Genomic DNA, 72,089 nt, shown 5'->3' on the forward strand with positions numbered 1-72,089 from the left:
AAAAAGTGAAATAATTTCTAATGAATCAACAAAGGATAGTCTCTAAAATTTCAGATCTGCCAATTTAATGTCTATGTATATGAAATATGTAGAACATAGAGTTAACAATAGAATTAGTAGAGAATCACAAGCTAAGGGAGGTGTATGAACAGAAAGGTGACCAGTAGAGCTATCTTTCAGAAGGAGATTATGTTTCAAAAATTTATTGGAATTATTTTACAGTACTCAAGAGGCATGATAAGATTATTCATGTGGGTAGTGAGCATGGATTTTCAAAAAGTTTTCAAGAAATGGTTTTATAATAAGCTTTTAAGGAAATTAAGCTATCTCAAAATAGAAATTAAAAAATCCTCTCATCCTTTAAGAAATAGTTAAGGGAGATAAAATATATTGCAGTAATAAACTATATTATTATCAATCAAAGGTGACTTCTAGACTCAGGTATCTGTTGTTCGTGTTGTTCTGAATATTCTAAAAGATGTGAGTAGTGAGATAAAATTTTTTGAATGATACAAGAAAAAAAAATCTCATTGAAAAGTTTCATATGCTTATCAAAGCAATTACTGACTAGATTGTTTGCAAAATAAATTCTGTATCTCTAAAAGCAAAATTGACCTAATAAGTAATTCAAAGCTAAAAAAAAATTTGATGTAACTTGTTTACTAGTGGAAATCATAAGTGGTCAAAAACAATAAATAGAGTTTGGATATCACTGTTTGAGGACCTGATGAAGACATTTTGGAATGTGATAATGATGCTTCCCTGGAGCACAAAATGACATGACAGAAAGGAATGTGAATATGAAGTATGAGAAAGCAGTAAGATGAAAATATATAAAAGATGAACTAGGAAATGCACTGAAAGGAGACTCTAGAGGAAACTTACTATGTCAGAAAAACAGAAAGGAATAAATACTGTATGTCTCAGTACCTACTTATGTGGCATCAGTAGAGGTTGTGGAGACTAGAAGTCTGAATGAATTTTGAAAGGGATTATGCAGATTAATGAGGCATAGGCCAATCAATGTATTTTGAATGCATCAATTTGTATATAATTTCCAAGGTAGACAACACTTATCAAATCATTATTGGAAGGTGAAAATGTATGCCAGAGACAAATTATCCATCATTGGGAATTTAGTTTAGGTTAAAAATGGAGCTACCAACTAATTTTGCTGAATTGAATTTAAATTCTAATATAGTGACATGTCTAAGTGAACTTCTTGCTTTTCACTTTTGCATCCAGGAAATTAATGCCACCTTGCAGTATATAAAATATACTTGCTCTTGTATTTGCGAAAATAAATGTGAATTCATCACTAATATATTCTATAAGCAAAATGAATACATCAGATTGTAAGAATATATTAACGTTAGTCCTAGAGATAGTGACTTTGGTTATAGTTTATATAATTTTTTGTTTCTAGTAAGAAAACTACTGTGTTTATAGACTTTATATAAAATGTATGGGATGTATACAAGGCTTTATACATTTGGAATTTATTGGATTTGTTATTTTTAATAGCAGCATTGCACCTTTTCTAATTGGTAGTTTGCAATTACTTATGACAAAAAAAATCAGAAAACTAATTTCTTGAAACAGTACAGCATTTGAGTTCCACTTAGGTCTAGATTTTTTTCCCTACACTTTATATAATCAACCTAAAGAAGGTCCTGCAGGGACTACAAATAAGTAACCAATAGCCAGTTTTTCCTTGGCAGAAATAAAATATCTATACCAGATGTATAATTTCTGAAAGGCTAACTATATTTACAAAACAATTTCAATACATATAAAACTGATCTGTGTTTTTCTTGCACTGCCTTCCATTTAAATATATTTCTTCTCTCTATTATTTCTAAGTTTCAGAATTTTAAGTTGTGAATGGTAGTATTATATATATATATATATATATATATACATATATAATATATCTGGTTAATATTGCTGTAATGATAATAGGTGCATAGTACTAAGATTTATGTACAATTGCCATAATTAAATACTTTGATAATTGGGTACACAGATATATATTACATATATATCACATATGGTGGTATGTGACTGAGTTTGGGCTAACTGTAATATTTTCTCTAAGCAGGCATTCTTTCTTTGATAAAAAAAACCTCATTTCCTTGTAAGAAAATTCTGTAGAATTTTAATACTAATGGATGTACTATTTTCATGTGTGTCCTCTGCAATATGATACTTAAGTCTGAAGAAATTTTGAAATGTCAATGTATTTCAGATTCATACAGATACTTTGCCATCATCTAGTGCTTGCTCTTACCTGAATAATACTGTTCTTAGAAAATTTGTGTAGAGACTGGCTTACTTTTCTGCATGAAATGAGCTTCTTTAAAAAGTTTGTATTTAGATACCTAACAGAAAACAGTTCATTATTTATTGTGTGATACAGAACTTAGGATATATGAACACCCTTTTATGGAGGATGCATTATATAAATAGAGAAAGTAACTCCAAAATCATAAGGAATGTGATTTTCTTTCAGGTTGCCCCGGAGGCAGGCGTGAACATCACTTTGCTCTGCTGTATACAGAAACAAATTTACCAGGATAATGGAGAGCTAAATAAGCTCAACAGCATTTCCCAACTTTGGGAAGGGTTGTTGTAAAGAAAAGATCAATCTTGATTCCCAGCGCAGCCATGAATCTTTGACCAAGAACTGGAAGAGACATACCTACAAAATCTGTCATTCAAGTCAGATGATTTTCTTTCCTCTATTAAAACAGAAAGCTTGTAGATTGAGGTGTCTGCCGATCAAACCTTGTCACTGTTGCTCCTTTATGGTCACTCTCTTCTCTTGTACCAGCATTCTCCACGGGATCCTTCCCAACTGCATGGGCTTCCCACAGGCTGCAGCTCTCCAAGCACTGCTCCAGCGTGTTTCCATACCACTGCACACATCCTTCAGGAGTTGCTCCACACAGGTCCCCACAGAGCACCTCCCCCAGCCCAGCTGCCCCACCGAGGGCTCGTCTTCATGGGCTGCAGCTCCAGCCCAGGGCTGTTCCTGTTGGGTGCATCCATGGACTGTGCCTCCTTCAGGCCTCATCCACTTCTGTCCTGTGAGCTCCCCCTTACTAAAGAGAACTTCTGCTCAATGCCTGGAGAACCTCCTGACTTCCTTCTTCACTGTCCTCAGTGCCTACTGTGTTGCTTCTCTCATTTTCTTACCCCTCTCTCCCCAACTGTTGCTGCGCAGCAGTTTTTCCCTTTTTAAATCTGCTCTCATGGATATGCAAATAGCGTTGCTCATGGCTCATCTTTGGCTCTGTCAGGTCCCTTTGGAGAAGGTGGAGTTGCCTCTGATCTAGCATGGGGCAGCTGCTGGGTTCTGCTCACAGAGAACACCACTGCAGCCCCCCGACAAAAATTTTGCTACATAAGCTAAATGGGAGCTGAGTTGCCTACTTTCTCCTTCACAGACATCCCTCTGCAGTTGACAAAATTACAGAGGTGATGTGATTGGTCATTCATCTCTACAGAATACTTATTTTCAGGAGGACACTGAAAGACAACACTTTTTCCTACATTTATTGAGATGCTTAGTATTCTCTTTTAATTCATTATTTGTGAGCTTTTTATTTTCATTTTGTAAATGAACATTAAAAAAGATTAAAATTTAGGAGAATGTTTTACAGAAGTTGTAATATACAGTAAATCAACATACACTGTACATAACTGAGATTCCTTATGAAAAATTTTACTGTATTTTAATGATATTCATTACATATACATAACCAGTTGCAACTCAATATAAATAATAGTTACAGAAACCTAATGAATCTTTGCAGAACTGATTGTAATTTAAAGAAAGATGCTATTGAGTATGAAGCTATTATTTTATGCTCTTTCATAAATGAAGAATTCTATTAATTTATTTCCCTACACATGCCTACAGACATGTTCACATACATACTACATGCACATATGTATCCATACATGTGTATATAAATATACAAAAATTAAAAATTGTAAAGTTAATGAATAAAATACGTCAGATCTTTCTTCTTTGTACTTTCAATTGCAAAGATGAAATATTTATTTTCCTTCATAACTTTTTTTTTCTTTTTATACAGCAGGCATATTAGGATTTCTAACTGTAGCTCAATATATAAACAACATAAAATTTGTTGCTGTGATGAATTTTCTCTATTATTGAAATATCTTTCCAGAATACACTTTAATCGCTATATTGAGACACGAGCAACTGAGCTAAACATAGCTTATTATTTTTTTACTTCCTCTAAGGTATAACAGTAGATGAACTGAATTTGAATGGTCTCAGCTCAGACTTGATGCCTTCACCTATATTTCAAGTGTGATCATTTCCACAGTAATTAAAAAGAAACACCTACTCCATATCATCAAACAACATCTAAGAAAACAATTAGAAACAATTAGAAAAAGGGTACAATTTTTGCCTTGGTTTCAGATTAAAAGTTAGAGAATGAGAAAAAAAAATGACCTGAAAATACACAAGATATAATCATTATCCCAAATATAGAACTTATGCATTGACTGTGAGGCAGAACTGTATTACATTTTGGGAGGGGTTGTTGTCATGTTAATCAGCAATGTTCTTAGTGATGCCCAATTTGGCACTATAAGTCTGCTCACATTCAATATCTAAACTATCTTGATTACGGATTCACAAATAGTGCACTGCCCAATTTGTCTAGCACCATTCCATGAGTTCATTCTTGACACCTTCATAATTTGTTTAGCGGCATTCAATCAGAACTTACACAGCTAGATTAGTGAAGCAATTTTGGCTGCACTTAATCAGAACTCACACAGCCAGCTTATTCGATGGTGTAGTTTGTTAGCAACGAATTGCAGATTCTTTTGGATTGCTGGTGATAATTGACTGTCTGCAAAACATGTGAGATTAACCAAGAACAATACAAACCACATACAGAAAAGTAAGAGTAATGCAGCCTGGCCACAAGTGTGCTAAGTTATATAACAACGCCATAGATGTTACTAAATTTCCTGGGAAGCCACTCAGCATAATCAATGTATGAATCTTACCCGGGAGGTCTCCTTGTGGGAGGGAAGAGAGGCACCGCACATAAACTGACCTCAGGAGTCAAACGTGCTTTCCCTCCTTATCTGCAATGGCATTTTCCCTAATATTCTCCCCTCTCTTAAGTCATTTTCATACTAGTTATTCTATTGGTAGAGCCTGAGTGACTCTAGTCATTACATACTTTTGTTCTGATTGGTGTAAAGTTCTTTTGCTTCAGTCTTTAAGATATAGGCTAAAAAATTCAGAGTGCATTCTCAGTGAGGGGTAGTTGAGCCTTGGAGGCAGGTATCTTTGAAGTTACAGGCATGTTTTTGTATTACAATGAGTATATAATGAGGAAAGTTCACCCAAAGGATGACATTTTGTCAAAACATGACAAAATTTTGGCCTGAGTGTAGCATATTTTTGAATTGTTATTGTCCTGATCAATCCATCAGTCAACATCTGATGTTGTTTTTTGACTTAAGGTAGCAAATTTTTTGGAAAAGCAATACAGCAAGCTGCAAGAAATTTAGGATGCTCCTCTGAGGAAATCTTTGAGGAATCCATTGAGGAAAACTTCTTGGTTCAGGCAATAGCTAGTCCAACCAAAGGAGAAATATCTGATGCTCACAAACAGAGATGCACTAATTCAAAAGGTCAAGATTAGAGGCAGTCTTGGTTGCAGTCATCAAACTGTAGTGGAGTTCGTGGTCTTCCTTGGCAAAGAGTAAAATCATGACCTGAATTTTAGGAGACAGACCTTCCATTTGTTTAAAGAACTAGAGGGTGAGATTTTGTACAAAATTGTCCTTAGGGAAAAAGGAACTGTTCAGATGTGGCAGATTTTTAAGGACTAGTTTCTTAGAGCACCAGAGTTCTTTAATCCCATGTGTAAGAAATCAAGAAAGGAGTAAGGATCTGCAGGGCAAACACAAGTGATATTGAAATGCAGAGGCTGCGGAAGCAGGGATATGTAGTCTGGGAGGAGACTAAGGATGCGTAGGGGTGGAATCAAGGAAAGCCAAGGAACAGCTAGAGCAAACTGTGCAAAAAATAGAATAAGGGATTTTATACATGCATTTTCCAGAAAAGGAACACTAAAGAGAGTGTGCTCTTTTTGCTAAACAAAATGGAATAGCTGATGACAACAGACATGGAGATGACTGATCTACTCACAAAATTTTCTTCCTCAGTTTTACTGGCAATGATTCTTTCCGTAACTCAAGTATCTCACATTCCTAAATCTCACGGCAGGGACTGGTGGATCGAAGTCTCATCCACTGTAAGAAAGATGGTGTTTGAGATTACCTGAAGTCTATGGGGCCCACGGAGTTTCATTCCTGAAGAAGAAACTGGCTAATCTAGTTGACAAAATATTCTCCATCATTTTTGAAAAGTCATGGCAGTCAGATGAAGCCCCCAGTAACTAAAAGAAGGAGAATATCACAACAATTTTTTTAAAAAGGACAGTAAGGAAGACCATGGGAATTACAGAACAGTCAGCCTCTGCCGTGCACAGGTAGGTTGTGGAAACAGATCATCCTTGAAGCTTTCTTAAGGCATATAGGAAGATGATTATCAATGTTTTATGGACTGTTTTGGCCCGATTCTGTGACTAGCGGTGCAAAAGGATTCAAGAATCTGCACCTCCAGAAAAGGGAAACAGGGGATCCCAAATAATTAAAAATAGTGGCAACAATCTGAGAAGAAACAAACTAATTTACTAAGTATGGTATTGGAATGCAAGATAACACACACTATAATACAGTATAATTATAAATGAAGCTAATAAATCAAATATAATGAGGGAAAGAATGTCTGAGAACTGAAGGCCTCACCATACGCTGAGGTGAGATGTGCAAGCAGGTGGAACAGCAGGGAGGAGAGCCAAAGGATAAAAGTACAGTCAGGTGACCTTGCTAGGGGTTATATCTCTTTGAACGCAAAGTGTTCTGGGGAATGTTCTTCTCTTCCAGATAGGAGCCCAGAAATGGAGCATTACCTCTTTAACTTCCAGTGCACTAGGTGATGTTATGATGTGGAATACCAACAACCAAAAATCATAAAACCATGACAGTGAATCAAAACAGACAACACGGTTTCACCAAGGGTAAACTTTACATGACAAGGTAGAGGCCTTCTGTAATTTGAGTGATTATATGGAGAGAAACAGATATCATCTACTTGGACTTCTCTAAGGCCTTTGACAAGGTCCCACATAGCATTCTTATTTCTAAATTGGAGACATGTGGATTTGAAGGGTGGATTATTTGGTAAAGAAAAGAGATTTTTGCATCCAGAAAGTTGTGGTAAATGGCTCAATGTCTCTCAAATGGCAATCAGTGATGGATTGAGTCCTGTGGAGAATAACTTGGAGGTAAAGGCAGATGTTAAACTAACCAGCAGTTCACACTTGCAGCCCAGAAAGCCAACCATATTGTATCAAAAGAAGAATGACCAACAGGTTGGAGGAAGTGATTGTACCCTTCTGCATTGCTTTTGTGAGACTCCGCCTAGAGTACTACATTAAGCACATTAAACACTGGAAACCCTAATATAGGGACATAGTCTGGCCAAAGTGTATACAAAGGAGGGACACAAAGATGCAGGGAGGGATGAAGCTCCTCTTCTATCCAGAACCGTTGAGTGCGCTGGACTTGTTCAGCCTGGAGAAGACTCCAGAGAGACCTCGCTATAGACTTCCAGCCCCTAAAGGGGGATGGGCTTTTTTAAAATCAGGAACTGTAGTAATAAAGCTAGGGGATAATGTTCTAAACAAAAAAAAAGTGTAAGGTTAGAACAGACACTAGAAAGAAATAATTTTCTTGGAGGGTGGTGAAGCACTGGAACAGGTTGTCCAGAATAGCTGTGTACATCCCATTCCTGGAGGTGTTTCATGCCAAGTTGTATAGGGCATGAAAGATAAATATACATTTAACTACAAAATTCATCCTCAGCTCTAAAAATTAAAGCCTCTAAAGGATGATTTTAATAACTCATTAATTGTCTTATAATATTTGATGGTCTCTTTGCTACTTAGGAGACACTGTGCAAACAATGGAACCTAGGGACTTTAAAAACTGTATTAGTTGTTCATTAACATAGCACATCCTCTAGAAGTCTAAAGACATCTAAACATCTAAAACAAAGAAATGAGTAAATTAAGATCACAAATCAAAACAGCAGAGCAGGTTTCATGATTCGTTATGTATGCAAAATGTGTACAAAATTGATATTGAAATGCATTTAAGGCAACAAAATAACTTCTAATCCGCCCTTAAATGATTCATTTAGGAAAGAAGTGAAATAAATGCATATTTTAAAAATGACTTCAATCTATCCTGGAAAAACAGACTGTTACAATATAGCCAGAACTGCCACTATGGAATAGCATTAATGTTGTTTGTCTTCCCTAACTGTTCATTTACACATTTAAATACACTTATATTTCTCTTAAATTTAACTTTAAATTTATATAGCTTGTAATGATTGGCAGCAAGGGATAATTACTGCATTTCAATATTATTTTATCTCCTAAGTGGTGAACAACTAGAAAACCTGAAATCATTTTATTGTATTTTTTAATCCAGAAAGATAACTTTAATAGCACTTTACATACATAAGGGAGGCATATTCATTTTTCAAACTAACAATAACGTTGTTCTCTAGCAGGTACTAAAAAAACTTTTTGAGGTCTGTATCATCTGGTTATGTGTAGCTGTAGGCAGTGGTGTAAAAAAAAAAAAAAAAAAAAAAAAAACAGACAAGAATTTAAACACCTATTTGTCTTCTTTCTGTCACTGATGATAGGTTGTGGTGTGTCTTGGAAAAAAAATAGTCTGCTTGGCAACAATAAAAATCACTTTTTATATTTAAATGTGAAAAAGCTTAATTCTAAAGAAAGCTTGCCTTTTGTAGAAAGATTACTTTACCCAATTGCAAAATGTTTTTACTTCTGAAGTCATGTTTTTACTTCTGAAGCTTACAACATCTGAAGGTGTTACACACACACACACAAAAAAAAACCTAAAAAAAAACAAAACAACACACAATCTGAGAACTAAATAGTGAAGCACAAAAAGAAAAAATGCTTCATTTTTACTTCATTTTTCCCTCTCCTTTTGTCACTGCATGTGTATTTTACAGTGTTGTACTACATTCTTTCCTACAACACTAATTGTTAAAGCTGCTTCAGGGATAATGTTTGTGGGCCATATCGACCCCTGCTAAATTTACTATGCAAACTCATTTTGAAAGGCATGAGGGACCTTCAACATAGATTTCAAAGTGAATTAGTATGATAAATACAGTATAGGCTTTAAATCTGCCTTTTAGAAGAACATGACAGATGTGTAAGCCATTTCTATGGTAAGTCTGCTCTGAATAATCAGAACTGCTCAGGAGCTCAAATTTGAGGTCATAGGAGGACATATAATTGCTTAAGGTAATGTATAAAGAGAAAGAAAATCTGTTTATATCCTCTACTCTTTTTTAACATTAAAATATTTTAATGATATATTATTGATTGATTTATAGTTATCATTGAAGTGAATCCCTTGTTCCATATATATCAATAAAAACATTACAAGTGACTTCAGTGCAGCCAGATTTTCACCCTGAACATTCTAGTTTGTGACATTTTGTTTGGGACCATTGCCAATGTTTGGAGGACCCAGATGGTGATTACACAGAAAGATTAAACTTTAATATGATTTTCTTCTATGATTCTTCATAAGAAACAATACAAGATGCACAAAAATAACATCAAGGGTCATCTTGATGTTTAATTTCCTGAGGAAGACAGTCTTATATTAACACTGTCATGTATCTTTTTGTCCCAACCCTAAATCTTTTCAGAAGTTTACAATTTCATCAACATCAAAGAAAACAATGTTAGAGGTTTAAAAGGCAAGTAAAGTGAAAATCAGCAGGTAAATACAGGAAAGTGAAGATCCTGAATAATGATCTTGCTGGAAAAACTGATACAGCATGAGGATATGCATAGATATAAATACATTCACAGTGTCTTAATTTATAAATGGGAAAGCATGCTTCACAATTTCCTCTGCTCAAATTACTGCTTATTTTTAGCCAATAATAATAATAATAAAATAAAATACAATAAAAAATTAAAAAGTCAATAATTTTAAATAAGAAAAGCTGCATTTTTACTTTCATCTTGTAACTAGAAGAACCATGAATTACTGTGTTTTTCTGACTACTTCCTATGACATTTTTACTGACTTCAGAATACTCTTGTTGATAGCCATCAGAACAAGTTTTGACTCTTCTTGTTTTACCAGAAATTGTGAAACTTTTCTAATATTCACTATTGGTAAGATATTCATTTACCCAGAGAGTATCTCTTGTCTGACATAATTTGCAAGAGGATGGCTGAAAATCTTTTTATTTTTACATTCTTATATTTATATGTACTTATGTCGTTTTTCATTTCTTGTTCACAAAACAAACAAAAATAAAGGAAAACAAAAAGGAAAAGTCTTATCATTTGTTCACTGCATCTTATAGCTTTCATAACATTTTGAGTTTCTACAAAAGTAAAGATTTGTAAAACATAATTTTTGCCTTGAGATGGCTAGTTGAGGCCAGTCGTGACATGTAGTCAATGCAGCAAAAAGAGGATTCATTGCATCTAACACAGACAACTTAAACAGAGAGTGTAAACCACCTTTTGATGATGCCCAGACCTGTACTGTCTAGAAATTATTCTGAGATTAATCCCATCCTGAGTCCTTAAAGATGAAGATAGATATACAGTAGAATTTTTCAAGTTTTCAAAATGATTTGATGTCTAAACCTATTGTGAATGCAATAGGAGTAATAATGTAATTTGAGAATGTAAACCATAAACCTGATCTACATCTTTAAATATGTTTTAGTATCTGTGTTATAACTTTCAGAGTATTGTCTTTGTTTGACCTCCATGTAACTTTTATTTATAGTCAGGGAATCAGATTTGTCTTCCTCCACACTAAATAACTGTATTTCATTATGTAGGAATGCTCAGTTGCATGCTGAGTGGTATGTTTTTGAAGTGCAATTTTGACTCACCTGTTTGAAATTCACACCACTTATTGTTTATGCAATTCAAATTCACTTTCAGCAAACGAGCGTTCAAGTTGCAGGTAGCTTTCATGAATTTTATCAATAGAAAGGTTTGATCCCAACAATATTGACAGAAAGCAAGCACAAAGAAATCACAAAAATGTGAAATGAACTCATTTAAGAACATGAATTAATATTCATGTAAATGCTTTATAGTGTTCTTCCACCTGTATCTTGGCACAAAAGGAAAGGAGTACCTGAGAATAAGTTGCACAGTTTGCACTGAATTAACAATGAATCACAAATAAATATATGAAGCAACTTTAAGGGCATTTTCAGTCTCAGGAAAAGTCAGATGCTAATCTCTTTTTTTTCCAGTCACTATGTGGAGATAAAAAAATGTAACAAGCTTTTGGAAAACTCCTCCAAAACAAATATAATCTCATGTTTCTAAGGTAGTTTAGGACAAAAAACAACAATGAAAATTAGAGATATTTGTCAGACAAACTTTTGCTTGTTGTGATAGATAATTCTGAGCAGTTGTATATCATTCTGTGTGATCAGAATGATTTATATAACATTGATGGTTTTATTCCTTTCCAGCTACAAAAAAATAAAATTCAGTTTCTCACATATCTTACAAGCTAGAGAAGGCTGACACTTCAGCAGCTTGAATTCAGACAGTAAGTGAAAATATCTGGGAAATGTTTTCATCCAATATGGATTTAGTTTGGGACTTCAGGAGAGGAAAATCCTGGTACTTTTCTTTAAGTACAGGAACCAGGCAGCTAAGGAGAAAACAATCTACCATTTATCCTACATGATGTATTTCAATTCAATAGCTTTTTTTTTGCTTTTCTTTTGGTACCCTTTCCAAAATCAAGATAACAGACAGTTCTTATGTTTTCCTTAGCTCTCCAAATGAATGGTGTTTAAAAACAAACAAACAAACAAACTTCTTCAGTGTCTTTCAATCAGGTCTTAGTTTTCCTGTCTTTTAGCTGTCATGTGATGTTTCTTTCTGAACTATTTTAGCAGTAAGCTCTACAGAGAAGTCAGGCTGAGTATTATCCATAAAATTGACAAGCCTTCCTTGGATTCCAATGTTCCTTAATGGTGATACAAAGAAGGCTTGTTTTAGATTACTTTGTGTCTTTCATACAAATTGTTATCTAAACAAATTTTTATGGGGATGCAAATATTAGAGAAGTTTACTTAAAAATAAATAAACATAAACATAAACATAAATTTAAAAAAGGCAATCCTGGAGTAAGCACACCTGCAAATTACTACAGTTTAAAAAGCTACTACACCTCACTTAAGCCATGATAATTTTTCATCCTCTTAAGACGTAATGTGTTTTAATGCCATAGTTTATGCTTTTCAATTGTGTGCTGCAGGAAATCAAATTACATTTGAATTTCAAGTGGATTGTATTTGTTACAGGCTTATTGCATGCATATAGGCAGTTACAATAAAGCAGCTGGTGTTTGGTAACTTCTTAAAGCAAAGCTATGTATCTTTGGATCCACAGTCTGTAAAGACAAAACAATAGTGGGAAGGAAGACTGAAGAAAACAACAAAAGAAGTATGCAAGAAAAGAAGCACGTGATCTTCTCCTTTTATTAATAGTTTTCTTAATATTTTTCATTCTGCTTCAGAAAAACCGTTGTCAATCAAGTAGACAGAGACCGTGGCAATTAGATGGCATGTGGTTCTGTTCAGTGCAGGTTAATTCCACTCTCAGTTTAGGGCTCTCACCATGGAAATATACCCTTTATTTGTTTAAGTGGTATTAGTCACATAAAAGCAACTTTGCAAGACTGAACCACAGATGTATAACACATTGAGATATTTTATTTTACAGAGCCTTTACATCTGCTGCCATTATTTATCTTGAATCTGGTAACAAGAAAGCTGCTGTGAACGCCACCATGTACTTCATAAAAGAAGGTATATTGCTCTTTGCCTGTGAAGGACTGTGAACTACCTAAGTCAACTTAAGAAGTTTATCTAAAACCACTAAGTAGGAGGTGACATGAAAAGGTTTTGTGTAAAACAGAAGAGCTGGTATCTCTTTTGTGGACTTTCAAAATAACTTGCTTAACTCTTTCAAGGTACTTGTAATGTTTGGAAAATAACTCTTTTTCAGATGTGATTTATGTATTTATTTTTAATCAGCAAAGCCAAGAGGTACTTCTTTGATATAGGATTTCAAGATGTGGGGGTTCATTTTATTTTGTGTTTGTTTCAGTTTCACTTTAAATTTCCTGAATGTTCTTGAATTTCTACAAAGCACTACTGATTTATAGAAAAATGAAAGGAAGTAGGCATTTTCCATGGCATTACATAAAGTTAAGTCATTTGAATCTATTTTCAGGAAAGTGTGAGCAAAGATTATTCTCTGTTTTTTGTCAATTAGATGACAGAAAGGTGTGCAGTTTTGACTGAAGCATTGTACACGAAGTTCTAACCCAACTCTGTGCAGAATCACAGAATTGTCAGGATTGGAAGGGACCTCTGGAGGTCACTTAAGTCCAACCTGTCAGCTAAAGCTTGTTACCTACAGTAGGTTGCACAGGAAAGCAAGGCGGGTTTCTTGTGTAACCTTTTTAGGTTGACTCTTTCAGTATATGATTGAAATACTGTTGAGAAAATTAGGAAAACTATAAAAGTCGAGGCCAAATGAATTATGCTTTAGACATACTTCTGAAGTATGTAGTCCTCTCTGAAGAGCATCTATATGTTTTCTACTGTCATGGTTTTATGTTTTTTGGTTATCGGTATTCCACATCATAACATCATGTAGTGCACTGGGAGTTAAAGTGTTTATGCTCCAATTCCGGCTAACTATTCTTATACATCACCTGTCATGGGATCTGGCCCTTCCAGGTTGGGCAGTCTCTTACTGCCTTGCAGTGGGTGCTTGAAGGTGCTTTCCTAGCCATTTCCAAGTTTTTTAGGTTTAACTCAATCCCAGGACCCACAACACAAATGTCTGAAGTGAACTGGAATTAATAGAAATTATTTCATAGTTTAAGATGTGTATTCACTATTCATTCCTTTCTTATATCTGTAGTAACACCAATAAGAACTCTCCCACAATATGCTGTTTCAGAATATCATGCGTGTATCTTATCTTTTGAAGAAACACAACTACATGCAACAATGTCTCCTACAGATATTCGACTTCATACTGAAAACCACTATTTGAAATAAATAAATAAATAAATAAATAAATAAATAAATAAATAACAACTGATTTGACAGAGAAGAGCATATGAAATTGAACGAAAAAAAATGCAGTAAAACACTTTGATACAAGCTGGATAAAAGAGCATTTAGTAAGGAGATTCAAGGCAAATGCTCGTTTTTGATTTCCACATTGTCATAGAAGATAAACAAGATGGTGAGGTAGTATGAGGCCAATGGATCTGTTTCCAAGGTCAGGTCCACAGGAAGTTGCTGATGAGGCTGCTTGAATTGCTTCATAAGCTGTTTCTTGTTGGTCCAGAAACTTCCAAATTAGATTTTTCTTCATCTCCAGTTGTTCCCTACTGATGATGTTTGTTAGGCCCTTGTGGGAATAGAAGAAAAACTGTTCAGAGCAGCAGCTGTGGAGCAAGATAAACAGCATGAGAACCAAGAACACCTCTAGAAGAAGAAAGAACATCTCATGGCTCTGACTGGACAAGCACCTGCATGAACGATTGAAGAGTGTTTTGTAGAATGCTCTGTTGACATGTAAAGGTGGATGGGAAAGTTGTAGGGGTGAATGGAAAAGCTAGAAAAAGAAAACTTGTGAAAGTATATAAGTGATGTGAGAATTTTTAATAAACGATTTGGATCATTCACATCTGAGTCCATGCATCAGACGCTGCAGGCCCTGAACTTCTTTGCTGGTCACAACTGTTATAATATGAAAACAATAAATAGCTGTACTTCTTCCCGCAGTGCTTTTAAACTCTTTTTTTTTTTTTTTTTTTTTTTTAATTATGATAGCCAAATGTACTTTTTGTTTTGTTTTTCCTATTCTCCAAAGAAAATTCAGCTTTACTATAGCAGGTAAGCATATTTTCGTGATGATTAGAATCTTTTTTCTACATTGTGCAAACCAGAGATAGAGATAACAAATCCAGCACAGTTTGGCTGTTCACATCAAAAGTCCTGATCCTTTGGATTGGCTGTGCTTTTTCACAGTCATTTCCTAATGACATTAGGAGCTGTGGATGTTTGATTCCTCTGAATAACTGGCTCAAAGCATCAGAATCTGTATATCTAAAATGTCAATATTGCCTACTTTTGAAGTTTTGTATGACAGACTAGTTATTACAGATTGTTCTCTGCAAAACAAATTTTCATCTTTCCCATCTCCTTTCAGCCTTTACAGCCTTCGTGTCAACTTACTATACATATATATCTGGAGATTAATCATTTAAACATGTTTACTGCATAATTTCCTAAGCAAAAAATATTTACAATTTTTAATCAATAATGTTCTAAGAAAGACCTATTGATTATACATAACTGTCTACATATCTAAGTTAGGGTTAAATTTATTCAAGTCAGACAAATAATTTACACCCATATTTTATGCATCAAGGAATACAGTACCAGTAAACTAAGTTTCTAGATTCTCTTATGTGGGCAAAGGACATTCGTCTTGGAAGGACTTCCAGAAGAAATATCCAGATCATGAAGATGGTGATCATAAAATTTCACAAGTTTAAAGCAAAGGATATGTAGTTAAGAACTAACAATAGAATTTTAAAGGCTGTAGACTGAACAACCCTCTTACGTTGTTAAATGCTGTGGAAAAGTAACATATGAATTTCTTTGTCTTTCCATTTAAATTTCAATATCTTTTGAGTGTTACAACAGTATATGTTCTCTATTTTAAGTTATAAAATATTTTTTTAAAAAACAAGAACTACAGCCAAGTTTTCCTAGATGAGATAATTCATCCGGTCTTTCTTAAAGCACCTCAGAGCCACACAAATAATGAGTTGAGTTCTGAATGAATTGTTCCACTGACTGGAGATTTCATCTCAGGCACAAGCAAGCAGTAAGTAGGATTTGAGGATTGTGATAATGTCAGTTTAACACTGAAAGCAAAGCAAAAAGAGAAACTACTCACTGCTTTTCATTGTCAGCCAGATGTATAATTTTGCACTGGAAAGTGAAGTCTTGGTGTATGTAGTGGTAACTGGAGACTTCCAGTGTCACATCAAAGAACAATTCTCCTTTACTCCTCCTTTCTCTTAGCCTTTTTTGCTGAGCATGATTTCATGTGGTATAAAATATACTTGTGGTCAACTTGGCTTTGCTGAATTGGCATTCTAAACTCCTAACTCCTCACAAATTGTACAGGTTTTAGCAGGGGCAGGGAGTGAAAGCCTTGATGCAGTGCAAGAACTACTTAGCAGTTGCCAAAACAATGGTTTGTTATCAACACTGCTTTGGGCACAAATACAAAGAACAGCACCACTGGCCCTTCTTCAGTGGTCTGTGGGGACAGGACAAGGGGAAACAGCCATAAATTGAGCAAAGGAAGTTCCACACCAATATGTGAAGTAACTTCTTCACAGTAAGAGTGACAGAGCACTGGAACAGGCTGCCAAAGGAGGTTGCAGATTCTCCTTCTCTCGATCTCCAGAGAAGGTCTTGAATATCTAACTATTCAAGACTTGCCTGAATGCCTACCTGTGCAGCCTGCTGTAGGGAGCCCGCTATACAGAGGGATTGCACTCGATAATCTCTACAGGTACTTTCCAACTCCTACAATGATTCTGTGAAGAAAGTTAACTCTGTGCCAGCCAGACTCAATAAAACATCCTATCTTTTAGAAATGTAGAAATGAAGAGACTCTAGCCAAAGTCCCATCATTGTCTCCAGAAAGAGTAATGGGATCTACAGGAAAATTGCTCAAGAACAAAAACATAAGTTTATCTCTTAATACTACTATATATATATACAGAATACTATTTAACAATTATGAACATCATAAATTCTACTATGAGTACAACAAACTGTAATGATAGTATCTAGCTGTCATTAAGCTTGTGGAAACATACGATAGGGTGGTTAAAGGCTTCTTATTACACATCATAAGACTCTCATCTTGTTGAGGAATTTGTGAATTTCATCTTGTAGAGGTGTTGCCCTCCATGTTAAGGAAGGAATCGAGAGTGAAGAGCTGTTCCTGAAGAATGGAGAGTTAAAGACCAAGGTAACAAAGGGAGCCTTGTGGCTAGAGTCTACCATATGCTGCCTGATCAAGTGGAGCCAGTTGATGAAGTCTTCTTCCTCTATCTACTGGAGGCACTGTGATTGCTCTTGTGCAACTGTGGAGGCTCCTGTTAACCACCCTGATGTCTACTGGAGAAGTAGCATGGTGAGCTGCAGGCAATCCAGGAGATTCCTGAAATGTATTGAGGATATCTTCCTGAGCAAGGTACTAGACAGTATCAACAAGGGTACAATTCTGGATCTGTTACTCAGCAATGCAAATGATCTGACTGGTGACATGAGAATTGGAGGCTGCCTGGACTCTAGTGACCAAGCAATGGTGTGGTTCACACTCTGAGGGATATCAGACAGTCAGAGAGTAAAAATTAGGAAGCTTAATTTTAGGAAAGCCAGGTTCCAGTTCTTCATGGAGTTAGTCAACAAAACTCCCTGGAATGTCCTCAAAGACAAGGGAGTAGAGCAGAGCTGGCAGACCTTTAAGGAAGCATTCATTAGGGCACAAGAACTCTCCATCCCCAAGTGTAGGAATTCAGAAAAGGAAGGAAAAAAAGGAAGGAATAAAGAATTGGGCATGACTGAATCAGGACCTGCTGGTCAAACTGGAGAGCAAGAAAAAAATGCACAGGCAGTGAAAGAAGGGACAAGTAATCTGTGACAAGTATAAGGATGCTGCTAGGCTTTGTAGGGGTGGGGTTAAGAAGGCTCAGGCCTAAACAGAACAGGACTAGGCAAGGGGCACAACAACAGGAAAGGCTTCCAAAGGGACATGAACTGGAAAAGGAAAGTCCTAGAGGGTGCAATCTTCCTAGCGAGTAGTAAAAGTAGGCTAGTAACAACCGACAAGGAGAAAGCTGAGGTACTCAACAACGTGAGCTAGCAATATACCTTCACTGCCCAGAAAGCTAACCATATCTTGGACTGCATGAAAAGAAGAGTGGTCATCAGGTTGAGGGAGGTGATACTACCCCTCTATTCCTGTGCTGGTGAAACCTTACCTGGAGTATTGCAACCAGACATGGAGTCCTTGGTATATGAGAGATATGTATGCTGGAATGCATCCACAGAAGGGTCACAAAAATGATGCAAGGGATGTAACACCACACCTACAAGGACAGGCTGAAAGAGCTAGGGCTGTTCATTCTGGAGAAGAGAAGGCTCCCAGGATATTTGATATCAGCTTTTCAGTATCTAAAGGGGGACTATAAGAAAGAAGGGGACAGATTCTTTAGTGGGATCTGTTGTAAAAGGACAAGGGGAAATTGTTTGAAACTAGAAGAGGGAAGATTAAGATTGGATTTAAGGAATACATGTTTTACAATGAGGGTAGTGAAGCACTGAAACATGTTGTCCAGAAAAGTGCAGGATGCCCCATCCTTGGAGGCATTTAAGACCAGTCATTATCAGGCTCTGAGCAATCTGATCTAGCTGTAGATGTCCCTTTTCATTGCAGGGTAGTTGGACTAGGTGACCTTTAATGATCCCTTCCAACTCAAATGATTCTATGATTTTACGAAAGTATGGTTGATCCTTTTTAAATGGATACTCAAACACTTTGTCATGAAGTTAAAAGAAGTTTCATACTCACTATTTGATTATCAACTGTGTAGCAAGCTACAGAGCTTGGATTTCTGCACACTCTTTCTGTACTTCAATGTCTCACTCAAGAATAAGAAAAGATATCTGTCCTGTCTTTCTCTTTCTTCAATTTTTATGTATTCCTTGTTATTTTTCCCTTGAGTCTTCTCAACACCTCCTTAGGTGTTTTAAGTTACCTTTGGATGAAGGCCAGAGTCCACTTATTCATTCCCTCTCCTCAACAGAACACGGGGAGAAAATAGATAAGGAGAGGATGACCTGTTACTGTCAGGGGCAAAACTGACTGAACTTGAAGAAAAATAATTTATTTTATTGCCAATTAAAATAGGTTTGGATAGTGAGATATAAAAAGACAGTCATTAAAATCACACAATTCAACTTCACTCCTACACTCTCACCTCCACCCCCTGGACTGACAAAGGAGATTCAGTTTGGGTAAGGAATCAATCTGTCATTTTTAGTCTACTTTATAAGAGACTTCTGGACAGTGACCTATTATAGCAGTCCTGCCTACATTTTAAGATTCATATCCACTAAATCTCACTTTCTACTTTGTTGGTTTTTTTATATATTGGTTTTAACATTATGTATTTTCCATACATAGGTCCTTTCAAATAATAAGAAGTGAGTATTAAAATTGCAAACTTTATACAAGTTGAGAAAATAAGGTTCAGACATTAGTACTAATGTTGTCTCTTATTTACTTTACTTTATGCGGTCTTTTCTTCCCCTTACTCTTTTCCAATAGACAAGCAGATGGAATGTTAACTGGTCAATAACAGCAAGAACAAGTTTGTGCAAAGTCACTGTCTAAAAAAATGATTCACTCTGATGGTTCCACTCTTGATTTTTGCAAAAATTTGTCTATACTGCACAAATCTCCCTAAAACTTTATTAATAGTCAACATTCCTGTGGAAAGTTTATCATGTATTTGTAGTTTTTCCTGTTTTTCTCACAGTCATTTTATGGGAAAAGAGAACACATGTGAAACCAACAATTTACTCTTAGACTAATTAACAGTTTTTTACAATGTAACTGAAATATAATACAGCCATTAATAGTAGTTCTGATTATGGTAGTTCTCTCATTCTAAATGCAAAACTCATTAACAACATTACAAATTAGGATGATGGAGAAGGGAAAGCAGGTGATACAAAAGGAGCTAGAATTACGTAAAGTGGGGATAGTCATCACCAAGATACAGCAGCATCCTATTGCACAATGTTCTGATGGTCTGAGGCCAATATAGAAGCCAAAGGGCAGGAGAGAGCAGCAGCAGAATAGCTGGCCTCACAGCAAGCAGGTACAGCAACAGCGAGTCCAGGAGAAAGAAGCAGGTCTCAGGTAGCAGGCCCAGGAGAGTCCATCAGCAGGCAGGTATCATGTCATGAAGCACCTGTGTAAAATGCCCTCTTGGTCATAGGTTCCTTTTTTATCCTTCTTCTTCTGCCAACGTGGCATTCCTGGGCCCTTAGGTAAGAGTTATGTTGTTGGAAATATCCAAATAATTTATCAGTATGGTATCTATAACAAAGCAGATTTTATTCTCAATTGCAATGGTGGGCCTCCTGAAAACAGGAGAGTGAGCAGAAAACAGCATTAAATCTTTTATGCCCTATTACTTGATGTTTATCTCTTTCTCCCCTGGTTCCTCATTGGCTGAGTACTTTAGGTTCACAATCTACTCAATGCTCAACTAAACATACGGATACTTAGCATATATTGATAATTAATTAACTTCTCACATTTGCTCATTCAACACTTGGTCATTGTTTCTGGACATCTGCTCGTCCTTGCATAGAGATAAGCCTACAATGGGGATAGAGGGGTGTATCTTAATGCTTGCCTGTTGCATCCCAACCTACTCACAGAGCAAGGCAATCCAGCCTTGTGTAGAGGCCCTGGCTTCTTTGATGTTCATTAAGTTTGTTTTTCTTTTGCTAAGGGTCTCTTATCCAAACAGAATAGCCAGACAGTATGTTTTCTAGTCCATAATACTATGCCTATACTATTTGGAACATTTAAAAAGTATTGCAGTTTTGCAAGCAAGAATTAATAACATAATTTAGCAACTATATTTCTAAAATATACCACTAACATATATGGTATTTCTACCTTATCACATCAGCTATTTCTAAGGAAAGTTACAAAAAACAAATACATTGCGGTCTACTTCTTCAGGCCTATTTTCAGTACCTAATGCAGAAAGAACGTTCCATTCCTACAATGTGCAGCACCCCTGAGCATGCAGGTATGGCTATCTCCCTTGAGATGAGCTCACACAAAAGACTGCTCCTTGAGGTGCCTGCTGTATCTTAGTAGAGTCTGTGGACTGTTCTTGCCAACAATGGCAATCCTATATTTATTGAACAATAGAGCTACAATCAGGACATTAAAATTATGCATCACACTGACATATACATACGAGTAAAATAAACCAGACCAGTTTTTTATTTCTAGAGGGAGATGAACTGATAGTTCTTTGTAGTAATGGGATATAAAGGTATGGAAATCATTTCAGCAAGAACTTATTTACACATCAAAAGACTAAGAGTAGGACATGATTCCTGATGACATCAGCACTGGAAATTGTGCACGTTCCCCATAAATAAACTGAGGACAAAGATAGTTAGCAATTGTACACATGCTTCTGTGATTGCTGCAAAAAATGCCTTCTGATCTGTCAGCATTAGACATCATGGTAATGTGATCAATGCTAACAATACATGCGTGTGAGAACTTTAATAAGACTTTAAGAAGCAAAAGAGAGTCATCTTTTTTACTGTGGGGAATGTTAGAAAATGACTTTGGAGAAAAAATAATTAAATAAATAGAATTTCCTGATATAAAGATAAGAAAGACAGACAGTCCTCATCTGGCTCTGATACGATCCACCACTGTCCAGATCTGAGCTAATCAGCAATGTGATAGCATATTTAAGCAAGGAGGAAAATGCCGCGCAACAACAGAAAAGGTCAGTGTGGGTTGGCTGAATTTGCTCCAGGCACAGAGCAGAAGCTTCCTGCAGACTGTGGAGAGGCCCATGGTGGAGGAAGCTGAAGCCTGGCTCCCCCTGACACCAGCCGGCACTACAGGGAGCAGATCTTCCTGCTGCTGTAGTAGGTGAATAAGGCATGAAGGAGGCTGTAGCTCTTGGAGAGCCCACACAGGAGCAGGCTCCTGGCATGAACTGTACCCATGGGGTCCCACACTGGAACAGTAATTGAAGAATTATATCCTGTGGGATTAACTTATGTTGGATCCGTTTGTGAAGGACTGTGTCTAACCAGAGAGATTCCACACTGGAGCAGGGGAAGAACTGATGGAAGAGCAAACAGCAGAGAGCCATCTGACAGAGGCCACATGAATTATCTTGTCTGGCAGAGTTATTAAGCGATCGAAACCTCAATTCCATACCACTGTGTTGCTTAGTAGAAGGAGGTAGAGAAGTGATAAATGAAGTTGAGCCTAGGAAGAAGAGGGATAGGAAAAAGTTCTTTAGTTTAAATTTTTTTTTCTCACTATCTTAACTGACAGAGTTGTTTATTTTTTGTTTGTTTGGTTGGTTTTGTTTGTTTTTTGTTTGTTTGTTTGTTTTTTTCCCTGAAATGAGTCTGATTTGCCCATGATGGTAAGTGGTTCTTATTTCGATTAATGCATGAGCTGCCTTTGTCATATTTTCTCCCCTCTGTCCATGTGAGAAGAGCAGCTTGGTGGACACGTGGAAAACATTCACTTTTAAGCCACTACAAGTTTCTTTATGTATCAATACTTATATTTCCGTAAATTGCAAATATATCTAACACAGCTTGTGTGTAAGAGAATTGTCTCTGTCTTGTTGGTTGATTGTTTTTCTAACTAATCCATAGATGTGTCACCACAAATACAGTGGAAGATTTGCAATCAGACCATACTAACATTAAAGAAAGTAATAGAAGGAAAAAAAGTACAAAAAAAGGGAACTATGAAAATTTTTCAGAGATGAAAAAAAGATCTGAGAAATTCTGACAAAGGATCATAGGTAAACTGTGGAGTCAAAGGATAGGAGAAGAAAATCCAGAATTACAGGTTCCAATTCTGCATTTTTATTCTGATGTATGGCCCTTAAGCAATCTGTCGACTGAATAAAGCCTCTTATAGTTTAAATATTTGAGCTATCTACTTATCTATCTGTTTATTCTAGTAAGCATGATTTTGTCACAATAAATTTGCATGTAGTCACTTTACATTCAAAAAAGGAAAAAAAAAAAAAGAAAAAGTTTGATTCCCTGTGTTGAAGAGCACTGTGATTACAGTGATGCTGCAAATAGTCTGTCACAATGATGGATCCAGCCATGGTGACACTTGATAATAGATAATAACAGAGGATGCTTATCATGGATTTTCAGCAACAGCCAGAAAACCCTTTTCAGTCTGGAAAATGCTCTATTTTTCAGCCTGAAGAGTTATATTTTAGCTTAGTAATATCTGATATTGCAATTTCATCCCTTTACAACAACTACCATGGATTTTAATTTTCCTAACTCAAGTTTCGAAAAGATAGTCACTTCATAATTCTTCAACAGTCATTGAAATTATGATGACTTATACATGAAAGGAAGTTATTTGTTTTTGTTGTTGTTGTTTTAATTTATAATCAAAAACTAGGATTATTAGATGAGATGAGATGCCAGATTTTTAGCTATCTGTCATCCTTTCATTCCACTCACATCCATGGAAACAAGTATATGACAGAAGTGGATCCAGATAACATCGTAAAATTTAACAATGCCAACATAAACTGCATCAGACAGAAGGTAGAACAGAAATTATTTCCTTGCCCATTTCTTATTCAGTGATGTTCAGTTTGACATAATTTTCTAGTGAAGAATGTCCTTAACATTCAAGATGGGATTCATCTCACCTAACTCACTATTTCTGAACTAGGCATACTAGGAACATCTACAGCTAGAAGATAGAAATACTATGACATAGTTCAAATAAATGTTTTTTCACTTCTAATGAGGTGCATTATACCTGAAATTCCTATTACTCCCTATAGGCATGAAGAGACCTTATAGAGATTGATTCAAAGAGAGCTGTATAATCAGCAGACAACTAAATTTGTTTTTAACATCCCAACTACAGCTCAAATGAAATTTTACTTGCTAATTAAATACAGAACCTGTTCTGCAAGATTTGGCCAAACATGAAGAAACTACTCTTACTTCAAGATAAAAAGAATAAGGAAGAAAAAAGCCACCTGCCACATTTGCCTTTAATAGTTTGAATGTGTTCCCACTGAAAATAAAGACAAAACTTCTGAGACTTCTGAGGATTATTTGGCCCAAGTTATTATTCACAGATTGAAAGGTCTTCAATGAGAAAGAAAAAAAAAAAAAAAAAAAAAAAAAAAAAAAAGATATAAATTAAAGCAGAAGATTTTTCTGAAGAGAAAAATAACATAAAAGCTGCTGATTAGGACTGACTTTAGCTTTTAGTTTTCATGCTGTAACTCAAATGAAATGAAATGAAATGAAATTAATCAGTTCTGCTTTCCCTTGCTTGCCAAAATGCAGATAGTTAGTTAAAGGAACAGCTGTTGTTGCTGTAGACAAGCTGCTCTCTAGAAATTAATTGTTATTATTAAGAATATTTCTGACCTGAGTCACAGATGCAGTGACTTTACTTCCGTTCTAGACATTAATCAGACAAGTCTTTTCTTCCTGAGACTGTAAAATCAAGATGTCTTCCCAGTTTGATGAAAACCTCACTGATGTTTTTGCATTATAAAAATGATTATGAAGTCTTTGTTTATAGCTATTTTAATTCTGATTTTATTTTATTTTTATTTTTGTTTTGGTGGTGGGTTTTTGTATGTTTGTTTCTATAGCTGTGAGATTTTTGGTATGATATAAGAAGCTCATAAATGTTATGAAGTAGAATGAAATTGAAAGTTATTTTAGGACACATTCTGAGTGTAGCCCAGGGTATTCCTGATCATGTACAGCAATGCAATTTTGTTTGAAAAAATATCTTTTGATATCTTTGATGATTGCTATAAATGAACAAAAAAATAGCTTTTTTTGAATTTTTTTTTTGTTTGTTTCCTTTTTGATAACAATTGTGTTGTTCTGTTCAAATTTGACAGGAGTATGTGTAGATATGACTAGGTTATGTAAGTTTCAGTACAGTAATGATCTCCAAAGTTCTAGAAGATGCAGCTCAAGATCAGGAGACCTTGAAGTATCAAGTATCATATTAACATAGGGATATTGAGAGACTTCTTTGTGAAAAAGTTTATCAAGATTTTCAATATTTCATTGTGAGCTGCCTCAGTACGTGGCATCTATATTTCTCCTTCAGCCTTCTTAACTCCTACCCAAAAGGATTGTCTTCCACTGTTTATGGCTTTGGAATTCTGTGACCAAAATTTAAAAAGGTGTTCCTAAAGGCTAATTCCTGATTTCCCTCTCACAGTGGTGCAAATCTGCAGTAGCAGTTAAGATGCTGCTGTCTCACTGATTTGAGAATCAACTCTGACAAGATTTTTTTTTGTCTTCAACCTAGAGATGCATTTCACTACTCTAGACTAGTCATGCTGATGAAATATGTCATTTAACAAATGGCAGTATGGAACCTGATTTAGCGGGGTGGGATGGTCTGGATAACCTTCAGAGGTCCCTTCTTTCCCTAACGATTCTGTGATCCTGTAATTCATTGATTTTCTGTCTTATAACAAAGCTTGGAATTTTATTTATTTATTTATTTTTCTTCTTTCAAATATAATTTAGTAATTGCCTGATTCTTTATTAGCACTTTCTTCATAGTGCATAAATACAGATCACCATCAAGGCAAGAAGAAATTCATGTCAAGTCTTGACAGAAATCAATTAAGTTTAAAGATTTTTTTTATATTTATGCAATTATCATGTACCAAAAATGTGATATTATGCTGGAGGTCACCAGTAGAACCATTGAAAGATGTGCCGGAGAAAAAAGAAAAGTTTGTTTTAGGCAGATTTAAAAAAGCACTCAACGTTTCTCATCTTTGCATTCATCTCTCAGGTTTTAAGTTCCTTGAACACCTCTCTCTTTCCATCTCTTTCTAGTCTCTTTCTCTCTAGTTTTCCATTTCTTTCTTGCCTTCTTTTCTTCTATTTTACTTTTGGTCATTTTTAGGTAGGCTGCTCTTTTTTTTTTTTTTTTCTTCTAAATTTGTTTAGAAATTATTAAGTTGAAATTAATAAACCTTATTAAGAACTAACTAAAAGAATAAGCTCCAGGGAAAGATCTCTTTGTTCCTCTCAAAGGGATAGAAATTCCTAATGCTCTCTACTTGCTCAATTTTCATGATTTAATGCAGACAGATCTATGTATTTTCTCAAGCCAGATTCATCTATTTAGTTTCTGAACATCTTTCAGGAGTGCTTTAAGCAATACAACTTATACTTTGTATACAACTGTATACTTTGTTCTCTCTCTTATCCTTTACTCAGGTGAATCCTTCTGTTCACATTTGGTATGTGTTCTGCTTTCCTGACTCCACTGCATTTATTTATATTAATCTTCTAATACTCATTTTTTTTTAATTACCTTTTCCCCATGCAATCAGAATTGCGATTACTTTCAACTAAAAAAAAAAAAAGAAAAAAGAAAAAAAAAGGAACAGTCTGTTTGACACAGATTTATATATGGTCTCCTATCAGAAAATGCTTTCAAATTTAGGTTAAAAAAGTTTTTAAAAAATAGTGAATATATTTCTAATGATTGATGCCAGTAAGAATAGACTACTTTTTTACAAAACCATTCTCTTGTTTTCATTAAATTTTAAGAATTCAAGGCTGAGCTATACTCCCTTGAATCATAGAATGGTCTGGGTTGAAAAGGACCACAATGATCCTCTAGTTTCAGCCCCCTTGATTGTCTGAAGAAAACTTATCTCACATGTAGTACAACATAATCTTGAAGAATTAATCACTGCTTTTTAAGGAATTTCTATTCAGATTTTCACAGTGTTAATAAATTTTAAAAAGCCAAACCTTTTGTAACAATTGAATAAAACAAATAAAAAGCCTCTCTAATGAAATACTAATAACAGTTCTTATCAAATTCATGAACAAAGGTGAAAGAAAAATATCTAATGTCTGAAAGACGACACTGTTAGATACAGTGTGTTTTCATGATAAAATTTCTTACCTCTTTAAAGATTTAATAATAAGGAGAAACTCGAATTTGATTCTTCTACATCCTAGTGGAGTACCCTAAATGCTAATTATGGCTTGAAAAACAGAGGACGAAATTCCCTTCTTTCCTCTATTACACTTTGTAATTATTAGTGCAATACAGAATCTACAGATCCTGTTTTTCACTTCCTACCCACTCTTATCTATTGGGAAGCGTTCTCTGCATCAAAGCAAGAGATGCAATGAAATGACAAAAAGGAATGAATCTCCTTAGCCAAAAAAGATTTTTCACTATATTTTCCCTTTCCAGATTCAATATATTAAAATTCATAGCATAATTAAGTATCTAATATGAACAACTTTTGACTACAACTACTTTCTTTCTCTTTCAGACTGGAATTGTCTCTCAAACTGAGATGCCTCTCAGTATGTAGGAACATAAACTTATGTATTAAAAAAAAAAAAGAGGGGCAGTCATTTTTGCCTACATTTACCCATATTAAAATTATGTACCTTGTTAAACTATTTAGATATTATTTCAGATGAAATAGTAAAAGAAGATTAATCTTATTATGTAACTTAAGAGCAGAGCTCATAGAGCAGACATCTAGACTTCAGATGTCTTAAGATAAGATGAATTCTTCTTGCAGCTTATTGGTGAGAAGTGCATTGTTTCAGTCTTAACTGCCATTGACTGGTTATCTAAAGTAGTCTGGGTACAGTGTCATCTGATAGTGAAACAAAGCTATATCTATTGGGCTGTGTAATCAATAACTGTGACTCTGTTTCAGAAATACTTTAGTGTTTCCGAAGAAATGGGATGGGCTATTTTAAATCTTTAAGAATGCCCAGAAATATTATGAATATATTATACAAGTTACTAACAGATAACAGATCTATAATAACAGATCTAATTCAACACTGTATTCTACAGTAGAATACATCATACTACACATACATCAAGTTCTGTATTCCCAGGTAAAGAAAAGCTTGCATTCAAATAGATTGAAGAGAAGATTAAATGTACTTTTCACTTTTTGGCCACAAGATATCATACTACTCTACAGGACCAGTGTTTTTAAGAATGCTTGGAAATAAAGTAATTTGTCTTACTTTTCTATTTGTTGGTTTGTTTTGTTTGGTTTGTACTAACCTTATAGTGTGTGCAATGCACATCTTTAAATCAAGAGACAGAACTGCAAAATTAGATGTTGTTCAATTAATATCTTGTTCTAAATAGACGAACAGTGAGCAGTAGTCCTCAAATAAATGTTATCTAATATAGAGTGTTGAATATCTTTAAGTGTTATTGAAGCACAAATATAAGATAGGCAGAAGCATTTTCCTGAATGTAATTTAATACCAGCTCTCTAGTTTAGGTAAAAAATTATTTCATCTCATATTTTTGGTAAAATAATGTCAGAATAATGATGATAGTAATGTATTTTCACATAACTCTAAAAATGTTTAAATTAAGTAGATTCATTCATCCACGGTTATTGTTGGAAAACATTGACAAAACTATTCAAATATTCCCAGGTGTTTCTAAACATACTGCACAAACTGCACAATATAACTGCACAAATAACAGCCATGCTTTGCTATTCAGTGACATTTCCTCTGCATCTTTAAACACTACTGAAGTAGTAGTAACTCTATTCTGTAACTCTGAAACATTCAGAAGTTAATTCAGTTCTTCCACGGGTGAAATAAAGGGAATTGTTTAAGTGACAATGCCACAGGAAAGTGAAAAATACCAACTGAAAACAGCTTAAAGAAAATGTATGTTGCACGCAAGTTCCATTATAGCCAAGATGGAAAAATTGTTGCGGTCTAATTACTCTTTCCTTCCTGTAATTCCTGTCTCAATCTAATATACACAAGTAAGGCAAGTTAACTCAGGAAATATTGATACCTCACTAATGACCAACATACATCCTCCATGTCCATACCATATTTTTGGTGGCACAAGAATAGTTTAATTCAATGAAAATAAGTTAATTAAGTTATGTTGAGTGTACATTACTAGTATTACTACTTGAATTTCACAGTAAGGAATATTTAAGAAGCTTCTAGTGATCATCTTCTTGCCTTCTGGATCACTCTGCAAATATTATGTTTTACTAATTCACTCAAGTACAGTACATTTAGCCAAACTGTCCCCATTATGTCAGTCATTACTTACTAGAAAAAATACATAGGGGGAAAAAAAAAAAAAAAAAAAAAAAAAAAGCATTAAAGTAAAATTCTTGTGGTTTAAATAATCTTGAATTACTTTGAAGGCTGATAAAAAGCAAAAATATTTTTTAGCAGATTGTTACTTGTTTTCATTATCATAAACTTTTAAAAACAGAATAGTCAAAGCTTTAATGGTTAACATTGCTGGATTATTATTATACAAGAATAAGTTTTTACATTTTGATGAATGTTTTGCATTATATGTACCTTTATTTTACATGCAGTGTTTATGTTCATGTGTATGTAGACCTAATGACTCTCATGTATGTTAGCCAACCTATATCTGCTCCTGCCAAGAACTATTTGTCACATTTTGTCATTTTCCCCATTACTTCATTCTCCTGATTGTTTTAGGCAGGACACTTATCTAAACAGTATAATATGCTATGCAGATTTTGTGATGTTGTGTAAGTAAAGATACACACAAAATACATGCTTATTTTCCAGAGAAAGGAGCAGAGCATTATTGTTAGCATTGGCTAATTGATCTCTTTTTTTTCACATAAAACCACATGCTAGCTGTAAAATAAGAGCCATGCATGTTTAGATCCAATCAAATAATCAAAATAATAAAAAAAAGTTAAAAAAAAAACAGAATATGATACATCTGTCCAACATTTCAAATACGACACACAGCCCTATTTTGAAACAGAGGAACCTAACTTGAATATCCAGAAATTCATTTAGACATAAACACAAGTGTTAAAGTTCTTAAAAATGTGCGTGTGCATGACTTCAGTCATGAAAGTCATTTCATGCCACCGAAGTTCATTTTCCTGTTTGGAAACAGGCTTTCAGTTATTCTGAAGTTGAGAAGGTAGATATAAAGGAATAATGTTAGCACATTTGCCAGCACTCCTAATTCCACTCATCTTATGAAGTTCAGCAGAACTCACCACCCTTTGCTTGTTGCTTCATAACACTTAATTAACTTGGCCCCTATTTGTGACTTTCAGGGGAAAGACTCCTAGCTTATTAACTAGCTTTACAAAATCAAATGTACAGTACCTAAATACAAGGATAGATTCTTGAATTATCTCCAAGCATTATTATGACAGTGTAAAAGAGATGAAAAGAGGCTCTTTCTACTTCTAGGATAATTTATCCACAAAGATATCATAATAGAAAGCACAAGAATAATAGAAGTTACTTTCCCTTCATCTTTTATTTTATTTATTTTATTTCATTTTATTTTATTCTCTAGTGTTAAGGAAAGGTATGCTTAGAAAGTATTGTGATTCTGTTACCCCACCTCATAAATAATTCTCTGGGGAGTGCAGCTGTTTGGTATTGATTAGAACTCATTGTAGGCTACACTAACCTGGTTAGAAAATCAGAACACCAGAACAAAACCTGAAAAAATAAAAATGAAAAGAAGAGCATAACTAGAACTCAATACATGAGGGAATGAAAAAATAATTACTTTTGTATGTCTTTTAGTACCCTTCTACTAAGTCTTTGTTCTTCATGTCAATGCTTACGTGTTTTTTTTGTCTGTTTGTTGTTGTTTGTCAACGGTTTACGGGCTGGTTCAGCCCAGTTCTGTGACCAGCAGGGTGGAGGGATCTGCGGATCTGCACCTCCAGGAAAGGGGAAACAGGGGACCCCAAAACACTTGAAAACAACAGCACTAATCTGAGGTGGAACAAATGATTTACTAAATACAGTATTAGCAAAAAATACAATGAGAAAGAGAGAGAGTCTGTCTGGATGGTAGATAGACTTCACCACAATGCTGAGGTGAGAAGTGCAGTCCAGTTGAGTGACTGAAGAAAAGCAGACGGCAAAGTGCAGACAGTGAAGAGCAGGCGAAGAAGAGCAGGCGAAGAAGAAGGATCAGGTGACCTTGCACAGAGATATATCTCCTTGCTGACCACAAAGCCTCCTGGGGAAATGCAGTTCTTCTCTGTTGGATGAACATTCGACAGAAGTCATACCCCCCCCAGTGCATTACATGATTTTATGGTGTGGAATACTGATCACCAAAAATCATAAAACCATGACATTGTTTTAATTAATTAAAAAGCATTATTGCATTACATAATTTTATTTTCAGACTGTTCCATTATAGTCATCAATAATATAAGGAAATAAAAATATTAGAATAATAATGTTGTTGCCTGTATTATCAGAAGGTCAAGATGTGATTTCTGTTGCATTAATTGCATCTGTATAAACTATGTATAGTCTTGATCTGAAAATTGAGAAATCCAAAGCATGAAAACTTCGTGAGAAATCTGTGTAGTTATCCAACCTGTATTTCTTACAGTCAACCAGGGGCTGAAGATATTGTAAACAACATAAGGGCCAAACTTCAATACCCTTCTTATCCTGTAAGTATTCAATCCCAAACTGCCTTTCTCTTCTCTGTCTGGTAGGAACTTTGTCCGTTAGGTGGACTGAGGAGGAAAGGGAGTAAAAAGCCCTTAATCTCTCTCAAAGCAGTATCCCTTGCACTCAAAAATGCAAGTTGTGTGATGAGAAGACAAACAAGCCTGTCCGTATTTGACGCTATATCTCTGTAGCTGCAGTGTGTTTATCAGACAAACCTGAGGTCTGCAACAAAGTGGTGGGAATTTGTCTACTATCTATCTATCTATCTATCTATCTATCTATCTATCTATCTATCTATCTATCTATCTATTTTATTAAAATTCAGTAGCCATCATAAATAAAATGGAAAAACAGGGAAAGTCTGTATACTTCAGATTTCCTACTAGGTACGTGCAGTGGAATTGCCAGGTCATGGCCTGAACCAATGGTTGAATGCCAGGTGACAAGGCATTGCAAACTCAGGGAGTTCAGGTGCAAGCAATGCACCTGAGTGACAGGAAGAGATGGAGTCAGGATTTAATCCTCCTCACTCTCATTTAAGGGTTAGCATCTAAGACACCACTGTCTTTGTGAATAGAGATTGTTCTTCTCTTTGTCTGTTAGTGGTCATTAGAAGGGGTAAGTTAATTTTTCTTCTTTATTATCTTCAATTGTTCCATAGTGCTTATATCTTATTAAAAGGCACTATTGTTGCTTTCTTTTCTGTATGGTATGCTTGAAATATGCTCCTCCATCCATAACCCTTTTTGGCTCTGTAATTTTTGCATTCCTAGAAAAGCAACAAATATAGATAGGATAGTGTGCTTTTTACAGAGCTTCCTACTGCTTCTGTTTGTCAGAATGCTGAATGCTGTTGTTGCTACCAGATTATCATATCTACTCAATTTCCTTTCTTTTCAGTGTCAGGATGGAAGAATTTTTCTTTGGCAGCTCTGTCTCTTGACTTATCTAATACATGTTTGTGAGCATTCTCACTTAATTTAGTACTAGTAGCATGAGTCAGCATGGGAGTTGAACATCACTCACATTGACGGCACACAATTGATGCAGAATGATTAAATGCACAGAAACTCTTTGATGGAAACCAGTATAATGAGTGACTGGAATATCTTGATGCTTATGCACTACTTAAATGCTGAAGCTATTGAATTAAGAAAAATTAAGCTGCGTTAGTGGCTTAGATAGTATAAGGAAAATAAGTTTCTATAGCTTGAATTGCAACATCTATTTTCATTGCTTATAGTTTCTAGTAATAGTTTTTCTCCATCTTCATGGAGAACTTAAGAGATTGATAAAGAAGGTAGGGGTGTATACATGGGTGGGATTGTTACAAAAGAAGAGTGACTTTTCTTATCTCTGATTCTTCCTTGTTATCACATGGTTTTATTTAGATTCCTAGTATTGTTTTTTTCTCAATTCCCCCTTAAGTCCACTCAACTAGTACAAAAGAAAAAACAAAAACCAACAACAACACAAAAACAACAACAAAAACCAACACAAAACAATAATAATAGCTCTAGCAGCAGTTTAGCTAGTAAATAAATTCCAATTAAAACCTCAATCCTCAAATTGGCAGCACGTTGTGAGCTAACGAACCAGCACAAAGCCCCACTGGTTTGAGCTAGGATAACATTCAGGTCCCGGTTTTAAACCAACAGCCTGTGTGCAAACTGTTACAACCATATGGAGAGCTTCAGTGACTTCACATAGAGTAAAGCTGAGAGCCTAATCTTTCGCAGTGCTGTCACAATACAATTCCATCTGTAAAATGTGAGATTTAGATTAATCCCACCGTGAGATCTGAGGTATTAAAGTCAGGAGGAAGGCCCACTTAGGCTACAACAACCCTCCAAAGAACACCAGAGAGCTGAGATACCCACTGGTGATCACCAGGAGATCCAACAGCTTCATGGATGCTAAATTGAAAGCATAAATTTAAGTGAAAAAAATTAATGCTTTCCTCTATACGTAGCTTCAGGGGAGCAATCACAATTTGTTTTGTTTCTGTGATGTGTTTGGTAAACTTCTGAATTAAATATATGGATATGAATAAAAATATTATGTTTCTAGATAATTTAGAGCAGTCATTCTGACTAATGTTAGTATCTAATATTACAAAAGCTATTCCATGTCTTATTTCTGGAAAAAGTAGATATAAAGTTCTGTGAAAAACCACAGATCGTGGCCTGAGTGGATTACTAGCCTGTGAGAAAGACCTCGTCTTAACTTGGGAATGCAAGTAAACTTCCTCTAGCATCTACGTACAGCTAGAAGGAACTTGTTTGTGAGAAATTGCTCTGTTAAGTAAGTGTCCTTGCTTTCTGTGAATGACCTTGTGTCAATGGTTTACGGGCTGGTTTGGCTCGGTTCTGTGACCAGCGGGGTGGAGGGATCCGTGGATCTGTGCCTCTGGAAAAGGGAAACAGGGGACCCCAAAATAATTGAAAACAGAGGCAACGATCTGAGATGGAACAAACCAATTTACTAAGTATAGTATCAGCAAAATATAATGAGAGAGAGTGTGTCCGAAAGGTGGGTAGGCCTCACCACAATGCTGAGGTGAGAAGTGAAGTCCAGTTGAGCTGATGAAGAAAAGCAGACAGAGAAGAGCAGATGGAGAAGCGCAGGTGAAGAAGAGAGCATCAGGTGATCTTGCCAGCAGTTATATCTCCTGTCTGACCATAAAGCCTCCTGGGGAAATGTAGTTCTCCTCTGGACAGGCACCTGGAACTTAAGCATCAGCAGTCAAACCCTCAGTGCATTACATGATGTTATGGTGTGGAATATTGATAACCAAAAATCATAAAACCGTGACACCTTGCTTACTCTAATACGTGATACGTTATTATCTTCTGCTATTTAATATATATGGCTGTAGTACTAATGGGAATTAGTGGACAGCTTGCTGGCTGTCTGCCACTGGTAACTGTTGTGGGTAATCCCAGGGTAGATATCTGCCAGTGAGCCAACACTGGTAAGGAAAACTTGGCAGAGACACTACTGGTTGGCTGCCCCCACTATTGTGAGTACCTCTCTATTAAGCTGATGAATGTTGATTTGCCTTTCTGTACTTTCCTCGGTATCAATCAACTTTACACAGAAGCTCTGGTGCTTTTGCATTAGAAAACTTTTCATTGATGATGTTTAGTTAATAATAATAATTATTTGTTATAAATGTAGAAAGCACCTCATCACACTGAAATACAATTATTCAAGTTACTCTATAGCAATTTATGACATTATTGCAAAACATGCTCAGAAATCAAAAGTTATTTTGGTCTTAATAACCTGCATGTTTTCTCTTATCCTTTGGAACATGAGAAAACCTTAAAGCATCCCTAACACCCACATTTCTTAAACATTATTAAAACAGAAATAAAATCAGAAATAATGAGCAGATTTTCAATAGAAAAGCCAGGATCTCCTAATTATAAAGCATCTTTTTGTTCAGCCTAAATTCTTCCAACAGTGGTAATTTTAAAGAGAACTTTCATTTGTTTGGAAAAGTAGGTGCATAAAAATGTATCTAATCAATATAGTAATAATAAAATGGATTGTAGGTCAAAGTAATGGGGCCACATAGCCAACTGATGAGGGATGTTTATAAGTAGACCTAAAAAAAAAAAAAAAAAAAAAAAAAAAATTCTGGAAAAGATTTCATAACATTTTCACAACACACATGAAATTTCTCTTGTATTGTGTGTCTTGCGTTTTAGATATGATGTGAGATAATCCTCCTAATTTAGGAGTATTAAAATTCTTTCACGTAAGTATAAAGGAAAGATAGAGCCTTTGAAGGATGAGGGATTTATGCTGACCTCAAATAACTTTTCTTTTTTCTCTTTGTACATCATTGTTAATAGAAGAAAAGTGAAAATACCTTTATATAGAACATACATTGTTTATTATCTGCTTTGTGACCAAATTTTAAATTAAAAATAAAAAAAAAATAAAAAAAAAATAAAAAAAGAGCTATTTTATGGCAGCCTGTTCTACACAGCAGCATAAACATAATTATTTATTACAGAAGTGCAGTTCTTGGGAGTAAACAGCCAGGAAAGGCAGTGTTGCTGGATGAGGGCCAGCAAATAGGAACAACACCTCCAGATGGATGGACCAGGCTTTCGTCTGATTCCCAGATATCCTCTTGGGTGTCAGGGGATACATAAGCTCCTTCAAAAGACTTTCAGTGAAAACCTAATAATCAGTCAGTGACAAATTTGGATGGTACAGTCACAGACAACCCCTCAGAATACTTCAGAGGTATGTAAGTACAAAACATCAGGCCTTGTACCTATAAACCCTGGTGACAGAAATCTAAAAGGAAATATACAAATTATTTGCCCTGTAATGTGTTTTTGGTTTTTTTTTTTTTAACTTAATTTCATAATCTCTTCTGAAAACCAAACTCATTCTGCATGTAATTGTCTGCAGTCCATATGTTCTCTGTGCTATGGAGTCTCAGAAGGATCTGACAGTCCCAATGTGGAAAGCTTTCAATAAACTACAAAGGTCAGTGTGTGAGATCTGATACACATTAGCACAAAGGCTGCTTTATGCCAGTCTTGTAACATAAATATATATACATTTAAGAGAAGCAAATATTATTAATTTCCACTTCAGAGTCCCTCTTTATTTCCAGTCATTAAATATTCATGCAAATTAACCCCATAAGTGAAATACTATAGGAAATCTGAGCTACAGTACTTAGAAGCAGCATCTTGAAATTAAAACTTAAAACAATATATATGTATATATATATGATGGACCAGTTTTGTACCAGTTAAAAGACACATTTTCTTGTGTCTTTTAAATAATCAAATAGTTTTAATCAAATAGTCAAAGTTTTTTAATCAAATAGTCCACTATTTGATGTGGACTTATATATGAAATTTGTACAAGAATCAGTGTTATGGATAGAGTGGAATCCAAGCTAATAACTTTTTTTTTTTTTCTTAATTGTGGTTTTCTTTCATTTAGGTTATCTATAACATAATTAGAGATTGCTGTAAGGCAGCAATTCATCTCACAAGCACCTGACATTTCTAAATTTTCATGAATTATGGTGCCCAGTGAACCTTGTGAATGAATTATTGCCTTAAAACCACCTCTGTATTTGAAGGAACAACCTTACAAATGCAGAAACCTTTAGTTCTTTGCAATCTGTGGTGGCATTTGAAATTTCTTTTTCTCTGGGCACTAATGTTTCATTAGTTGTTAAAACAGGGTAAGGTCTATGCTCTCTATTGATTGCTAAGTAAGTTGTTGTGAGACATTATTACACTATCTTTTTATTTCTTTTTTCTCTCTAGCACATTACTTTTTCTTGTCTGCTTGTTTTTAGCCTCTACCTCTGGAGTATGTACAGGAGATTTGCATTATTAGAGATGAATAATGTTATTGCTACATGTAATTTTTTTTCTATTTCCACCCCCCTCCACCCCCCACCCCCCCCCACGTGTTGCAATTTGATACTTAATACTGCTTTTAGTTGTGTTATTAGCAAAGCTTGACCAAATATATCTCACCTCAACAGTAAAACTACAAGCAAAGAATTCTGGAACTATAATTGCAGTGGTAATATTCATAAAAGGTTGATTGCCACACTATAGTTAGCAATAAGAGCATGTAGAAGAGCTGTGGAAACAACCCAAAATCTCATTGCATCCTGATCTTCATAACCTTTATGCTCAGATAAAGGTGGTTCATGATACTACATCAGTCATACACTGATACATACAGTAAATGAGGTGGTTTGTCAAGGGTGTGAAACAGTCTGGGCAGCAAAACTTGGATCTGTAACACATATATTTTTTCTTTTCTTTTTTCTTTTTTTTTTTTTTTTCGCACTCTTCAGTGCAGTTTCATTAACTATTGCAGAGATCAATCTCCTTTACCTACTGCATTTCTAATCACATTTCTGCTGGAGGAGAACTCATTAGCATCTGTAAATGGCTCAGACAAAGCAATGAGGCTTAGCCAGTGCTCCTTATATATTAAACACCTTAAAAAGCGGGTCATAGACATTATTGTAACTTTCATTTAAGAGAGGGGTACAATGAGAGAGAAATCTTGTACAAAGAAGCAATTGCTGTATCTGAATGAAATTCAGAGGACTATTCAAAGAAACAGGAACATAGTTGATGAATTTAGCTTTCATTTTGCTAAAGAATTACCTGCAAATGGTTCTCATTTTCAAATATATGAACAATTTATATTGATATAAAAATGTAATGTGAATATATTTAGTACAAGAATCATCTTAAACCATTCAATATAGTTATACCTTTGACAACATAGTATGTTTTCTAGACTTGATGAATATACCTTTCATGACCATGGGGACAGAAGGAAGAGCAATTCAGGATTTTGGGCTACTCTTGTACTAAAACATTATTGTGAACTTTCAGTTCTAATGAGCATTCGAGTAAACATAACACATTGTTCATGTAATGCTTGCAGAAAATTTTGAACCCTAGTCCAAACAAATCTTTATGGATTCCTACACTTGAATATTTGTTTACTAATGTCTAAATCTACACGTTTTTATATATATGTGGTTCTGAGTATATGTGTATACATCCTTATTTATCCTTGTGTACTGGGTCTGGCTGGGATGAAGTTAATTTTCTTCACAGCAGCTTAAATGGCACTGTTTTTTTTGATCTGTAGCCAAATACATGCTGATAACTCAGTGACATTTTACTTACAGCTGAAAATCTACATAGCACCAAGGCCACCTCTGTTCTTCACTTTGAGCCTCTCCAGTGAATACATTGGTTGGGAAGGGACAAAAACAGGCAGATGACTTGAACTAACAGAAAATAGATATTCTGTTCCACATAATATTGTGTTCAGCAGTAAAATAAATAGGAGGGGGTTTAGGGTGATTGGCCACCTTATGATCAAGAGCTAGCTGAGTATTAGCCTGCCTGTAGGAGGCAGTGAGTGACTGCCTTTGCATCACTTGTTTTCTTTCTTTCTTCTTTCACTTTTTCATGTATTAAGCAATTTTTGTCTTGACCCATGATTTTTCTTGCCTGTATTCTTCTTTTCCTCTGTTTCACATTATGTGGACAACTACCCAAGCAAAAAAGAAAACAAAACAAACCACTAATCATCATCATCCTCACCTTTTGTATAAAGCCTTGCAACTGCAATTTAAACTCAGAAAGAGATATGGGGCTTAGACCTCTTTAAACTTGAGAGGATTTGCTTAGATTAATATACTCAGAATGTGCTTTGCAAGGTCACTGCATGCATTATTCTTAAAGATGGATTATCTGCCATTTTGCGTGAAAACATCACTGATCAAAAAGATAAACGTGGGGATTTTTTTTTTCTTCCATTATTCCCACTGGTCTGTGCTTTTTATAACAAAGAGGATGTTCTCACATCAGAAGAGTAGTTCAACTAGTAGGAGATTTTACTTTAGATATAGACAAAAAAGTTTATGATGTCTGAGAAAACTGGATGGTAACTTGCCTGCTGAATGCAAACGCAGTGAACTTCTCAAGATGTTCAGAAACAGCTAGTCATGGTCTGTATTAACATGAATGATAAGAAGCAGTATAGATTTCCTCCATAGCATTCTGTGAAAATGTTTCTTGCACTGCATTTGAGGGCCAGGAGGCAGGAAGGAAAGAAATGTCTCGATTCATGAATGTGATAGTGCTGGAGAGATGTAGGATTTATGATGTTAGGAAAGAGGAACAGCAAAACAGCCTCCACAAGAAGGACAAGCTGAATCTTAATCAAAATGAAGTAAGGCTGCTGGGACTGAAAAGTAAAAGGCGTGAGAGGAATATTTAAATTCATTGAAGCTTAAAGTTGAGAGAGATCAAAGAGATGCAGAAATGATTCTGATTGAAACTGACACAGTCCACAAGGGCTATGGCTCCCTTATGTGGAGCTGTGCATGGAAGTTTCTGTAAAAGGTAAGCACAACCTGAGGCTGTTTCTTCATATCCTGCAATGTGTCCATATATAGCAAGTCAAATGTAAATAAAAAATTAAGAAGACTAAAAAACTTGATGTACGTACTTTAAAAAGAGTATCAAGCTGGTAATAAAAATTCATCCAAATCAGACAGAATGAGGTGTTGGGTGATTTCTGCATCTGATACTTTTTATTTTGTAAAAAGTAGGAGTTAAGTGCTAAATAAATATTAAGAAATTTTAATAAAGTTTTATATCAAATAAAAATGCATGTTAATGCATCACCAGAACTGCCTGACATTCACCATAGAGTTCAGAAGGAACTCAAAAATGAAATAAAAGCACAGGCCAAAATTTTGTCATCGCAAACTGCAGCAGTTGCAGAAGACTGAAGTGGAACTGATGTAACTCACAAGTATGAAGTGAAGTCTGGAGGGACACCCTAAGAATCACAGACAGGTGAGTCTTGTTTCTTTCTTGAGTATCCTTTTGATGGAATCAGTAATAGAAGATAAAATCACTGAAATCTTGTAAACTTGAACAAATGTAGTCTGCTAGAAAAGAATCAGTATAACATCTGTAAAAGGAAATCTATCCTTTTCCACCATCCTCCAAAATGTTTTGGTGTTTGAGGAGGTTTTGAAGAGCGTATTCTAAGCTTTTGACTGGCTTCATTCAACATTTTCATGAATGACTTGGAGTAGAAGTGTGCAGGAAAATCTCCAAGTTTTCAAGTGATACCAAATTCTTGAGTTTCAATGAAAATAAATGATAGATGCATCTAATGAAAAGTATTCTAAATCCCATTTCTGAGCTCTGAATAGGAAGACATGAGCTAGGAAAGAAACATTGGAGTCTGTACGGCAGTATTCTGAAAGCTGTCAGCTCAGCATGCAAGTGAAAGCATACAGTAAAAATTGTTTTGTATAATTATAAATAAAAAACAATTCAGAAGTTATTTCACTTGAAATAACGTTTTTGCTAGAGAATCTTGGTGAATGAAAACACTGAGCATTGGTTACATGTGTTCTCTCCACATCTCAACAAAGACAGAGCAGAGATAGAAAGGGTACATAAAATGGTAACCACAATCATCAAGTGTGAAACAACACCAGTTCTATATTTTTAAACATATTTTTTCAAACAAAGGACTAAGAATGGCTGTATCCCTGTAGGTAGGTCCCTAAAAGGCATTGTCTCTCGGAGCATTTTATGAAGTGTTTAAGTCAGAGGAATTTTTAGGTGTTTTAAAGTTTCATGGAAACTTTAGGATCTCTTGATGTGGCGTTTATATGTTTGACTTCAGGATCATGACCTCAGCATTAAGAATTTTTCAACAGACTATATGTACTTTTGCAACAAAACTGGGTTCAGTTTCTGATTCAGACACCAGTGGCTTGAATTGCTTTCTTCAACAAGATGAACAGTTGTGTGTACCCAGGCATTTTAGGATGTCTGACACTCTTGCATAGGGATGGTGGAGAAGATACCATGTACTTCTGGAGCAGCATACAGAGGTCAGGAAGGAAACACTGGTGCACTTAAAAGTTGTCCGCATGAGAGAAATCAAACTACATCCAAATATGCTACCTATCTATCTATATATATTTAAAATAATGCTTTGAAAAATATTGGAGAAAACGATTTTGAGGCTAAAATATTACAACTGTGGTTTTAGGGAATGTAATAGGTTTTCTATATACTCAGCAGTGTTAAAATTATACTGGATTTTGATAGAGAACTGAAACAAAGAAATGCTAATTCCACTCAATCCAAATGAGTAGCTGACTATCTACAAGTTCTCTTACATATATAACACTCAGGGAACATTAATTTTTGTCCTTGAATTTACTGTGATAATTTACACCATCTCCATCTGCAAGTCATATGGCTTTATACAATGAAGTATAATTTACCTGATAAGTAGTTTAAAAACACTAATAGATGATATCTCAAACCGTAAAAGAATTACTTTCATTTCAAAATTTCCTACTAAATCTATGTAAAATGTCTCATAAACCCTAGTGATACAGGTTTTGTTTTATGATTTGCCTTCAGAAAGGTACTTCCTAGCCCTTGTAAAAAAAAAAAAAAAAAAAAAAAAAAAAAAAGACAACTCAAAGAGTATTAAAATATAATTAATATAGTTCTAAGAAAGCTAGATAAGAACTTTTCTGGCTTACAAAACAGATGAGACTTCATTGGTGCTTACTGGCGGAGAATGTTGAACAAAATATTCTCAACTGTTAGCAGAGCCCATATGCATAATTTGGGCTGAGAATAGATGTTGTTTCCTTTCTGGAGAACTAAGTTGAGAAGGAAAAAAAAATTAAGTAAAAATGAGGTAAAACTTTACCAAGTATAGCCAACAGAAATGATTAACCAGCCTTGATGGAATCAGGCCCCAGAACAGAAAAGATTTGTAAAATGCTGTCAATTGTGCTGAAATATCATTCCAGAAAACAACAAATAAAAAATAAACAAAACAAATAAAAAGAAAAAAAAAGAACGATAAGGAACCTTCACTGACAGACTGAGATAGAATCATAGCATCATAGAATCATTAAGGTTTGAAAGGACCACTAAGATCATCTAGCCGAACTAATCACCTACCACAAATATTGCCTACTAAACCATGTCCCTAAGTATTACATCTACCTTTCCTTACAGAGTTTACACAGTGATGGTGATACCACCACTTCCCTGGGCAGTCTGTTCCAATATTCTACTTCTTTTTCGGTGAAGAAATTCTTCCTAATATCCAACCTGACCTCCCATGACATAGCTTGAGACCATTTCCTCTAGTCCTACCACTAGTTACACAGGAGAAGATGCCAACCACCACCTCAGCACAACCTCCTTTCAGGGAGTTGTAGGAATGATATGGTCTCCCCGAGCCTCCTCTTCTCCAGACTAAACAATCCCAGCTCCATCTGCCACTCTGTCTAAGGCTTGTGCTCCAAAGATTTAGAGATTTTGACCTTTCGTCAGCTGTACTTCCCTTCTCTAGATGTACTCCAGTGCGTCAATGTCTTTCTTCTAGTAAAGAACACAAAGCTGAACACAGTTCTCAGAGTATGGCCTCACCAGACTTGATTAGAAGGGGAAGATCACATCCCTGGTCATGCTGACTACATTATTTCTGGGAAGCATCAGTGGACAAGGGTGTCACATGCCAATTTGCTGAGAGTGTGTTCAATTTTTCTCATCCAAATCATCAGTAAAGATCTAAAGAGGATGGGCCCCAACACCAGCCCCTGGGGGACACCACTTGTAAGTGGTCTTCAGCTGTTATTAATTCTATTCACCACCCCTCTCTGGGCCTGGCCATCCAGCCAAACCTTTACCTAGCAAGAGCGTACCAGTCCATTGTTTTGATATATCTTGAATTGTGTGTTTTGATTTTTATTTTCAATATTCAAGTAAACTTTCTGGTTTTTTGTTAAATCACAATAAAAAACAAATTGACATCAGCGAAAGGAAATTACATACTTTAGTTGATATGAAATGTTTTTCCTCTGATTTGGATCATTTTGATTAGTGTCTTGGAATATTCAAGTTGACTTCATTTTCAGAGTGAAAGCTAAACATTAATGTTCTTAATTAATAGAAACTATATTCCCACATACAGTTCAAATAGTATAGCTTAGTAGATCTGAGTAAGAATGTGAAGAAAGAGAAATGTATTAAAACTTGGATGAGGGAAAATCTCCTCAGAAATATTTATGAAATCAGTAATGGAGGGAAGAATCTTAATACTTCTTACTCATTTTGTAAATTGTATTTAGTGGTCAGATGTTAAGAAATCACATGATTTTATATACTTACTGATATTGTTTGGATAGCTGTATTATATGTGTATTTAGCTCCACTAGACTATAACTGTTTTTTCTTATAAAAAGATGGGATGAAGAATTTAGCAAACAAGATTAATCTAGCAATCCAGGATGCTTGCTATATGCAAGAAAGGTAACAGGTTTTCACAAGAAGATTTGGTAGGTTTTGGTCAGTATTTCTGAATAAGAAGGATTAATATTGGTTAAATTCAATAAAACTTTCAATTAACTGTAAGCTCAACACATTGAATTAGTAAAACCAATTACTTTATTTAAATTCCACTTGAATTAGTTAATATACTATCACAATGTATTGTTAAGATGGGAATTTAGTAAAAATATTTAAATTGATGTATCTCTTCATATTAAGAGATGTGTTGTATGTATGGATATTGGTATCATCCCCAGTTTAGATAAAGCAAATTTAATAATTTTCTTCATTTGGAAGTCTATAATTTCACAAATCATCCTTTTTACATATAACATTACACCTTCCTTTTTATGATCTGTTGAAACTACTCAGTATTAGATTGCTGATAATTTTCTCTCCATGAAACTTTCAGAATGTGAACTATTGTACTAAAGGCTTTTGTTAAAAACTAAATAATGAACTCTGCTTAAGACTCTATTGCAGTTAATATAAAACCAAACATGATTGTCATTAATTGATATTAAAGTTCCATATTGTCATGCTTTTATGGTTTTCATCGATATTCCACGTCATAACATCATGCAGTGCAATAGGAATTAAAGAATTAATTCTGCAGTTCTGGGATAAGTTACTATATCATTTCAGAATACTTTAGGTGCAGAAGGGTAAACTGGGGAAGATTTAAAGTAATGGAACAGAAAGGTATAAAGCAAAAAAGTTTTTATCCCGTGGACTGTGTGACATATAGACGAAAGATGACAATTACTCCAGTTCTGTTTAACAGATCTCAAAAAAACTGTTTTTACTTTACCGTGAGTAGTGTTCTTCAACATAAACAGTGTTGAATATGAAAGCTAAACCAAAATTTCCATCTGGAACAAGAGACAAGGTGGTTGTGTCAACAATCCTTCACAATACTGGAAGTAGTGGATAGAACTGGTATTCAGTTGGAATCCTTGATCTTCGGACTGTCTATCCAACTCTCTGGTTTCTTTTCCAAATGAAAGACATGTATTTATGTTCATTACAACTGTTAAATTGCTGTTTTATAGAAACACAGCAGTAAAGAACAGAAAGAGACAATAATGTAGTACAGGGTGAGAAAGAACTATTTCTTCTGTCTGCTTCTATCTCCAGTTCTTCTATTCCCTCTAAGTTTCAAGGTTTGAAAAATATTTGTGGTAGATGGGGGAAAGATTATTTTAACTTCTTTGTTATTATCTACTCGTGCTAGATTATTTGATCACTGGTGCAAAATATGCATCTTTGCACAAGGCTAAAGGCCACTTCTAAATGACAAAAGGTAGTATTACCTAACCTAATAAAAATATCCAAGGTGATTTAGAGTGATTGCACAGTGTTGATTTATTTTTGCCATTGAATAATGTATGGGAACAGCTTTGCAAAATTTTAATTATTTGATGAGTTTGCAGTTTTCTTCTTCATACTTTAAAGGTAGATAGATGACTAATCATTGTCTTCCAGTCAATTAGTCAATGTTCCTTTCCATAATTTTTGTTGTTCAGTGATTTCCTAGTGATTTCCTAATGCAGGATGTGACTTTATTTAAATAATTTGATTACCAAATTATTTTCTGGGATCTTTAACTAAATAATAATAATAATAATAATAATAATATTACTAAGTTATTGAATAGCTTATATAAAAAGTGATAATAATAATTAAGGATAAAGTTTAATTCCTTTAAAACATTTTTTTTTCTTCTGACTAGAATCAGCCAAACATCATGACACAGGGATAATTAAGAAAAGCTATAGTTATGTGGAAGATTGAACATTAATTCCTTTTCACTTTTCTCACAATACAAAAGTCGTATATAGATGCACATATCTGCAAAAGCTGAAAAAACACCTGTCTTTAAAGTGTAGGTGCACAAATACTTGAGCCAGTGATTTGACGATTTGATGTCGTATTTGCAGGTATTTAAAAGCTGAAGAGGAAGTGAGAATTACTGACTACTCTTTTTTAAAGAGTCTTTTTTTTTTTTTTTTTTTTGCAAAGTGTTTATGGTGCACTGTAACCACTGACTACCTGCAGAGGAAGAAATAGCTACCCCATCCTTGAATGAAGAACACAATCTAGATTTAATTAGGCATTAACTATTTTGTTGCACCTGGGAAGGCCACTCAATAATAAATTTCAATTCTATTTTTTTTTCCTGAAAGTCCCACCTTTCTTGAAGGGCCTTTTACAGCTAGATCAGGAATTCTTTCAGGCAGTGTGGTTGCTAAAGGAGAAAAGTTTACCTTTGTTCTGTATAAGACAGGAAGAGACTCAAATTTTCCTTGTTTCCTTCAACTTTTTCTTTAAACTCCAATTAGAATGTCAGTGTTTCAGGGTGTTTCCTCTCCCTTTGGCAGATGCTGTGGAGGAAAGAAGTTGTCAGCAACTAATTTGCTTAAATCTGCCCGATGGCTATTTTGGTTATTCATTAATTAAAACATTTTTCTTTAGTATTGATGAGAAGTACTCTATTCCCTGACAAAGGAAACAAAACAAAACAAAACAAAACAAACAAAAAAAAGCACACTACACACTACTGTTGGTAAGATCATGTTGCTCCCTAAAGCAGACCAAAAGAGAGTAAAAAGAAGCCCTGAAAATTTTCAGAGTGAATCTATTGCTACATTTCTTTATTGCATTAGCCTACTGAATAAGCTGGTGAGGAACCAGTTTTCTCTTTGAAGTTATTCCAGAACTTGGTAGTTTTCTACCTTATTATAAAGACCCATTAATTTTGTTTTGAATGTAGGTGTAAATTGTTAAGATTTACCCGCATATGATGAATGTTGCTGGCTAAGCACATTATGTTAAGCATAACTGAAATGTTTTGCTACATCGCTTGGGCTCAGAATGAGAGTACGTTTTCCATACCTTACCAGATAGAGGTGATATGTATGCCTTAGCTGTTACTGATTTGACAGTTCACTTTATTCCAAAGGTTAATACAGTTTCTGAATGTCATTGACTCTACAGCATGCACAAATTTATGATGAAATTATAGGCCAGAATATTATGGTTTTCCATTTTTCACTATGTGCAGTTTAGTGATAACACAGATGAACTACTTCAGATGCTAATTACTGGAAGACATTATATTATACAAATTCATGAAAGATTGTTACTTGAACCTAATTTTCATTGCTAAGAGATATTGCTCAAATACATGACAATGTGGCAAATATTAATACAGGTAGGCTTTGTGAGGACACTGCCCATTGAAGTGATTCACATGAAACAAGATTACAAAATTAGAAGCTGTACTTCACAAGTTCTGTGTTACTTAGATCACTTGCCCATAAGAAGCCCAGTAGAAGGTCATGCGCATGTTTTACCTGAGAGATCAATTACTCCCTTAGAATTATTATCTTCTCAGGTTAAACCAAGGTAAATTAAAAAAATCTCTAGGCATATTAAACATCTACTAAAGTATACTGTATTAGATGTATTAGAGATATGTATTAGAGAGAAAAAACATCCAGAAGTTAAGGATAAAATTATTATTTTTTTAAATATTTGGTCAAATACACAGCTTCCAGTATAATCTGTAATTAGTTGTATTTATGTTAAATTTGCTGTATGAAATTAAATAGGTTGAAAGTTGCTCCAATGGAAGTTCAAGCAGGCACATGCAAAAATGAAGTGGCATTGTGGAAAGTAACAAATGCATTCATAAAAAGAGAGATGTGACAATTTCTAATCTCTTTCATGTGTCCACTAAAAAGCAGATCCCCACAAGAAGGTACAATTCCTGTTAATAGTCTGATTGAGTTATAAGTTAAAAACAAACAACAAAACAAAAAAATGACCTGTCCAGGTAATTAAATGTACAGTGTAATGTGAATAGGCACCTTCCCCGTTGTGTTTCTTTTGAATTCAAAAGGAAATGAAATCTAAAAGTTTGGGGGAAAGAGCAGGATGAATAATTTCCTTCAAAACTTTTCTCCAGTAGAGATTTTTCTTTATTTTCATTATCAATTTTATTTTTATAAATATTTTAAATATATTTTTTACTACAAATTTTTTCTAAGAAATATTGATAATATTTTTACTAATATTAAATATGTAATGTATAGTAATGGAAATTTTTACTTTGTTAACAAGGAACTTGAGATTATTCATATGCATTTCAACAGAAAATAGAGTTGAAAACTATCTTTTGACTAACCTAATGCCCAATACTTTGCTGTATTAAGGACTAAGAAGCACTTCAATTTTCATGTTTCCCAGCACTACATGTTTGTGACCTTTTATCTTTGTATTATAATCCCATATTCAAGTACATTCAAAAGAAAGTCCAGCCTATGCTGTTATATGTCATTTTGTAATACTGCAACAAATCTTGTTCTTCATTCTGTTGTGGACATAACACTCCTCAGTGCTTATATTACCAAAATTTCTTAACCAGAAATAAAAAGAGATTTCTGACATTACCTGAGGTACAACATAACCTTTTCCAAAGAGGATTTGCTTGTGTTAGGCTGTCTTCAGGTTTGTACCGTACATAATGGCATAGTTCATCAGTTCATTTATTCCCTGTTAAAGTCAACAGCTCATTAGTGAATATGAATCTGATGTTTCCATTCAGTTAGATTTAAGATTCTGTGGAATGTGAAAATAATAATAGAATCCATTAATGATCCTGTTGGAAATATGGAAAATGGTTTGCTTACATGATCACATTAGAAATCCTTGGAAAACCATTTGCACTCACAGCAAAACTAGCACATTTTCAGCTTCTGCTAGTGGTGCTTTCCTTACCATTTCACCTATTGTTCTGTAGGATCAATAAGCAGTTTCTGAACTTGTAAATGCATTCTCTATGCTCCTAGTTCCACTATTCTGTGTGTGCCTGTGCTGAGGTGTACATATGCACAGATACATACAATCTCAAATATAAAAAAGAAGAAAATGCTAAGGAAACTATGAGAGATTTTATTTGCAATGTTGTACTGAGAAAGAAGTAATATTTTGTAAATGAGGAAAGAAGATCCGCTTCTTTTGTAACCCCCTTTTTTTTCATGTATTGTAAGTGTGGCTTTGTGGTGTGTTAGTCTTGGCTAAGGGCTAAAATCCCATCCAGCCACTCTCTCCCTCTTCTCAACAGGACAGAAAAATAGCAGAATGAGAAAACTTATGGGTCAAGATAAGCATGGAGAGATTACTTACTTGTTACTGTCAGGAGTAAACAATCTCAACTTGCAGAAAATTAATTTAATTCATTGCCAGATGCAATAGGTGTGGGTAGTGAGAAACAAAAAATAAGCATCTAAACAACACCTTTCTTCCCTTCCTTTTCCAGGTTCAAGTTCATTCCTTCACTCGCAGCACCTCCACTTCCTGCAGCCATCACTGAGAAGATAAGAGGTTTAGGTCACAGCAGATTCTCTCTGCTGCTCCTTCTTTGCCATTTTCTTCTGTTTTGATGTGGGCTCTCCTCATGCTCAGCAGTTTCCTCCAGGAAAAAAAAATAATCATGCTCCAATATGGACTTTACAAAGATAAGTCTTCACCAGTGTGGGATTGCCGAGGCATTTTCTGTACTTTCTCAAACATATTTTCCCTAGGGCACAACCATCTTGGCTGCTTGGCCCAATATGACTATGTGGTGGTGGGGCCACTGGGGCCAATGGAACTGGAACTGTCCAGTACCAAGCAGCCTTGACCTCTCGCCCCGGAGGATCCCTGCAATCCTCACTGGCAACACCTTGGTGTGAGCAACCAGTACATAGGTCTCAGCTTTCAGCTGATAGGTCTTCAGCCCAGCAGCAAATAATTGAGAGAAAGACTCATGTCTGTGTTTCTACTTCACTAACATCCTTTTTTACTCAACTTTTTTGAAAGGAATGGAAATATTACTGTGAATCAAATTGCTGATCTCCTACATTTCTATCCTCAGAGCTCACTTGTACTGTTCTCAGTACTGTGCTGGGTAAACAATACTATCTAAGTAACAGGAGCATGAATTTACTACGTGAGGTAATTGACTAAATGAAACTGTCAAGGATTATATTGCTTTTTTTCAATCAATCAAAGTGTCTCATTAATATTAGAATGATCTTGCTAATATTCCTGTTCACTTCCTTTCAGTTTGTTCTTATGTAATTATGGGAGCTGATTATTACTGTAAATGGTATTTTTGCTTCCCATCATGATTTAGTACTAATTTCATGATTATGCACTTGGCTTCCATTAATAACCACAAAAGAAACAAATTATATATTATTTATGGTAATGGACACTAGTTTGTATTTCAGGTGAGTTTTTCTTCTGGTAACTTTACTGTGACAGATATTGAAAATAAATCTTTGAATCCATGAAACGCCTAAATTTTTCCTAAGAAATGTTATGGTGGTTTCAGACCAGCTTAGCTCAATCACACTGCTGTATCACTTTCTCTCCTCAAAAGAACAGGGAAAGATCAAAAGAAAGTTTGTGGTTCGAGGTAAGGACTCACCAATTTCAGTCGCAGCCAAAACAAAATAGAAATACAATGTAATTTATTGCCCACTATTTAGAAAATAGAGCACTGAGACCAAAAAGCAAACTAAATATATCTGGTTCTGATTTGACAGGAAGCAGCTCCTGGACTGGAGCTCTTTTCTCCCTTTGCAGACTTGCCATAGAAGTCCCATACGCATTCCATTTGCTACAGTTGAACAAATATGCTGCAAAGGCTTTTATTACTTTGATTCTATTTACAGAAAAACTTATGGACACAGAAGAATAGTCAAATATTTGAAATTTTCAGTGAGTAAAAAAAAAAAATACAACCAAACATTGGCTAGTTGTTAATCACTGCTACTAACACTTGTCTGAGTGAGAGAAAAAAAGAAAGTTTAGAAGCAGTAAAATATGTAATGTTCTTCTTAAACAAATTGCTGTTAGCTGATAATAGTGAGAAGTAGATTCAAAATTTGAGATTGAAATATAGAAACTGTTCAACAGAAATAATAAGACAGTTTGATAAGCAGTAAAGTGTGAGAATTTGTATCATCATAGCATTAAAACTTCTCTTAACACTATGTGCTGAACAATCTGACAATTTGCATCACAAAGTAAGTAAAGGGAAGTGAACGCAGTAATGAATATGCTAAAAATACTGCATTATGAAGGTATAAGAAGGCTGTGCTCATCTGAATTCTGACGAATCACAGAATCACAGAATCACAGAATTGTAGGGGTTGGAAGGGACCTCCAGAGATCATCGAGTCCAACCCCCCTGCCAAAGCAGGTTCCCCACAGTAGGTCGCACAGGTAGGCATCCAGGCAGGTCTTGAACATCTCCAGAGAAGGAGACTCCACCACCTCCCTGGGCAGCCTGTTCCAGTGCTCCGTCACCCTCACTGTAAAGAAGTTCTTGCGCATGTTTGTGCGGAACTTCCTATGCTCCAGTTTCCAGCCGTTTCCCCTTGTCCTGTCTCCACTCACCACTGAAAAGAGTCCGGCCTCGCCATTCTGCCCCCCACACCTTAGATATTTATAGACCTGGATCAGGTCCCCTCTCAGTCTCCTTTTCTCAAGGCTGAACAGACCCAGTTCACTCAGCCTTTCTTCATAGGGGAGATGCTCCAGGCCCTTCACCATCTTCATGGCCCTCCGCTGGACTCTTTCCAAGAGATCCCTGTCTTTTTTGTACTGGGGAGCCCAGAACTGGACGCAGTACTCCAGATGAGGTCTTACCAGGGCAGAGTAAAGGGGGAGGATCACCTCCTTTGACCTGCTGGCCACACTCTTTTTAATGCACCCCAGTAAGCCATTGGCCTTTTTGGACACAAGGGCACACTGCTGGCTCATGGCCAGCCTGTTGTCCACCAGGACACCCAGGTCCCTCTCTGCAGAGCTCCCCTCCAGCAGGTCATCCCCCAACCTGTACTGGTAAATAAATAATAATAATAAAGCATTATGCAGAAATTATTCAATAAAATGTGAAAATAGCATTATTTACCTTCTATTTTTAGTTTGTTTAGTTATAAATCAATCAGGATATCAAAGCTTTACAGCTTTAGTACTCATTGTTAAGTTGGTGATCATTTTCAGAATGATCATCATTCGCTAGCCCTGTTACACATACAGGTCCTCCAACACCACAAAGTTTGCTTTGGATAAAAGTTGAGTGAGACAGATAGCAAGATAAACATGATTTTAAAAATTGATCTCTTCTGTTAAAAAAGTCACTTGCAGATGAACAGTCACAAAAAGAAATAATAAACACAACATTTATTATTACTAGAGTAAGGTAGAAGTGGAGGTCCGGTGCCCCCTACCTCCACCACAAAGTAGAAAGACTCTGTAGCAAGTAACAGGGAGAAAAGTCCTACCTCTTACAATGTCAGTAGCTAATTACTGCTGTTCATATATGTCCTAGTACCTTGTAATTAATTGTTTTGCAATTTACTGACCCAGCTCCAATTGGCAGAGAAATTGATGCCTCAGTGTTGTTCTGTAACTGGAAACCAAAGTCTGCCACATACACAGCCTTTATCACAGTGTAAGGCAGAACTGCACAGGCACAAGAGAATATTCTTTAAGAGTTTTGTTCATTTTAAAGCAGTTTTCATTCTAACAGATATTATCAACATTCATGTAAAAGACAAAAAGAAAAAAAACTAAAAGTATTTTTGCACGTTAAGAGATTTAGATATTCATGACTTTACACTATCCAAGTAATACTGTGGTTCATAAGCTACAGTCCTTTCTCTTCATGTATTTAAATGTCAAAATGTTAATGATGAGTTATAAATTCTTAGAAGTTTCCTCATGAAAGAGAACAACGTAAGAAATATATTTGAAAGGTATAAACCATAAAGAAATTAGTAACCACACTTTGTTTTTCCTTTACTTACTGCAGTCATGATCTCACCCAAGCAAAAGCAATGTTTTCAGGTGATCGTTGTCTTTTGTTTTGCCTAGACAGTTGGTATTTTAACTGTTCTAATCCCTGAAATTAGACATGAAGTTAAAATGTTCTCAGCATGGTCCTTTTCTCTAGCAGTACTTCTATCAGAACAAAATATAAGAAAGAGGAGATGAAAAAAAATGAGGAATGAAGGCAGGCCACATTGGGATGGTTATGAAGAGCATGACAAGCAAAGATCAGAGCATGCTGGGGGTAAAATTTTGACCTTATTGAAGTCTGTGGAAAAACTGTCATTAACTTCTGCAAACTCAGAATTTCCCTCCAGCTATTTAACCATTACAAAGTGTTTTGTAGTCTTCATAGCATAACTACAGTCATTTCAAAATAAGTCTTTTCTAGGCTATGATAATTCCAGTTTGATCAGATCTGTAGAATTTAAGCTACTTGTTTTTGATTTTTGTTTGTTTTGTTTTTGAAGAGACATGAATGAGGACAGAGAAAGTTAACCTCATCTACAGGAGGAAAAGGAGAAAATTCAAGTTATCCTGTATTATATCTTTCTGACTCAAAAACCCTGTTTCCCCCTTTTACATGGCAGTAATTGTCTATCCCTTCTCTTTCCACTCATACTTGTATCAAACAGCCTGGTCTCCGGGTTGTCCTGAACACCTTGGAACTGCTATATCTCACTTGCAGCCCATAATCTTAGGTTTCTTTACTCTGAAAATGCAGTAGAGAGTAATTTGTGTACATCATAGCCTTTCTTGCATGTGAAGTCATGCCACATTTGAGTGCACATACAGGTTTTCTTCAAATCAGAATCAAAGTGTTACAAAAATGGCTGGCTTTTGCTCAAAAAACTGCCAGTCTTACCCACAGGAAGTATCCGGACATGCCTCAGTTTCAACTGTACAGAACCTGTTGAGTGAGGGCCTAAACTTAAACTACTGCAGAATTTTCCATTTCCAAGCTGTAGTTCTTTCCATTTTGATACAGAGAAAATAAATTGTTTACAGGAACAACAGTGCTAGTAAACAGATTTGAAATATTTATTCTTGTCATGGTTTTATGTTTTTTTGGTTTTCAGTATTCCACATCATAACATCATGTAGTGCACTGGGAGTTAAAGTGTTAATGCTCCAATTCCAGGTAACTATTCCCCTATATATTTATGGAAGTCATGGGATGTGGCTCTTTTGGGTGGAAGGGTCTCTTACTGCCTTGCAGTGGGTGCTGGAGGGTGCTTTCCTAGCCATTCCAAGCTCTTCAGGTTTGACTCGGTCCCAGGAACTCTCTCTCTCTCCTATTTTATTTGATTTATTAGTCTCAATTTCAATTAGATTGTATTATATTGTGTTACCTTGCATTCTGATATTATAGTTAGTAAAATAAATTATCCTCCATAGATTGTTGCCACTTTTTTTTTTTTTTTTTCCTTCCTTGAGCCCAGCTCCCATCTTTCTGTCCTTTTTCCTTTTCCCTTTCCATTTTTTGGGGCCAAGGGGGCCCAAGGGCCTACTCCCCCTCTGTCACAGGCATAGATTGATCTTGTTAACTCTGTGACAATTCTGAAATCATTTTCCCAAGGAAATTAATACTATTCCTCATTCTATCCCCTCTCTCTTGAAAACAATTTTGATGTGATCATTTCCAAGCAAATTTTGCAGAACAATCTGAAAGAGATGAAATATCTATAGATTTTGAGAAAAAAAAAATATTGGGAAATAAGTAAACAATAGATAATTTATTAATGCCCGACCTAAGAGACAAGTAGAAATTGACTAGCTGTGCTCTTTGCTAGCCAACCTCAACACTGATCTTAAACAGGTATAAAGAATGCTTTCATTTGCTCAGATAGCAGAAGACACAAAAAAGAAAATAAGAATATTGTCTAAGGTCTTATGAACCAAACCCTCTTATTAAAAGAATTGGGCTTATTTTACCACATGTAAAAGATATGAGGTCAGAAGAAAGTATTTTGGATTTACTGCTGCTAAGGACAACTGGGGAATTTCCAATAAATTTTTTTTTTTCAGAGTAACTAGCAGAAGATCTGCCACAGTGGAGTAAAACCTTTAGAGAGGCAGAACATCCAGATCCTCAGGAAACTGGGATTCACTGGATCTCTTCCCCATGGTAAAACTGGTTTGAACCATGGTAGCTGCTAGAGCTTCCTTATACTGGATACTATACAATCCAAACAAAAATATATTTTTGTTTCAGATGGCCTGTACATGTTGAACAATATGAAATTAGATATTAGCAACATTTGCCCTAATATATTTACTAACTAATGATATTGATAGTTTTACTGATTATGATAATGATAACTTGTCTCAGTTACATGTTTAAGTACTGACCACTTACTTCTAGTTGTATGGAAGACAAAGAAGTAGTTTCCAGTATTTGAGCCTCTTTACTGCAAGTAATTTTTAATCAATGATTCATTTTAGTGCAATCAGTTGCCTTAGTTGCTAACTTATAGTTCACTTTATCAGTGGGAGTCTAATGAAAGGTCTGTTGCTGATGCCTTAGACTGACTCTAATAGATTACTGACTAATATGAAGATGACAGGGTACTAATGAAGACACAAGAAAAGTGAGGATAATATTTACAAATAGTTGTAGTAAGACAAAATGAATCCGTAATGATCGATTTCAAATTAAAGTGCTAAATGGCTGATTGTTAAATAGTGCTGAAACAATCAAGTTACTTTATCTGTAGACAAATGCAATAAAATGCAATTTCTAGAATATCATATTGATTTTATGATAAAAAAGTACTTAATATGTTGGGCAATTTATATGAGACTAAAATAATGTTTAAATTGGAAATCCATTAGCTGCTGGTGAAACAAATCCAGCTCTTTTTGATTACTACAGTTACAGTTACACTAGCTAAAACCTGTTGTGGTTTAACAATGATAGGCAGCTTAGTACCACACAGTCACTCTCTCACTCCCCCTCCTCACCAAGATGAAACTTCCAACTGGAAGAAATTCATAGAATCATTACGTTTGGGAAAGACCATTAAGATAATCTAATCCAACTGTCAGGCCATCACCACCGTACCCACTAACCCATGTCCCAAAGTGCCACATCTACATATTTCTCAAAAACTTCCCACTATGATGATGACTCCACAACCTCCCTGGGCAGCCTGTTGCAATGCATTACCACTCTTTCCAAGAAGAAATTTTTCCTAATATCCAACCTGAGCATTCTCTGCCTCAACCTGAGGCTATTACCTCTCATCTTGTCACTAATTACCTGGCAGAAGTGGCTGACCCCCATCTTGTTACAAACTACTTTTAGCTAGTTGTTGAGAGAGACACATTTGCCCTGAGCTTCCTCTTCTCCAAACTGAACAATCCCAATTCTCAGCCACTCATCATAAGACTTGTGCTCATCATAAGACTGAAGCTGTTAATTTAAAAGACTATTTAAGAAAATTTCTACTATATCTTATAATTATTTTTAAGACTTAATAAAATGTAGTCTCCTTCCTTTGTCCCTTTACAATAAAAGACTTAGTAGAACCATTTGCAAAATGAAATGTATCAACCAGCTCCTTTGTACAACTAAACACACATTAATTACAAGGCATATTATTTTCATATTGTTCACAAGTTGTTAAAAAGAGATATATTTTCTCTAGTATAGACTATTTAACTTTTAAAGATGACTTCCCAGATGGCTTTTGTACGAGCTTTTCAACTTAGAGTAACAATTTATGAACATCTAAATGTTTTAATCACTAAATGTCATTTGTTTCAACAAAATGATAGATTTGTTTCATGTGGGACAAAATCATATGTAATGTTAAGGTTTCTCTCAACATATGTAATAAAATTTAACTTCAAGAAGAATGATCACATTATTTTCACAACAATTTCCCAACTTGCAGAGCACAGTTGAAAGAAGTATTTTTAAAAAACAACATTTAGTCTTCAAAGAGTTATAAACATAAGAACAGAAAAAGAAAAACAAGGTATAAATGTTCAGAGAAGTGAATTTAAAGACAATGTAAAACATTCAAAGTAATATATTGATCAGAGGGAAAATAGACTTAAGCTGTTTAAAGCAGATCAAAATTAAAAAAAAAAAAAAAGAAAAAAAAAAGAGGGTAGCTAGGTTAAGTAAAAGGAAGTTTAGAAAGTGAATACAAAGAAACATCAAGTCTCATAGGACAGATTATTAGAGGTACAAGCCTTCAAACTCATCATTCTGTTCAGTTTCTTTTTTGAGAAAATTAGGCCTTCATTAGTGAAGTTCTGCATGTGACCCCTCTGATATATAAAGAACTAAGCTATCCTTTTCTCTTAAGTATTTACACTGAGTATCTTGAGCTTGAGTATTTCAGTGGTGGGTAAGATTCTCTCTTAGATGCTGTCCATGTTACAACAGAAGGGATTTGTAAATCCCAGGTCCAAACAGATTCTCAGCCCATGCATGTGTCTTCCACAGCTCTCTTCTCAAACACAGATTTTGAAGGTTTATCCAGAATTAGCTGAGAGCCTTCAGAGAGGACCAGCATACAAAGCAGCAAGTCTTTAAGAACAACTTTCCAAGAGAGCAAGAGTTCTCAGTCCCACTGCACTTGGCGAAACAAACAAACAAACAAACAAACAAAAACAACAAGGGATTGTACAGGTACACTGGTCAGAAGAGACAGGACAAAGAGAGTGTGCCACCACTAATAAATGAGAAAGAAGAACCAGCCACAACAGGCATGGAGAAAGCTGAGATACTCAATGAATTCTTTGCTTCAGCATTCACTGGCAGTCAGGATTCTCATGTCTTTCACATCCTCAAACCTCACACTGCAGAACTTTTAGGTGGGAGATGGGGGAGAAAAATCCTCCCCACTGTAAGAGTAGAGCAAGTCCAATACCATTTTGTAAGACTAAATGTGTATACGTCAATGGGGGCAGATGACTTGCATCCCAGTGTCCTGAGGTAGCTGGCTGATGTGGTTGCCAAGTCACTCCCCACTGTATTTGAAAAACTGTGGCTCTCAGACAAAGTGCCCAGTGACTATAAAAAAGGAAACATCACTCCAATTTTTAAGAAAGGGACAATGGAAGGCATAGGAAACTATAGGCCAGTAGGCGTCACATCTGTGCCTGGGAAGATCATGGAACAGATCTTGAAAGAGATGCCAAGGCACATGAGGGATGAGCAGATGGTCCAAGACAGCCAGCATGGCTTCACCAAGGGCAGATCATGCCTGATCAATCCTATGGCCTGCTATGATGAATAGACAGCATTGGTGTATGAAGGAACAGCAATATCATCTTACCTGGATTTGTATCTAAATTGGAGGATTGTATCTAAATATAGGTTCAAAGGTTGGACTACTTAGTGGATGAGGAACTGGTTGGAAAGTTGCAACTAGAGGGTTGTTGTCAACAGTTCTATGTCCAGGTGGAAGCTGGTGATGAGTGGTGTCCTCCAGAGGTCTATCTTAGCACCTGCACTCTTAAATATCTTCATCAGTGAAACAAGTGAGGGCATTGAGTGCACCCTCAGCAAGTTTGCAGACAACACTAAGCTGAGTTGTATGACTGATATGGCAGAATGAAGGGATGGCATGCAAAGGGGCCTTGATTGACTCAAATGGTGAGCCCATGTACCTAATGAGGTTTAAGGAAGCAAAATGTTGTACTTGGGTCATGACAATCTCAGATACATATACAGACTGAGAGAAGAACTCCTTGAGAGTAGCAGTCTGGGTAGATGAAAAACTTAACATGAATCAGCAGTGTGCATTTGTATCAGAAAAGGGCTGGCAAGCAGATGAAAGAAAGATTGTTGAGATGTAAAAAATCCTATAGAAAAGCTTATTTAGATGTTGATCACAGCCACATAGAAGTCAGTAACGAAACTTCTCAACTGAAAAATATAAAAGTAAAAACATATGTTTATAAGTGGGAAAATAGAGATGCCTTGTCACATGCACACAGGGTCATTATACAACTACATTAGGATTAGCAGCAGACACCGGCTCTCTAAAACACAGAAAAAAAAAGCAAGAAGTATACCACAGGGCTAACATAGGAAAAAATGAATCCAATCCAAAAATTAACTACAAGCAAAGCCAAGATGTCTCATCTCCCTGTCTGAACCTTCAGGGCAATTGCAGAATGGTGGCAGTTGTTCAAAATGATTCTTTGAGACTGAGTCAGGTGCTACAGCAAGGCTCTGCATAGCAGTGACAAATCTATCAGTCACTGATGAGTAGACACTGAGTTTATCACCAAGGAACAACTTGACAACAAGGTGACCAAACAACATTGGTCGCCAAGGCTACTACTGACACTCACATGAGTTGAGAGCAAAGGGAACTTAGAGAATCTACCTTGGAAAATAAAACTGGCACAACAATCAGTCAATCAAAACAAACAAACAAACAAACAAAACAAAAAAAAAAAACAAAAAAACAAACAAAAAAGACTTTTTTTTAAAATAACAAAATCTTAAGTAGAGAATAAATACATATCTAGGTCGCTTCAAAAGTAGTACCTCCTTTTTGTTTCCATGGAAAATACAACAGATACAAAAAGCAAAATAACCATTGGATAGAGCAAATTCTCAGATCCAAAACATTATTTTTCCACACAGTCACTTCCATTTGTTGATTTGCACAGACGAGTTGTTTGAAATGGTCTTCGTTTCATGGTGTGACGGCTGTGAGTGTCAGACCAGAACATGGCTTACCTTTCACATCACTGTTTCCACTTCTGAAATGCACCATCCACCGTCTCACTGTGCTGTTTGGTCTCCATATACGTTCAGCAAGCATCAGTGAATGTCAATGGGTGCAATGTTTTCTGCATGGAGGAATTCAGTTACACAGTTCTGCTTCATATGCACTTCAATGCCAAATGCCATTCTATTAGACTGCCTCTCTGCTGCCATCTGTCACATGGCAACTAAATGTAATGGAATACTGATGGGAAGGTTCAACCTCTACTTCTATACCACCAATATCCACCTCTGATGTTGTGGGGCAAAATAATAGCATATGACGCATTACTTTTGGAGCAGCCTTCATAAAAACAAAGAGAAAACATAAGGTATTTTTTAAAATATGTTCACTAATAGATATATATATAACAGCTTATGAAATTTATGATTGCATCAATAGTTGATAAGAAAAAAGATCAGATGTACAGAAAACATTTTATTTTACTGTGAAGAACATTAAAATATTATCGATATATTTGGGATGAAATCTTGTCAAACTTCCTGAAATTCAAAAATTGTATTCCAATGCCATTCCTGGGACATCTACAGATGGGAAGTTTGGCATAAGTACAAGTTCTAGAGTGCAAGAGTAGTACTTTGGTGTAAATTTCTCAATTATTTTCTTACTGCTTGTCTCGCTCCAATTTATAGGAGGGAGAGGAGGCCCTTTGATATATATATACCTGGTGTGAGATAAAGAAACAGCAGTTCAAATGTTGGACTGACCAGGTTACTACAAATCTTAATCAGGGGAAGGGGAAAATGGCGATTATTATGAATTAAGGTGATGGGGAAGGGAAGGGTGGGCGATAGAAAATGTAGGAAAGAAGCAAGAATTGCATAAAGCGGGGATAGTCACCAACAGGATGCAGCAGTGGTCCCATTGCATGCCATTCTGATGGCCAGAAGCAAAAGTGCAGGGGGAGAGCAGCAGCAGCGTGGTGGGTCTCAGGCAGCAAGAAGGTGCAGCAACAGAGTAGGTCCAGGAAGAAGCTGCAGGGTAAGACTGGGAGGACGCAGCAGGTTTCAGGTAGCAGGTCCAAGAGAGAGTCCGTCAGCATGCAGGCATTATCTCATGAGAGTTCTGATATCAGAGACTTTCTTGTTCTTCAGCATGCAGGTCTCGGGTCGTAAGGAACCTGTTGTCAGAAACCTTTGAGGGAGAGCAGCAGCAGAGTGGCAGGCCTTAGGCAGCAAGCAGGTAGAGCACAGAGCAAGTCCAGGAGAGAGAGAGGCAGGTCGTAAGGCTTCTTATGTCAGAAAAACCTCTTCTTCATGAGGAATCTGTTGTCAGAAACCTATCCTCACTGTTGTTGATCCCTCTGTTACCCTCCTTTTCTCCTTCCTGTGTGACATCCCTGGGTGCTTGGGTGTCATGTGAGTACCCCTGAGATGGCCATCTTCCTCAAGATAAGTCCACACAGAAGACAGGTCCCCGACCATTAAGCTGTGGTTTGTCTCTCTCTCTTGTGTTCCCTGGCCTTGTCCATCTGTGTTCTCCAGACAAAGGATTTCTCAACCCTTGGCCAGGACTTGCTTGGACTTGTTCCTCAGCAAACTTTGATGCAATGGCATAAAAGAATAATCTCTTATGATGCTAATATAAAATTTTCTTAGTACATACAAAATAATTGGTTATGGTTAATATGAGATTATTCTAATTTGTGCATTGTAAACATCTGTTGCTGAGTGATGTTATTCTGTTAAAAAATTAAGCTGTCTGATATATAACTTAGCTAGTCTGTTGGACTTTTTCTGGCTCATCTCTCATTCCTGACTCTTCTAACCTGTACAGTTGCTTTCCCATAACTAAATTCTGTCAGTCTGTCCTTTTATTTTCTATAATTTAGCCTTGCTAAACTGCAGTCTGTATTAATATAAAGTTATTTTTAAGGTTACTCTACAGTAGCCAATAATCTAAGAGCTATTAAGTGAGCTCGAGCTGGATGACTGGACTGAACCTTAAGGCATCGAGGATCTTGACCCATATTAGGAGAGCAAATGGACACAAGAAGTAGGAAGAAAGGAGAACTGCTCCAAGTTCTGACACTTTCCCGTTCCCAATACACATTCCAATTCTACAGTAAAGGGTGTACCAAAGACACTGAAGGGCATTTCATTCACTGGTGTGTGGCTGATGACATTACTTAATAAAGAATGTTGAGGTCAATTAGTTATGGTTAATCATACAGCATAAAATACTCAAATGAAATCTTGTAGGAATAAGAATGGTTGCAGGATCAGGAGTACAGATACTCCTTTAGTGAACAAGAAATTACAGAACTGTTGTCCAGAATCATAAAGAAAATTCCGAAGTCCCTTTTCAAGTAGATAGGCAATATTTTTGAAGATGAGATTTTAGTGCAGAGCCAGGCAGGTGGAAATCAGTTTGTTCAAAGGACTTGCAAGAGTAGTTGATAGTTTATTAGCTAGGAGAGGAGACAAATACAGAGGTATGGATTTATGATCTGTAGTCAATTTCCTTAGCTGCCTCTTCCTCCCCATAGTCATTGCTTCTCCCCTGGATAAAGCTGTATAAAGTGTGTCAGAAGGCAGACTCACAAAGCAATGACCTTGCCTTCTGCAGATAGGGCCAAGACAAGATTTTTGGTAGTTCTGACCCAGGCAAGGCAACAAACAGTGAAATAATTTCTAGCCATAAATTCAGAACATAGCCTTTGTTTAAAGGCTCTAGGAAGAAGTAAGAAATTGAGTAGTTCAGAAGTTAACTGCTAAGGTTGAGGCTGAATTCAGTGTTTCTTCTCACATGAAGAGAACAGCCTGCACCACACTCCCACGCAACACTAGCTCCGGAGCCAATGCCAAAAGAAATCCAATTATCAGAGACACATGCTGGTTAAAGATGGTGAGGCTTTGCAGATGAGGCTGTGTAGGGAAATGTAATCATCAACCGTGTATTTATAAAGTGTGTCTTCACTGATATTGCTGAATATACACCTAATCACTGTGTAGCACGGCACAAAAAATTGTCACAACCAAAGCATATGGGGCTGCAGTGCAATGTATATGAAAACAGGGCCTGAAACATCATCACTTAGTGTTAACAGTAAGAGTCCTGACTGCTGTTGTAAAGCAGATACTATTGAAGCTGTGCAATATATGAAGTTCAAGCAGAATAGAAAAATAAAATAAAATTAAAATTAAATAACAATTAATAATAATTTTAAAAAGCAACATAACATTTGCTCTGTGGAGAGGAAGGCATTCCTTGCTTATAAATAATGTTAAGACTTAGCCACATGGTGTGTGGGTTAATGGGAAAAAAATGCCACAAGAAGTAAGTAAGAATGCTACCTGTTATCCACCTGAATCACAGAAAAGTTACTGCTTAACTTAAGCATTATAGTGACAATGCAATGGGTGCAGAGTCCTTAGCTGCTGAGTAACAACACACACTATGTGTCTTAACAATTACTTAGGATCCGGGGGCAGGAAGGGAGAACAGCACATAGCAAACACCACAGCATGAATTACAGAGTAATTCAGAGTCACAGTGCAGGCATGGATTAACCAAGATTTTATTCTTCCCATCATTTTTTTCCACAAGCACGAATTGCCAAAATTGCTTTGCCCAGACTTACTTGATCTAATAAATTATGTGCCCACGTATGACAAAAGGAAGTGGAACTAGATGATCTTTAAAGGTCCCTTCTAAACCAAATGATTCTATGAAAAGTCTGATTTCACTCAAATAACAGGGGAAAACTATGCTGCTATATAACCTTTCCCCACCTGCTTCTGTCCGTGAAGCTACATCCACTCCAGCAGAATCACTTAGTTCAGGAATAAATGTGATTTATGTGCTCACTTCAGAAAGGATTTTTTTTTTTTTTTTTCTGTTTTTTTCTTTGTCTTGCTTTGTTTTCTGATGAATATGCATGAGAAATTCTTCCAGTTATGATAAAGTTGAGTGTGTGTATGGCAGGGGTGGTGTCAATTAGGGAGGAATAATTACATGCATCGGTACAGGCTGGGAGATGATCTGCTGGAGAGGAGCTTTGCAGAGAGGGACCTGGATGTCCTGGTGGACAACAGGTTGGCCATGAGCCAGCAGTGTGCCCTTGTGGCCAAGAGGGCCAATGACATCCTGGGGTGCATTAAAAAGAGCGTGGCCAGCAGGTCGAGGGAGCTGATCCTCCCCCTCTACTCTGCCCTTGTGAGGCCTCATCTGGAATCCAGTTCTGGGCTCCCCGGTATAAAAAAGACAGGGATCTCTTGGAAGAAGTCCAGCGGAGGGCCACAAAGATGGTGAAGGGCCTGGAGCATCTCCCCTAAGAAGAAAGGCTGAGTGAACTGGGTCTGTTCAGCCTTGAGAAAAGAAGACTGAGAGGGGACCTGATCCAGGTCTATAAATATCTAAGGTGGGGGGGCAGAGTGGCAAGGCCAGACTGTTTTCAGCAATGTGTGGAGACAGGACAAGGGGAAACGGCCAGAAACTGGAGCATAGGAAGTTCCGCACAAATGTGCACAAGAACTTCTTTACAGTGAGGTGATGGAGCACTGGAACAGGCTGCCCAGGGCAGTTGTGGAGTCTCCTTATCTGGAGATATTCAAGACCTGCCTGGACACCTACTTGTGTGACCTGGTGTAGGGAACCTGCTTTGGCAGGGGGTTGGACTCGATGATCTCTGGAGGTCCAATCCCTACGATTCTGTTATTATTTCACTCAGCACAAAGTATGACCATGCAGCAAAATAAAAGCTGCTGATCTCATAGATATCACCAAGGCAGAAGCAGATGCTAGTAAAGTAGATATACTCCAGGATCCCCGTGTACAAACTGTGACTACATTTTCATAAGTTTCTGCTACAGTACTTCATTATTACTTTTTTTTCACTCTGACAATTAGAATATCATAACTGCATTACCACATGCTCTAACCACAACTTCTGGCAACTATGTAGTCAACTTTTTAAAGAAACAGAAAATAAATTTCAGCTCCAAGTTGCATGCTGTGAGAAGGGCCAGGGCAGCATATGAAATATGAAGCAAAGAAATGAAGTCATCTCTTTCAGTGTTTAATGCTTAATTCCCAAAGGTATACTAGGTGTCTCACAGTAGAACTAAAATATGACTTCTGTCCCAAAGAGGTTATAACCCCAATTTACATAGGAGTTAACAAACATGAAAAATAATAATAAAAAAAAAAAACATAAAAAAAAAAGATAGATCATATAACATATTCATTTCTATGGGAAATCTTTTTTGTATAAATATTAATTAAAAATATTTTTTCTTGTCAACTAACCCACCACTGATTTACTTTTTTACTGTAAATCTTGGCATTCTAGAGAAATAAAGCTTCAGAATTAAGTATGCCACTTAGATTTTATCTGTTGACATATAAATGTATAAAAGCTACATGCATGTGCCTTTTACATACTTGCTCATAAAACCAGGTTAAAAAATGAAGATTACCTTAGATTAGGGCCAATAAATAGAAAATAACAAAAGGTAGGTTTATTTAAGTCTTTCAGTCTCTGATTTATTTCGTATTAGAAATATGAACCAAAAAGATGTCAAGAGAGAAAAAGAGATAGCTAAAGCTAAGCAGAGCAATACATTATGTAGGAAAGAGCAATAGAAAGAGTTAAAAGTAGATCTTAGGGAAAATGAAAAATGTTCAAAGATTGAACTTATGTATCCACTGCAATTATAAAATGATTTGTGCGTAAAATGTGTCTCTATCAATATTTTCAATTAGGACACTTCATTTGTTATAATAAAGAGAACACATTTCTGCCATTTATTCTGTAAACTTTTGTAAGTCTCAGAATTGAAATTATAGGTTTTTCATCAATATTATATGGTGTCTTGCTATAATTAAAGCTGTAAAGAATAATTGTATGAGAGCTTTGGATATAGATACAAATAGAGTAAGACATTAATTGATAATAAACAAAAATGCTCTGTATACTTAGTCATTGCTAGTCAGAAGAAAAAAAAAAAAAAAGAAAAAAAAAAAAAAAACAACCTCTTATACCAACTGATCATTTGGAAGTATTATTGAAAAAATCATTTTGCCTTTTGTGAACCAAAAAAAAAAAAGAGAGAAAAAAAGAGAGAAAAAAAGAGAAAAAAAAAAAAAGAAAAAAAAAAGAAAAAGTACCTTGAAAACTCATTGGGTTTCAATAACAACTAATTAAATCAAATTCCTGCACCTCCTCTGGTAATGCAGACCCTCAGCTCTAGCAATTTCAATGTTCCCAGCTGAAGCAATAACTTCCATTTTAATCACCTTTGTTATTCAGCATGATCACAAAATATATTTTAAACTATGGCCCACTTAAATGTAGAAAATGTAGATTTTGATCTGTTCAGTTTGAAGGAAAAAATAAAAGTAGAAACGAAAGCCTTTTGAGAGGTCCTGTATTTTATGGACAAAACAAGTTGGAATTACAAAGGAGTAAAAAGAAAATACTTCCTAAATTCTGAAGTAGGAACCTGACTACTGTTGCTAAGATGTTAATTGCCAGTGACTGGTGTTTTCTACTAATCCCATTACCTGATTAATGGTGATTATTATTATTTGTTACTTGAAAAGTGCCTGAGGTGGTGAAAGTACTTCAAAGAGAAAATAAATGATGTGGTCCTTTCCCCAAGGAGCCTACAGTCTTACAATATGAAAGATGACACAATAAGTGAGAGCAATAAAGAGCAGTGGCAGTAGAGTGAGAATAATTACATGGTTACTTAGCTTCATTTTATACACATCTTGATGGTACTGCTGTTTGCTTGATTTGTTTCTGCTTTTCTGAGCTGGAAAGAGGATATGACTATAAGAAAAGAGAGGAAATTATTTGGAAGAGAAAAAAAAAAAAAGCAAGTGTATGTGCATATGTGTGGTGTGTGTGCTGTATATGGTGTGTGTGTGCATGCATGGGATGTGTGTGTATGATGTGTGTGTGCACAGGAGCATGTAGATGCTGAACTGTATAACAAAAAAGAAATCTAGATTATAATTTACAAGGACTACAAAGAACAGGAAAACAGGTAAAATAAATTATGAAAATGAATATTGAAAGAAAAAAATAGAAGTGAAGAAATAGCAGGATGGAGTTTATTGTTTTTTCTGAGTATCTCCAATGACTGAGCAAGTCTCAGGCCAAATGAAATTAACAGAAGGTCAATCTGGAATCCTACTTTGGTTCTGGAAAATAGCCCTTCGGGTTAGATGAAAAACTGGTGTAATGTGCATCAATTCCTATGAAGAGCAAGAGTGAAAAGGCATCTAAATTCATGACCTTGTACAACAGTTCTTTCGTATTTTTGTGAAACTTCAGCATACTCTTAGTTACTGTAGGACAGGTGGTTTATACATCTGGAGTTTGTATTTACACCATTATATTTACTAATATTCAAGTGATTTTTCTTCCATTAATTTCTTTAGTCACTTTTAGCTTCTTCACAGCCTCTTATGCCAATACATTTCACAGTTTATACCTGTGTTGCAAACAAACTTCCTTCGGTTTTAAACCTTGCTGATCTGATCAGTTGAGTGAGTCTCTCACAGCATTTCACTTGGAAAAGTGAAAAATCCTTCCAAATTCTTCTTTTTCACATTTCTCCATGATGTACTGGGAAGTCTTCCCCAAAACTGTCTAAAGTCTTTTCTCCTTCCCTTCCCATTCCAACCCATCCCATTCCATCCCCTTTCACTGTGCAGGGAATCACCTAAACTCCCTCCATAGGAGCAGAAGACAAGTACATCCAGAAGAGGCTCTATGAGACTAACTCTTTACCCTGATGACCTGAACTTTTTCAAAGCTTCTCATATAATCCCACAAAACATTCTTATCTTTAAATTTGAGAGATGGATTTGAAGGATGGACTATTCAGCAGATAAAGAACTGTTTGGATTGTCACAGCCAGAGGTCAACGGCTCTATGTCCAGATAGAGCCACTTACCTCAATGGGTGGGGGTTATGAGTGGGGTCCATCTGCAGACCGGTGCTCTTCAATGTCTTTGTCAGTGACCTAGATAGTGGAATAGAGTTCACCTTCCACAAACTTACTAACATCACTAAGATGAGTGGTACAGATGATACAACAGAAAAAAGGGATGCCATCCCAAGGGACCTGGATAAGCTTGAAAAGCAGGCCCAGGTGAAATTAATGAGACTCAAGAAGGGCAAGTGCAACATGTTGCACTTAGGTCAGGAAAACACCAGATATGTGTACAGACTGGGAGGAGGACTCATTGAGAGCAGCTGATAATGATAGCACAAAGGGGAATGGCTTTAAGCTGGAAGAGGAGAGATTTCGGTTAGATATTAGAAGGAATTTTTTTACTCAGAAAGTGGTGAGGCACAGAATCAGGCTGCCAAAAGAAGCTCCATCCCTGGAGGTGTTCAAGGCCAGGTTGTATGGGGCCCTGGGTAGCCTGATCTAGTGGTTGGCAACCGTTGGGAGGGGAGTGGAACTGGATGGCTGGAAGTTCCTTCCAACCCAAGCCAGTCTATAATTCTAAGTTTCTGTGGTTCTATGATGCTATATTCACACTAGGCATTTAATGCAATTTCAAATGCCTCATTTTGTTCCAGATAACTACTGCTCCACATCTTGCGTCAAGTGCACTATGGCCTAGTATTTGAACTTGGGATAAAAAAAAAATAAATAATTAAACAGTCCATGTAAAATTGTCTTTATTAAAAAAAAAAAAAAAAAAGAGTCATTACAATGTTTTTTAATGAGAAATGGTAGTGAATCATAGAGAGTTGCTGTCACTTTTCTTTTAAAGTTGAAAACTCTAGAAAATTGATAACATTTGGTTTTGTTTTTCTCTATTTTGCAGTCAATTTTATACCACTTTTACTACTTAAAACTTCACTGTATGAGGAACTAACATTCACAAAGGTTTTTCATTTTCCCTTTATCTCTTCAGGCAGAGTTGTCTTTGCTGAGACTTTTTTACAGAACAATAGTTTCCTGAATATCAAAAACTTAACAGGATTGCTGCTTTGCCTACAGCCTCATACTATAATCCATTTCATAAACAGATGAAGTTTTATGTTAGAGTTTGTTCTGATCCAAGAACTTCTTCAGAACTTATTCTACACTACAGTCTTGGGATCGTTAGGAATACCTTTCTCCACCCTAAAAATTATATATTTATGATTCTATATGCTAGCATTGTACTTTATCTTAAATATTTTTTCTTGCAGATTGATACTTCTTGACATATTCTTCAGTTTGAGTTCACTTTCCTTATCATGGAAGCCCTGTTCAAAGTATTTCAGATAAAATCTCACGTATCTGTAGATTTAATAAGTTTAGTATACTGCTCTATCTCTACTACCTCATTCAATCCTAAAATTGTATTTGCCGTTTTCATTGTCACATCTTATAGTATGTTGCATTCAAGTAAGGTAGCATTCTTTTGAGTGGAAGAACATAAAAATTTGTTTACAACTTAGGTAAAATTTTATTCTTTCTTTACAGACGAGCACAATTTGTCTCATTGTTTAGATGCCTAAAAGTGTCTCCTAAGAGTGCTTGTTCTTCTTTGATGAGTGCAAAAGGATCTTGAAATTATTTACTTGGACACAAACACTTGAAATGTAGACATTTATTATTCCTTAATTATCTCTGTCCTAAAAGATGTGTAGATTAAGCAGTTTTCCAGCTGAAAATTTCCAAAATTTATGAGAGAACTTCCAATTTGCAGATTAGTTTTAATTCATGCTCTTAAATTTAATATAGTTTACACTTTAAGATTGTTCAGTTAAGTCGGTTTCTTTTTTGTTCGTTTGTGTTTTGTTTCTTTGTTTGTCTGTTTTGTTTTGTTTTATTTTATGGTGTATTCATTAGTGTCTCAACATATTGTTCTCAATATATGTGATTCAATAAAACAAAACTGAAACAGACAACTATGTTCAATAAGATTTGTCCATCTTCTTGTTCATCAAGAATTTCAAAGTTAATCTCATTCAATTCTGATAATGTCCTCTTTATCATTACAGACTGATATTTCAACCAGTTCTTTATACAACCTACTATTCTAATACCAATTTTCATTTTTTTTCACATTAGCTAATTATTTCTACTTGTTGAAGTTCAGATAGATGAAAACAAATGCCATTCTTTTGTCTAGAAAATCATGTATCAAAGAGCTACCTTATTATGTTGCTTTATCATTTTTACAATGTTCACTGAATCCATGCTGCATTTAATCCCACTATAGATTTACATTTTATTTCAAACATAGTTTTGAAAGAATCCCGGTCTGAGCCTCAAGTGAAACCAGGCAATATGTTGAGATTTTTATAATCAAAGATATACATATTTTCTTTAATTTTCTGAATGAGTAATTGTCTCCTACTCAGTGAGTTTCTAGGGAGATGAATCTTTTAGTCTCCAGAGTTGTGCCTACCTTAGTCAGCAGGCATGGCTACCACAATGGAGTCATCCAAGACTCAGCGTAATAATACAAATCAGTTTATTGAGAGCTTTCTAACAATTAGTACTCTGAGATAAAATTGGCTAATTTGCTAATAACGTTTAATAAGTGTTGCAGCTCAGAGTACTTTGGCACAGGATTTATTTCTGTGCTAAATGTTCTAATACAATATCAGGCAGTGGCTATTACAAAGAATGAAAGAGTAAAATAAGATTAAAAAAAAGATAGAAAATGAGGAAAGAGACAGACACAGAGAACTGCAGGTATACAAACACAGCATAGCAAAGCTGTTCACCATTCCTCCATCCAGTAATGTCTTGGTGTCAGGGAGTGGTGGCCCCTGGTAGTGGTTGGTCATATAAACGTGTAACGGTCAGTTGATGACCACGATGAACACACATGTTCTCTTACTTATAGTCCAGAGACCATGAGACTGGTCTTTGGAGTGTCAGCTTCTGGCTTTGGGGATCTCAGCAGGAATTCTTTTGTTCCTATCTTTCAGGCCTTGCAAATTTAAATGAGCAGAAACAAGGGGATGTAGGGAGACACAAGCTTGTGTCTTTCCTTCACAGGATGCAATGGTACTATCTTGTAACTTCCTGCATTAAGCTGAAAATATTTTATCCCAGGCCAAGTCTTCAGCCAGAAAATATTCTCAGGCCTTTCTACTTGAAAGCAAACATTTTCTGGTTCTGTCCAAACAAATCTGAAACTGTCCACAAAATGCTACTGATTGCCTTCTGTTGATTTGAGATACTGTATTCCTTACCAGTCTCAGACAGTAATATTGTTCCCTCTGGAACTGACCACCATGCCTTTACTTGATATCTCCAGTATCAGAAATGCAATATGATTATTTTTGGTATCACAGAACAAAGTAAATCCTATTGCAGTCCTTTATACTTCTGTTCTTGCTTATGTTCTCCAATTGGCTTTGATATTTTTTTCTAACATTTATGTTATTTTTGACCCCAAATTAATTACTAGATTGATATCTGTCATCCATCACCACATGTTTTGTCTTCTTCTTTCATGAGTATGCACCTGCTAAAAATTTAAACAATACTTTCATTTCTAATTTATTTTTATTTTTATTTTTTTTTACCTTTGCAGCTGCTTTCTCTATAGCCTTCTATAAAATCACAACACCTAAACTTCGGAAAGGATAGCTTCTTTTATGAGTATTATAATCAACTCTCCTGGTTATTCATTTGTTTCAATGTAAATCAAAATGTTTTCTCTTTTTGACTCTGCATATGTAGCTCATAACAGATGCCAGTTTAGTGGTATACCCTATTTTCCTCCCTTGTTCACTTGCTTATTCACTTTTTTAATACTCTTAATTAATTCTGAAGTTATTCTGTTTAATATAATCACTTCATTCTAATCAAACAAACAAAAAAAAAAACTACAATCAAATGCTGTTCTGACTTTGATTGATAACAAAAGTCACACTTATTCAATCCTGCAGGATTTTAATTAAGAGTTGAAGTTTGAAGACCATGTAAAATCTATCCACTCTTTCCTGCACCATGGTGGCTGCCAGAGATTCCTTTGATTCGTCAGTTGTTAACTTTCTTTCCTTAAGACACAATAAGATTTGAAATGGCTTCTCATTTTTTCAGTACTTTTCATCCACTTTTTCTTTTTCCCTTTCCTTAAAGATCAAGTCCAACCGCAACCTACCACACTACCCTAAACACCTGTTACCTGGACTATAAGAAGATGATAAAGACAGTGACATGCAGAAAAAGTTTGACATTGTGTTTAGTTCTTTTGGAGGAAAGCATACTTCGCAGTGGAATTAGGTACCAAAGCCAAACTAAGAAAGAGCTATGGATGCTGTGCACAAACCCTGAGATCATCTCCCAGTTTGGTCTGCAAAGTAAAACAGTCATTCCATGCAGCCAACATTTTTGTGGCATAGATCCACATCTGTGAGAAATACATAGTGATATATTTGGGAGACTGAATTATATGCTTCCCTGACCTACAGCATCCTTGGAGTAGTAACTAATTAAATGAATGCATAAAAGCTCTAAATTTTGTTGTCTAATTATGTGGGAAAGATTATAAACTAATTATATTATTTGACAAGAATGTTGATAAATTTCATGAAAATCCTCAAAGCTAAGGATTAACTGATAGTATTGAAAAAAATATGTATCCATATATGGGATTGATTCAGTGGCCAAGAAACTGACACTGAGGTACACATGCACCTTGAGAGATGCATCAAAGAATGAGTCCAGGTCTAAGGAGACAGCAGAGCTGATACATGCTGTCTTCTCTGAGTGTCTGAAGACTCCACTGATTGTCTCTATATGACATAAGTTTGTTTGAATGAAAGGATAAATATATTCATAATCATGAACCTGATCAGTAGGGGGAAACACGTAAGTAGTCTGCCAAAAATATTTCTGCAGT

The sequence above is a fragment of the Lagopus muta genome, chromosome 1, assembly GCF_023343835.1.
Source record: "Lagopus muta isolate bLagMut1 chromosome 1, bLagMut1 primary, whole genome shotgun sequence".
In the NCBI taxonomy this organism is placed as follows: Eukaryota; Metazoa; Chordata; class Aves; order Galliformes; family Phasianidae; genus Lagopus; species Lagopus muta.